The 70,797-nt window shown below is 50.3% G+C and overlaps 1 protein-coding gene across 4 annotated transcripts; it reads left to right on the forward strand.

The window, feature by feature from the left end:
• Window positions 1-34,094: 34,094 nt before the first annotated feature.
• On the forward strand, window positions 34,095-51,254 carry AMOTL2 (angiomotin like 2). Of its 4 annotated transcripts, none has more exons than XM_037061248.1 (10): window positions 34,095-34,163; window positions 37,401-38,189; window positions 40,903-41,206; window positions 42,217-42,361; window positions 42,895-42,987; window positions 45,672-45,967; window positions 46,625-46,941; window positions 47,698-47,915; window positions 48,472-48,651; window positions 49,435-51,254. In XM_037061248.1, exons 2-10 carry the CDS (start codon window positions 37,462-37,464, stop codon window positions 49,491-49,493), a joined length of 2,340 nt encoding a protein of 779 aa, XP_036917143.1. In that variant the 5' UTR covers window positions 34,095-34,163; window positions 37,401-37,461; the 3' UTR covers window positions 49,494-51,254. The 4 variants fall into 4 exon arrangements, with proteins under 4 accessions (XP_036917143.1, XP_036917141.1, XP_036917144.1 ...); XM_037061246.1 differs by lacking the exon at window positions 34,095-34,163 and adding an exon at window positions 34,438-34,748; XM_037061249.1 differs by lacking the exon at window positions 34,095-34,163 and adding an exon at window positions 34,438-34,748 and having other exon boundaries at window positions 48,475-48,651.
• Window positions 51,255-70,797: the final 19,543 nt, after the last annotated feature.

Raw genomic sequence — 70,797 nt, forward strand, 5'->3', positions numbered from 1 at the left:
AAAAAATGATATTCTTACATTTCTTTCCTTGTCTTTATTTATTTTTAAAAAATTTCTTTTTTTTCTTGTCTTCATTCTATATGTTCGAATTGCTTTTTATACTTTCATGGATAAGATTAATTAATGGTGCTAAGCTTCATTATTACAAATAAATTTAGGAGAGAAACTTGACCTTGATAATCAGTGTGGTATATTCAGAGAACATCTTCATTTCTAAATTAAAACTTCATCCACGAGCAGCTCTCCCTCCGAAGCACAAGGCCTCAGGGAAAGAGCAGATACCCAGGCACCAAGGAGAAGGCCTCATGGGTGTACCACGAGCGTCCGTTTCTGGACTTCCCTCTGCCGCCTACCAAACTTCTAACTGCCAAGGGCTCCATGCCTGGCCTGGGTCTGCAGCACATGGAATATGAGAGCAAACACAAGGTTTGGGGGCAGATGGCCAAAGGCAATGATGAGGATTCTCAAAGGGGGATGAGCCCTAATCCAGTATGACTGGTGTCCTTACAAAATGAGGAGACCAGGACACAGACACATACAGAGTGAAGACCAGGTGCCGACCCAAGGAGGAGACAGCCATCTATATGCAAAGGAGAGAGGCCTCAGAAGAAACAACCTGCCGACACCTTGATCTTAGAATTCCAGCATCCAGAGCCGTGAGAAGATAAATCTCTGTAATATACTTCTTACGCCACCCCATCTGTGGAGGTGTCACAATAGCCCTGGCACACCAACCCAGCGGGTTTGCTAGCAGCCCCCTTTTACAACTGAGGACTTCCTGAGCCCAACCTCCTCAGCTGTGATGCAGACCCACTGTGTATGTAGCAGACCCACTGTGTGTTTAGCATACATGTAGCCCCACCTCTGCATGCCCCCCTGGGGAGCAGGGGAAACCAGTGTGAACGTGAAGCTCACAATGCCTGCTGTGCAGTAACAATAAACTGTCTAAATCCATTTGGGCTCATTATTGTCTTACCAGGTGAATCTACAGATGTGCAGCAAGCCAGCCTCGCTGCTGCCAGCGGGCTCCTGCTTAGGAACCACTTGTCCCCTCGCCATTACCTCTAAATGACCCCAGGTTCGGTTTTTCTTTTGTCAGCCCTCCAGCAGGTGGATTAGCATTTCTGTGTGTGAATTCCCCTCGGTTGGGCGAAACACCCATTGTGGTTTCCCTTTTCCCAAATGAACGCTGACTGGCAGCCCAGGTCTGAGCTCTACACTGGCACACAAGGCTCGGGTTGCGCGCCTGCCCCAAGAAGTCGACAGAGTGCCAGCCACACACGCAGGTGGGGGAGCTGGTGAGGACAGGAAGCCAGTGCAGGCCCAGCCTCAGAAGCATATGGCACTATTCCTTTTGATGTGCCTTCAGGAAGGTGGGTAAGCGGTGAACGGTACCGCACTGGGCTGGGGCCCTGATGACCGCTGTCAGGAACGAGCTGGCGGCCATTGAGATTGTTTTCACATTATGGGCCATCATCCACTGGGTGTCCATCATATCAACCACATGCAGAATGCACAAGCACTTGCAAATGAAATGGAAGAGAAGAAAATGGCATGGAACAGAAAATAACAAAATGCATTGCACATAGTAAATATAAGTTTTATTTCGATAAACTTTTGTACCAGTTGTGTGTGTGTGTATGATTATACTACTTGGATTGCAATATAAAATGCCTTTTAAAAAATTATAGGTGTGGCCAAAGAGTTTGAAGAAACCACTGGTCTAAAGATCAATAGAATAAGGATTTTTATTCTATTGGGCCTGTAGTTAGGCGTGGGGGCGGCTGCTCCGCTGAGATTCAGAAGGGGCGCCTGGTCCCGAGGAGTTTCCACAGAGGGGCTGGGGCGAGAACCAACAGAGGAGCACGGTGGGAAAGGTGGGGTGCCCTGCAGGAGGGAAAGAGCGATGCTGGATAAGAAGCTGTATGTTTTGAGGTGACCACTCTGATGCTGCCCTTGTGACACTTGGACAGCTTATGTCAAAGTGTAAAACACTTTCTTAAAGTCATCCATCAAGATGCACAACGCGGACTCTTACAACCCTTGCTCTGCTCCTGACTCTCACTCCAGCCCAGGCGGTGAGGCTCAGGCACGGCACAGGGATGTCTGTGCATTTGGCTTTTTTTTTCTTTTCTTTTTTTCCCCTTAAGCCTAAAGTGTAATGGTTGGGTTTGGGGCTGAGTCAAAATGTTCCTTCATCAAAACAACTGTGTGCGAAACAGCTGCCACAGTTGCAATGAAAATGGCTGCAGGAAAATTCCATGGACCTCCCCTGCGGGAGCCCCTCACACAAACTCTCATTTCTCCACTCTGCCAATTTGAGGTCAGCATGGCTTTAAAAGGGTGGCATTTGTGTCAGCCGGGCCTGGCCTCCCAGGCGAGAGCTAAGTAAACAGGAGTCCTGGGGAAGACCGTTTCTTCGTGAGGGCCCCGTGGTGGATTTTTCCAAGGGAATGAAAGGTTGTCTTTGTACGGGGAAGAAGGGAAAGAAAATCTGCTATTTCACAGCTGCCCGTTCTCCATGACCTCATCAATGTTGACTTTCTCCCCATTCCGTCTCTCTGAGAGCTAGAGAGAAGGCAGGGAGGAGATAAGTGCACGGTGCCTCCTGCACTATACAGAGTGGTCAGGGGAGGCCAGCAAGTCACTGAGTCACTGGCCATCGCCCCTCATGCCAGGTGACAAGGGGCTAGAGAAAGGGAGGAGGGCAGTCGGTGAGATCCGGAAACAAAGCCGCCCTGCCTTGGGCGAGGCATGCCCTGTGTCGAAGGCCTGCCAGCCAGGCTTCCACTGTTCGGGCCTGTATTATTTTTCTCAGGAGGAAGCAACATGGAAATGACACTTGCCCTGTAATTTAGTCACTTCCTGGAAAACCATAATTACCCATCCCATTATAATTACCCGCCACCACTCTCTTCCACTTGTTGCCCTGTTTCTGTGAGTTCTATTCTTAAATTCCTTCCCCGCCCTGAGAAACGAGACAAAGCACTTGAAATGTTTTCTCCATGAATGTTTTTCTCTTCCGAGGACCTTTATATATTGCATACTTCCCCTTGAACACCTATTTTAACTTTCATATAAATGAGATGATGTCTCAAAGTGACCAGAAGGAAAGGACAAAGAATTTAGTTTTCATGCCCAACAAGAATAGAACTGGCCGCCATCTCTGGATGTTGTTTCTTTTTAAAAACGACTAGAGGGAATTCTGCTTCTTCGGGAAGAGCCAGCCTGGCAAGGCAGAAAGGACATGCTACCCTCCAGGTGTCTGACTGGGCGCAGGGCACCATCTGTCCTGGGGGCTGGTTTTCTGTGATGAATCAGCCTTTGCCCAATATGACATCGGGGACCTGGGGTGGCACAAGAGAAGAGCATCAAATGACACGGATGTTAATCGGTGTCACCCTGGTAAATTTAATAAAATTTTAAAAAATGACATGGAAGCAGGCCCTGAAAGAATGCTTTCCTTGTCTTTTCGTTCTGTAGGCGAGAACGTCTCAGCCTGGAGCTCGGGGGCCTTTAACATCTCTAATGACTTAAGTCCTCCTTTCACACACATGGAGCTGCCCCCAGGTCCAAACCATCTGCTGGAATTTAATAACGTCATTTTGGTTTTATTATTTTTATTTTTCCCGATCCCTTCCATTTATTTTAACTACATCTAATTTTCTATTTATGTCAAAATGTAGCTTCTTTTTTTAATGTGTAGGTTTTCATTAAAAAGGACTTCTCATTTTAACATTGGGGATGGGGTGGGGAGTACGGGTTGGGTGAATGAGTGTGCCTTAAACAAACCTGTCTGGATTAATCCTTCCAGATGTTAGAAAAGACCAAGGAAATCGAAGGCACTGGAAAACTGAATTGAAGGTGATCCATTCGAGTGTGCACCTCGCAAGTGGACTCTTACACTGCTGTGTTACCTCTCCAGGTCCTCAGCAGTTATAAATTAAGTGCAGATAAACAACTCTGACTGCGACCAGAGAATCAGAGGGTTTTGTTTTGTTTTTACACTTGTTTATTTGAAAAATGATGATAGTTTATTTCTTTTATTAAAAAATCCATGCATATAAGGACTTGGCACTATTTGCTCAAAAAAAGGGGGTGAATTATAGTGTATGCACTGTTCTGCATTTTGTTTTATTTATTCAAAAATAGCTTTAGGAAATGCTTCAAAGTCTACTGCCATAGCATTTATTCATTTTTCTAGAAGCTATAAATATCATGTGTGTACCGTGGTGTGGGTGTGTCACAATTCTTTCAACCATTCCTCTACTGATGCACATTCACCCGATGCTGAGTCGTGCCCCTTATAAACACTGCTACCATAAATATGCTCACATGTGTGTCTTTATGCGCTCAAGGTTTAGTATCTAAGGGATGGACCCCGAGGAGTGAAATAGCTACTCAAAGAGGAGCCATATTTTTATTTTAACAGATGTTCATAGAATATATTCCCCAAAACACACACGTCCACCAAGCCCATATGATAGCGCCTCTTTCCTGAATTTCCTTCACCAATCAATACTGTACCTTTTTAATTTTCGTTGTCAACTGAACAAAAATTTCAGTTTCCTTTCTAGTTTAATTTCCTTGATGACTGGTATTTATAGCATCTTTGCTTTTGTTTCTTGGCCATTCTAAACTTCCCTTTTCATGCCTTCTGCTCGTTTTTTAAACTGAGTCATCTTTTATTTATCCATTGGTAGGAGCTTTATCACATTTTAGATATTAACACTTTGGTCAATCCTCAGGCATTATATTATTCTTTACAATCATTATAATAATTGTATACAATTCAAAACAATCCTGTAGAAATTTAAAGCTTGAAATTTATCTATCAATTTTGCAGCTTTTGATAGCTGGTAATAGCATTGCCTTCTCAAATAAGAATATGTATTTCAATAAGATTTCAGAATTTTGAGCAAATAAACCTTGTGTTGTTCTTGCTAAATTTATTCTACGGCACCAGAAGTCATTTCCGTCCCACACTGAAAATTTCCTTACTTCTGTGTCTAGGTGTTTATTATTTCCTAAAATAAGGAAAAGCTATTTTGGCCTGTGTCATCTATCAGGATGCCTTCCAAAACACCCTACTATTTCCAGCAGGTTCTTTTTCCTAAAGTCTTTTGGACTTTCTGAGAGAACTGTAACATGACCAAAGGGGGGGAAATGATAGTTTTATTTTCCCCTTTCCAGTGGCCATGGTAATTATTTAATATTTGTTCATTACATCATCTGTTAGCACCTCCGAAGCACTGCTGAGCAGCCACGGTGAAAGCAGCAGCCTGTCGGCTTCCTAATTTTAATTAAACGATTCCAGTGTTGCACTATTTAGAACAACACTTCTTTTTTATATATATATTTTATTTATTTATTTTCAGAGAGAGGGGAAGGGAAGGAGAGAGGGAGAGAAATATCAATGTGTGGTTGCCTCTCATGTGTCCCCCACTGGGAACTGGCCTGCAACCCAGGCATGTGCCCTGACTGGGAATCGAACCGCGATCCTTTGCTTCATAGAACAACACTTCTTATTAGATTTTGGCAAATGGTTTGTTTAAATGTTTAAGCGATTTATTTCTATTTCAAGATTACTATGAAAAAAATTTTAGGAATAGCTGTTAAATTTTACCAAGTCTTTGCAGTATGTATTAATATGATCCCATGATTTTTCTCTTTTACATATTAATGTAATAAATGGATGGAATTCCTGCTACTTATTCCTGGGAAAAATTCTACTTGGTCAAAATATATTATTCTTCTGACATTTTGCTGGGATCTATTTGCTACTTTCTTCCTTTGTTTGTTAATAATAAAATATTTATAGATAGCCTTCTATGTTATAGGCATTGTTTAGATCCACAGCAACGAACAAAACACAAAATCCCTGATCCTATGATGCTTACTTTTTAGCAAACTGTTTAAAAATTCAGTGACCTTCCATAACAAGCTATTTATTTCTTACTGACAGGTCTGTGGGCTGTCTGGACTTGTATTTAATTTTCTAGTGCACATTTAAACTTGTTATTTATTTTCAACTAGCTCAGAGTCAGCCTTCTCCTGGGGTGCACAGATCTCTGGGGTCCAAACTCTGCCCAGGCTCCACCTTTCCTGAAACCGTGTCCCAGGGACCCGCAGCAGTTTCTGAACTGATGGGGCAAAACCACTCTCCCTCTTCCTTTCCACTGGACCTCCTGCAGGGCGAGGAGCACCACATTTGGTTTCAGGTTACCATGTTTCCAGAATCACCTCCAAAATACCCTTTTAAAGTTTAAGAAAGCAAGAGGACTTACACAAACAAATTAAGTAATATTTCAGGTGGTGCTTAACAAGACAAATCACTGAGGTGGCGCGTGAATGACAAAGCCTGAGGAATACTGACTCAGAAAAAATTCGGTTTCCCCTCTAAGCCTGGTGTATTATTACTCTGCTTAGCAGAATGACTGGAATGTTCTTCTAACAGGCTGTTATGTGTTGTTTTAAATAAAAGAGAGAAAGAGATCACAATCAAGATTAAACTAGTAAAATGACTTCTCCATGGTCAGACAAGTCGCATGTATCCCAGGTATGTGTGATACATAGATATATGTTGGGCCTGCACACAGACCTCAAAATGGAGGCAGAGAATTAAAGAAAGCAAGGAGGCAGGAATTGTAATGTGTTAGGTACAATTCAGCTAAGTGATGGCAGCAAGGGCACAGAGCCCTGGGCTTACTAGGGAAGGGCTGGACAGGGCCCTGACCATTATAAGGGACTCCCTTTCCCAGGGCACCCCGTGCACAAAGGGCCTTAGTGAGGATGCCAGAGCCGGATCAGCAGTCAGCCTTCACCGGAGAGGAAACTTTTCTACAGTTAGACCCGCACCTGTTTCTTTTGTTGTGTAGCATTTACTGTCCCTGCTCACACGGGTGTGAGGGAGTGGGGGAGGGAAAGTCACTCCCAGAGGCCTGAGGGTGCACACACCCTTCTCAAAGTTACAAATAGCCCTTTAAATTTCGCAGCTCCGAGAGGTCGCCTGGCTGCCTCGACCTCTTCAACAGCAAAGGGGCGGGGCATCCTACCTCCATTTGCAACGGACTGGCCCAGTTGTCAGAGTCTGCAGTGGATTAAGGCGACTGCCCTAAGGCCTTGAACACTTGTACCTCCCACACATGTGCCTCCCTGGTCTCAGGAAAGCTTCAGGCCTGAGGGGGCGGACAGAAAGGGGGTCTGTGGGTCACCTGTCTTGCTGGGCTCAGATTTACTTTGTTTAAGGAGCGTCGGTGGAAGTGAGCACGCAAAAAGTTTCTCAGCCCACTCCCTGAGTCCCACCCAGCGGCGGGCCACCGCGTGGCTGCAGCCCCCCAACTAGGATTCGGGGCTCTCTGTGGCGCCCCGCCTGACCTCCCAGCCCCGAGGTTTGAGCTGGATATCGAGAACATTACTCAAATTCAAGTGCCACTTCTTTCTGAAGTCTACTATTGTGCTAGTGCAGAAAGCCACGTGTTCTCCGCATTGGGCACTCTACACAGGTGACCTTTTCAAGGGCTCACCTGCCCCACCAGATCTCTGCATGAGTGTGTGTGTGTGTGTGTGTGTGTGCGCGCGCGCTCATGAGCTCACACAGAGCTCTGACCCGGCACACATGAAAGACCCCGTCCGGGGAGCTCCCGGGGCTCTGGTGCAAGAGGATGTCCGAGCCGGGCCTGCGCTGCACAATGGACCGCTCGCCCGGCTGGCGCGTGGCCGAGCCCTGGGGGTTTCGGAGAATCCTGTCATTGTTCGTGGGGCTGGGCGGCCGCCTCCTGCAGCCGGCGGGCTGCAATCCATTCTCAGGGCCGTCGGCTGCCCGCGCACCTGCCGAGCCCCTCCCCTCCTCGCCCGCCATCTGTCGTCTGAGCGCCATTGTAAGCAGAGGCGCCTGGCGTCCTGGACGACACCCAAGGGGACCCGGGGCTTAGGACGGGCGAGAGGCAAACAAGGAGGGTTTATTTCCAATCCCATTTGGAGGTGACCTTGAACAAAATAGCCAAGCCCGGGGCATCCGCCCGCTCCCCTACCCTCCAAGCTTTGGCGCAGGATTTCTTTGGGGGCCCCTCCTGGATCAGGAAATCGGGGTCCGCAATCTGAGCCCAGACTCCTGCTTGGACTTTCTGACTGTTATCTGAGCTGGAGGGACCCGTCAGCGGCAGATCCCTCCGCAAGCCTCGCAGAAGAATTCCCAGGAGCCCGTTTCAAATGCAGATGGCGGTTTTGTCTGCACGCTGATCCTCCGAGGTCGCCCCAATTGTCCGGGCCTCTTGGGACGCTGGATTCAAAGAAGTCTCTTTGCTGCAACTGCCAATGCAGGCCTTTCACGTCCCACCAGCCAGCCTGCTGCCTGGGCAGTCTTTCCTTCATCCACAATTGTTTAATATCTCACATCTTCCTTTAATGTTACTGGAAGTTTTAAATGTTTTGCTATACCCCAACCAAAAAGAAAACAAACATACCAAAACAAAACAAAGCTGTGGTCATCGTGGTCATGACATCCTTTTTAAATTACCACCCCTCTCCCCCACATACCACCTCGGTACCACAAAGATTCTAACCCACCCTCCCTCCTCCCCAGTCCCCAACTGGGAGAGCTGACCCTCCCCCCACCTCACTTCACCCCACTGTCTTCCACACACAAGCACATCACCTCTTTTCATAGATGGGAAACTGAACAAAAGGAGCTGTGGACAGAGGTGGCTTTATCTCTACAAATTTAAAACAAAAAACACCTGCCCTCAACTTGGGCTGCTATTACTAGCAGGCAGATCTCCATGCAGACAGCAGTGGGGGTCCCAAGGAGGCTGGAGGCTGCCTTCTTAGGCTGGGCCTCTCAAGCCTGTGGCTGTCTCTGGACCCGGCTGTCAGGAAAGGGGAGTGCTGGCACCCTGGAGATTCCAGACCTCAGGAAGCACACTCACACAGGCAAGGCAGAGTCCCATGCAGAGTGGGGCTCTTCTCTAGAAATTTTTAGTGTTTGTAGCTCATAATTCTCCATCCAAAGGAAGGCCTGGTGGGGTGAAATCAGACCAGGGAGTGGAGAAGCCTTGATGAGATGCTGCTCTCCAGGTCCCCTCTACTGGACAGAACTAGATACAGAAAAGAAAGAACACGCTTCTCTGAATGCCCCTTCCCATCCCCTTCAACTCGCAGATGGTGTTAGTGTTACTAATTGTTCCTGGACTGTGTGTTTATACATGTGTGTATGCGTGTGGGTAATACGCATGATTCATGATACATATTTCAAAAGAAACAAGTGGCTGTTCGCTGAAAAACAAGCCGCCCTTCCATTCCGTTTCCAGAATGCCAGTGCTTGGTTTTCTGTTCCTGCTTGACCGGAAGAAGGCCTGAGCTTCCACCTCAGTCACTGGGCTTCTGTCTTGCCTCCAGCTGTGGGACCCGGCGCAAGATCCTCCTCCTCACTGAACCTTGGCTGTCTGCTCAGTAAGACAACCGACTACATGAGGTTGTTGGGACCAAATGAGACCCTATGAAGTGTCCCAGGCCCCCTGAAAGACTAGGTGCTCAAAGTTGAAGTTATCACTTTAGGAACAAAGAACCATTCTCCTTCCCCTCCCCTTGTCTAGCAAGGTTTGCGGGCACGGGTATTGAAGAGTTCGGATGAGGAAAGGAAAGATTCGACAACTGGGAGATTATAGGCTCTTACAATGTGGAGGAGAGCTGGAGTTAAGAAAACGTGGGCCCAGGAAGCTACGGGGTTGTGTGTCAGTTAGGTTATGCTGCACAACAACTAACCATAAAACACATATGACAAGAAGCGGCTGGGAAACTGCAGACCAGTAGCTGCTCTGCATGAGGCTGTGGATTTGTGGCGGGGCTGGGCAGTTCTGTTCCGTGCGTCTTATTCTGGGGCTGCTGAGGGGCCAGCTCCCTAGGCTACAGTGTTCTGTCAATGACAGAAGTAGGAGGTGCCGAGCCAAACTCCACAAGCGTGATAGCTGCTAACATCTTATTTGCCCAAAATAAGCCACCCAGCCCAATGCAAAGTCAAGGGCAGCAGGTGGAGGGAATGTTAGGTCTACGACTGTGAAATAGTGGTAAGGTCATGTATTACTGTAGAGCAAAGAATTGGGGGTATTATTCTGATCACTTTGCTCTACATTCCCTTCCTAGACAGCACCCGTCCCCACAGCCTTAAATACCATGCATCTGCTGAGGATTCTTCTCTAACTTAATTCCAGGCCACAGCTGTCCCCTAAGTTCCAAACACCTCTGAGTTCCCACAACCCTCTCTCTCCCTCATATCTGCACTTGCATATCTTACACACACACTTCTCCAAGTAATTCTTGGTTCCCTGTCCCTACCCTGAACCTGACTTCAGCGGAGGTCTCTCCTTCTACCCTCTTGCTCAGACAAGTGGCAGGGGGTCACTTTGCACCCATTTTCTTCTCTATCCACTTTCCCAATACATTCAAGTCATTAACACGATGCTGCCTCAAAACATGCTTTTCCCTGGTCCACACCCTCAGTATCTCTTACCTGGACGACCAGCACAGCTTCATTGCTGCTCTCCTCATGCTGCCATTGCCCCCTTCAGTCTTTCTTCAACAGAGTGACATGCATACGCTGTTGATCAGGTCATGTCTGGCCTCTGCTCCAAACCTCCAATGGCTCCCATCTCAGAGAAAAGCCTTTATAATGTTCTACAAAGTCCTACATAACCTGCCCTCACTCCTCCACCTTGGCAGCCTCACTGCCTGATACCTGGCCCTCACATATTCTGTTCCAGTCACGCTACCTACCTACTGCTCTGCAAACACCATCAGGCACACACTGGCCTCGGGGCCTTTGCATTTGCTGTTCACTCTGCCTGGAAAGCTCTTTCCCAGAACTTCTACACTGCTAGTGCTCATGCTTCACCTTCCCGGGAAAACTACCCCTCGCCTCCATACCCAGAACATCACCCCTTACCCAAGCTTTCAGATCCCTGTCTTTGTCAGTATGAAACCAATGGCACAATTTTACTTATTTGTTTTGTTAATTTTTTTATATCTAGTCAGGGTAATGTATGTTCTGTGTATGGTGGCCATCTCAGTTTGCCCAGGACTGGCCCTATGTCAGCACTAAAATTACCACTTCCCAGGAAGTCCCTGGGAAACTGGGATGTAGGTCACCCACAGGGCAGGGATTTCTCTCTCTCTCTCTCTCTCTCTCTCTTTACTACTCTATTTGTACTCTTAGGGCTTAGCACATTTCCTGGCACTCAATCAACAGTGTCTGAATGAATGAATGAACAGCCAGAGTGATCCTCTGAAAACTTAAATCAGATCACATCTCTCCCATGCTACAAGCCTTTCAATGGCTTCACACTGCACTCAAAGCAAAACCTAAACTCTTCCCCACACCTATGGAGCTTGTCTCTGCTGGCCCTTGCCTGTAGCCTCTCAGACCTTCCCTTTCTCCACCAATCTTGAGGTCTGGAAAGTCTGACCCCCTTCCAGCTTCCTCAAGTATGCCGTCCTTCTTCTTACCTCCAGGCCTTTGCAGTTGCTGTTTTCTTAGCCTGAAATACACTTTCCTTGGAGGCTCCTGCTCATCCTTCCAGGCTCAGTTCAAGTACCGTGTCCTCAGAGAGGCCTTTCCAAGCTGCCTGAGGCACACTTCCCCTGATTTATCTCCTGCACGCTATTCATGGCTGACTGTGATCACTCCTGTAGGTTTATATGTTTATTTGTTTATGACTTATTTACATAACACCACCATCTAGAATACACTGAGTGCTTTCAGGTATCTGCTGCCGTGCACTTTGTGGTCAGGCAAGGAGAGGGGAGAGTTGAGAAGTTTTCATGCCCAGAGTGAGGAGCTAATTTAACTAGGGACCAAACGGGCTGTTTGAGCAATGAGGGAGTTCTTTGGATCTTGTCAAAGAAGATACTAATGGTAATAAAAATAATATATGCCATTTACCCAGTACTGAACATGGGCCAAGCATAGTGCTAAGCACTTTTTATATATCACCTTGTTTAGTCCCACAGCAGCCTCTTTATTATCTGTATTTTCAGGTCAAAGAATTAAGTGCGAAAGGCACTGTCTGTTGCCTACCTAATGTCCACTCTCCACATCCTGTTTGCTAATAGTGCCTATGTTCTGTGGAGGGTGGAAATGGGTCCATCCCTCCGTGATGGACAGCTGAGTCAAACACACCCCTATCTGTGGAAGCTGCCATTAGCTAAATTCATGGTTGCTAGCAACGGAACCACATTCCTAAAGAATAGACTGGGGCTCAGGTGACTGGAGAGAGTCAAGCCTAGAGAGGAAGGATCTAGTCAGGAAGTTGTGGCTGTGAAGGACCCACAGGGTAGGAACCAGAAGTGAAGCCCAGTTGTCATGGTGACTAAAACTAAAAAGATCCTGAAGACATTGCTTCTGAGACAACTTAAAAGAGAGAAGGCAAACAACAACAACAACAAAAGTCGCACTCACTTTTGACCAGAATGTGACTGTGGAATTCCTAATAGCAACAGAGGGGACTCTACAGGAAAGACCAGGGGTAAACGATGCAAGGTTTTGACCTATGACAAGATATAAAGGAACTAACATTTTTTAGTCTCCGCTAGGCTTCAGGCACTGTGTTGGGAGTTTTACATTACCAGCAGCCCATGGGGACTTGGCAACTACCTTGCAAGGCAGAAATGATCATCTCCCCATTACAGAGGAGGAAACTGAAGCTCATAGAGGAAGTAAAGAAAAGGATGTGAGAGCTATAAATTTGAAGCAAACCCAATCAAAAGCTCAGCAGGCATTTTTTTAAATAAATTGACAGCTGATTCTAAATATGAACAACCTAGAATACCCAAACAACCTTGAAAAAAGGTAGAAAATGAATGCCTGATTTCATACATAATTATAAAGCCTCAGTAATAAAGACAGCATAATATTGATGCAAAGATGAACAAATGAATCAGTGGAACAGAACAGAAAACCCAGAAATAAACCAATGCATATATGAACAACTGATTTTTTCACATAGGCACAAAAGTACTGCAGTGGGGTCAGGGCAGTCTCTTCAGTAAATGGTGCTGAAACGACTGGAGATGTGCATCACAATGAAGACTGTCCAGGAGGAGGCAGAAGGGGGGGGAGGAAGAAGAGGAGGAAGAGTAGGCAAGATCGTGTAGGCAAGATCGTGGAGTGATCGTGGAAGAGTAGGCAAGTCACTCCTTGCTCCATTAAACAAAGTTAACTCAAAATAGATCATAGATCTTAGTGTAAGAGCTGAAATTCTACAACTCTGAGAAGAAAACACAGGAGTAAGTCTTCATAACCTTGTGTCAGTCATTGGTTTCTTGGATATGACATCAAAAGTACCATCGATAAAAGATTAAGTGAATAAATTGGGCAACATCAAAAAGGACTTTTGCTCTCAAAAGACACTGCTAAGAGCAGAAAAATAATATGCGAAGAAACCCAAAACACTAACTCAGAAGAATATATACACCTCTATGTTCACTGCAGCATTATTTATAATATTGTACATTTATAATAGCCAGGATTTGGAAACACCCCAAGTGTCCACCAGTAGATGAGTGGATTAAAAAAAGCTGTGGTACATTTATACAACAGAATACTATTCAGCCATAAAAAAGAAGGAAATCCTACCCTTTTCAACATCGTGGACGGAACTGGAGAACATTATGCTATATGAAATAAGCCAGTGAGAGAAAGGCAAATACCACGTGATATCACTCATATCTAAAATCTGATGAACAAAATAAACTAACAAACAACATAGAAACAGACTTAGAGATCGAGAACAGACTGACAGCTGTCAGAGGGGAGGGGTATTCTGGGGCTGAGTGAAAAAGGTGAAAGGATTAAGAAACAAATACTCATAGACAACAGTATGGTGATTCCCAGCGGGGAAGGAGAATGGGGCAGGTAGGAGAGAGGAAAGCAAGATAAACGGTGACAGAAGGAGACTTGACTTTGGTGGTGAACACACAGTGCAAACTACAGATGATGTGTTGTAGAATTTGCACCTGAAACCTATATAATTTTATTAACTAATGTCATCCTAATAAATTCAATTTTTTAAAAAAGAGCGGGAAAAGAAGTCACAGATTAGAAGAAAACATTGGTAACTCATGTCTTATATGGGACTTGTATCCAGAATATATAAAGAATTCTCAAACTCAACAATAAGAAAACAAAGAACCCAATTTAAAAAGAGCGCAAAATATTTGAACATGCTTCACAAAAAGATAAACAATTAGCAAATAAGCAAATGAAAAGACGCTGGACAATAACAGTCACATGGGAAGTTCAAATTAAAATCAGAATGGGACACCACTGCGTGTCTATTAGAATGGCTAAAATTAAAGACTGGCCATACCACTGTTGGTGGGTATGGGAGGGAAGTTATACTCTCAAACACTGTGTGTGAAAATACTAAATAGTAAACCATTTAGAAAACAGTTTGGCAGTATTCTTAAAAGTTAGGTATATAGGACTTCCGCCAAGATGGAGGCATAGTTGGAAACACTGTGCCTTCTCCCACAACCAAGTTTGAATACAACAACGGTTTGGAGACCAAAGACACAGCCAAAAACAGAAAACTGAGTTATACGGAAGTCCGACAACCACTAACCGTTTCACGGGGACGGTAAGAGGGGCGGAGCCAGCAGCAAGCAGGGTCCGGCAGGAAAGATCCCCCGACCTAGGCGCGCAGGCAGCCTGGAACCAGTTGGGGTGCGGGACAGACTGACCACGGTTGCACATTCGTGCACAGTGAGACGGACCACGCAGGCCCCAGCGGACGAGGGCTGACAGCGGTGGCACACTCTCGTGCAGAGGGACAAAATGCTGGGGCCTGGTAACAGTGGCAGCTGTAGCACCTGTGGGGGCCGCGGCAGGAGGCGGCAGACAGGATGGCATAGTTCCTCGTTGACCCCGCCCCCACATACGTCACAACCCAGCGACTTAGTTGCCCTGCTCTGGTGAAAACCTTAGGGCTCCGATCCTGCTCCGGAACAGGCAGGAACAGCCTGAAAGATGGCGCAAGAAGAACTCGAAGTCCCAGAGCCAATAACTCTCAGCGACTGAGAAATTGCCAGCCTCTCAGAAGCACAATTCAAAACACTGTTTATTAGGATGCTCACAGAATTGGTAGAGTACAGTCACAAATTGGAGGAACATATGAAGGCTAAACTAATCGAAATGAAGGGAGATGCACAGAAAACCAATAGCGATGGAAAGGAAACTGGGACTCAAATCAAGGGAGTGGACCAGAAGGAAGAACGAAACATCCAACCAGAAAGGAATGAAGAAATGAGAATTCAAAAAAATGAGGAGAGGCTTAGGAACCTCCAGGACATCTTTAAAAGTTCCAACATCCAGATTATAGGGGTACCAGAAGGGGGAAAGAAACAGCCACAAATGGAAAACTTATTTGAACAAATAATAAAGGAGAACTTCCCCAGTTTGGCAAAGGACATAGACTTCCAGGAAATCCAGGATGCTCAGAGAGTCCCAAAGAAGTTGGACCCAAGAAGGAACACACCAAGGCACATCATAATTACATTAGCCAAGACTAAAATGAAGGAGAGAATCCTAGAAGCAGCAAGAGATAAGGGGACAGTCCCCTATAAAGGAGTACCCATCAGACTGTCAGCGGATTTCTCAAAAGAGACCTTACAGGCAAGAAGGGGCTGGAAAGAAGTATTCCAAGTCATGAAATCCAAAGACCTACAGCCAAGATTGCTTTATCCAGCAAAACTTTCATTTAGGATGGAAGGACAGATAAAGTGCTTCTCAGACAAGGTCAAGTTCAAGGAGTTCATCATCACCAAGCCCTTATTATATGAAATGCTAAAGGGACTTATCTAAGAAAAAGAAGATGAAAAATGTTAACAGTGAAAGGACAGCAAACTCACAGTTATTAACAACCACACCTAAAACAAAAGCAAACCAAGAGGACAGCTAGATCAGGAGTGGAACCATAGAAATGAAGAACACATGGAAGGTTAGAAACAGGGGGGTAGGAGGAGGAGAAGGGGGGGAGAAGGCACAGAAAATAGCATAGATGGTAGGTAGAAAATAGGGGGGAGGGCGAGAATAGTGGGGGAAATATAGAATCTAAAGAACTTGAGACACGTGGTTATAAACTAACGGGGGGAGAATGGTGGGGGAGGGAGTGTGCAGGTGGAGGGGAATGAAGGGGGGGAATAGAACAACTATAATGGTATAATCAATAAAATATATTTTTTAAAAAAGTTAGGTATATACCTACCAGATTAACCAGACATCCTCTCCTCTCCAAGAGAAAAGGAAATACACGTTCATACAAACACTTGTACCCTAATGTTCACAGTGGCTTTATTCGTAATAGTGAAAAGCTGGAAAAACCCAAATGTCCATCAAAAGACGAGTAGATACACAAATCACAGTGCATGCATACAATGCAATACATGCTAGCAATAAAAGGAAATGAGTTATTGAGCCACACAACAGCATGGGTGCTTAGCAAAAGAAGCCAGACAGAAAAGAGTGCATCCTGGATGATTCCACGTATACAAACGTTTTTAAAACACAAGCTAATCCATAGGAATAGAAAGCAGATCAGTGGTTGCCTGGGTAGGAGAGGGCATTGAAGAGAGGGGTTGGTTAAGGGACATGAGGAAGTTTGGAGATGGTGGAATGTTCACTGTCTTCACTGTGGTGACCATTTTACGGGTTCATATGTTAAGTCACAACTTAACACGTTCAGGGTAGTTTATTATATGCTGGGGTTTTTTTATTAAAATGCCCAGTGCCATGCAGAAGGTCAGCCAAGAAGCCCATGCGGAGCTCGTCCCATCGGCACAGGCTGCACTCAGATGGCCATCATCTGTTGGCAGGAGTTATGTGTGTGAAAACTCCAGCTGGAATAGCTGGAATTCTTCATCTAAATTCCAGGAAATCCAAGGACTTCTGGGCACCATATGAAAACATACGAGAAAAAAAATGGTTTGTTTTCTGAGAAAAATGAAGCATATTTTATGGGGTCATGGAGCCTCTGAAACACCACCAGCAGCCCTTTTCCTGGGTCCCTGTTGGGGCTGGGGGTGGGGAAGAGGGAGCCCCAGTCTGCCTGCCTTTCTCAGGCAGACAGTCCTTATACTCACTGAGGCTGGCGGGGTGGGAATCAGGGAGATGAAATTCCTACAGGCTTCCCAGGATAGGGTGGGGGTGGGCAGCAGGCTGATACAGAGCTCCAGGCTGGCAGAGGTTGCAAATTCAGAAACGTGGGAAATTAGTCTGTGTGACCCTAAGGGAGACTGTCACCTGCAGCTATCCCTGGTGTCCAGACTGAGGTGGGACCTGATCCCAAGGGCAAGCTCTTCTCTGTAGATAAAGACACACACACACACGTGATGTGGGTGCCCTGGATGGGTGCCAGACAGCAAATCAATCACCTTGGTCCTCCTAACCAGATCAAACTCTTCATCTGTAGAGCTTGTCACTTTGTACCCAGGCCTAAATTGTGTTATTCACTCCTTCGATTCAATAGATAGTAAGTATTTACTACGTGCCCAGCACTCTTGTAGTCTCTGGGAATCTCCTGCCCTTGTCCTGTGCAGCTTAACCTTCCAGTGGATAAAACAGACAATATGCAAGACAAAAAATAAGCATGCAAGGTGTCACACGGCCATAAGTGTAGTGGAGAAAAATAGAACAAGAGAAAGGATGGACGGAACTGGGAGAGGAAGGGTGAGGCTTCACACAGTTCTAGTCTGACCCCGCCCTCTTCTTGCCTATGATGTTTTTTTCCCCTAATCTTAGAACAAACCACAAAGAATCAGGGTGGACTTTGTTGGTCCCCTGGCAGCTGTAGCCAAGACCCAGTCATCTTCTCAGCAGCTTCTCCTAGACAGAAGGAAGGCACCTTGGCAGTCACCCCACCACTGCCCCATCAGAGGCTGCTGCTGGGGGCTGCTCATCCTTGGGCCCGATGATGAGTTAACTACCCCAAGAACTGAGAGTTTTCTGCTTCTTCTTTCCAAGAACTAGTCCTGCTTAGGAATTCAGTCCTTCCTAAACTTACAAAGGCCCTGCCCCTCAGCCTCCCATTCTTTGCTGAGCCATTACTGCATACCTTCCATTTATTTATCCAGGCCTATTTCTCTGCCTGTAATTGTCCCACCCAAGTTCCCACTTCTGTGCTTTTTCTCCTGTGCAACTCCTCACCGAGAATGTCCTCCTTTTAGTCAAACCCATTTCATGCTCAAAGTGGAGCTCTAGCCCACCTACCTCCAGACAGGTGGCCCTCCCTGCCCCTGTCAGCCCCGTGAGTCCCCCTCTCTCGATCCCCAACATCACACCACACCTGAGCCTCACAGTCCAGGCAGTGCTGTCTCTGTTTCGCTGCTACCTCCCTGTGGTCTGGTCCCTCCAGATGTCTTGGGTGTTCCTCCCATGTCTTTAATTTCTTCTGCATCCTGAGATGCAAGCTCGTGCTCAGCATACACAAGGTACCTCATATACAGAGCCCATGTCTTCCTTAAAAATAAGCCTTTGTCCGAATTTCCTTCTCTCTCTCTGAGAAATGGAAGTGGTTTGGAAAATTCCAGTTTGGGAGTGTTCAGCCTCATTTAAGTTGTGCAAGTGCAGAAAAAAAAATACGCCTTTCCCACAATTAACAGATTTCCCAGCCTTTTCTCTGAAAGAAACTCACCAACTGCTGAGCCCCGAATGTAAGCTCACCAGTGTCTCCATTTCTCCAAAGAATGAGTTGTCTTCCCCTGTACATGTCACATGTACACATATATTTCGGGGTGACTGAGGACAGAATCAGAGTGGGAATTAACCAGTCTTGAAAAGAAGCACGTGACAAGTGGAAAGTGGCAAACTCTTTGATGCCCAAGTCCCCTGGCTGTCCAGTGCATGAAGAAAACCGTGTCTCAACAGCATGTGTCCCTGCTTGTGTCTATGCTCCCTCGGCATTTACCCAAGTGCAGCCACTCATCCACTCCACAAATACTAATGGGAAGTCCGATGTGGTCGGCAGTTTCTTAAGTGCCGCCCAAAGGCCCCTTTCCTGGGACTTGCAGCTACTTGCGCAGCCCCATCCCCTCGAGTGTGCACTGGGCCTGCTACCCTGCTTCTAATGAAGAGAATACAGTAAGAGCGGTGAACATTACATCCAGCATTTGTTTCCAAAAAGGGTAATGTTCGTCTTGTTCAAACTCTCTCTGTGCTTCTTGTTGACTCACTCTGATGAGGTCAGCGGCCAAGTAGTAAGATGCCCTGTGGAGAAGCCCATGTGATAAGAAATAAAGGACAGATTCTGGCCAGCAGCCAGTGAGGAACTGAGGCCCTCAGTCCGATAGTCTGTGAGGCGCTGAATCCTGCCAACAGCTGCCTGAGCCTGAAACAGCTCCTCCCCATTTGAGTATTCAGATGAGGCTGCAGCGGCAGGCAACACATTGAAACATGCTGAACTTGAGGACCCAGGCAGGCTGCATCCAGATATCTGACCCACAGCAACTACAAGGTATTAAATGTGTTTTTTTTAAAGATTGTATTTAGTTTATTTTTAGCAGGAGGGGAAGGAAGGGAGAAAGAGAGGAACAGAAACATCAATGTGTGGTTGCCTCTCACGTGCTCTGCTTTGAGGGCCGGGCCTGCAACCGAAGCATGTGCCCTGATTGGGAATTGAACAAGCAACCCTTTGAGTCACAGGCCGGCATTCAGTCCACTGAGCCACACTAGCCAGGGCTAAATGTTGTTTTAAGACATTATATTTTAGGTGCAGTTTGTTCTGAAGCCATAAATAACTCATACACCAACCATGTGCCAAGCACGGTTCTCAGCCCTGGGACACAGCAAATGGTAAAACACACATACATCATGCCCTCATGTAGCTGACAGTCCAGTGAAGGGAGAGGGGTGATAAACAAAGCATGGTGACAGAGAAAAATAAAGCAGTCAAGGGAACAGGGAATTACTAGGGTTTGAGGTGGATGGTGAGGTGGGGGTGACAGTGATTGTGACTCAGTGATTGTGATTGTGGGGTGGTTAGAAAGGCCCCTGAGAAGGTGGCGTGTGAGCAGAGACCTGCAAGGGAGAGCATGACCCATGGGCTATCTAGGGGAAGGAAACGGTCCAGAATGAGTTTTTGTTTTGCTCGGCAAAATAAAATTTAGAGAAGGAAAGGCTTCCAGCTTTTCTCTTTAGCCTGTAGAAAAATCACTAAACCCAGAGGCAGCCCACCAGATATGCATTCCAACCTTCCTCCTGCTCCCGGAGAGAACTCCAAGTCCAGACAGAGGTAAGCTTTGTTTCCGTTGTGTTTGTTTCCTGTGCCCTCGATGTAGACCGTTACTCAGCTCGACAGGTGGGGCTTCTGTGACTTTGCGGGGAGGGAGGGAGCTGCCTGATGTTTCTTCATCTTGCCCTCCGCCCTGAGGTGGCTTCCCTGCTTGGTGCAGAGTATAGGGTGTAGGGGATGGCAGGGGGGGCCCAGGCCAGAGGGTACACCGTCTGCAGAAGACTTGAACTACCCAGCTCACTCTAGGATCCTCAAGGCCACCAATTCACATTGGGCCAGACTCTCTGGGGGTCAAAAGAACTTCTGCCAGAGGACTCTGACTGCCGAGAATCGGTTGGACGCAGGGGCGCTGACGACCACTCACTTCCCGTCTTTACAGGCTGTAAGCTTAACTGAGGAATTCAAGGGGAAAGCAGTTTACAAACTGTTGTTTGAATTGCCCCGTGAAGAAAGGATAAAGTTATCCTACTGTGCGCAGAACTGAGGATTTGGGGAGACTCAGAGATTCTCCTTCCCCACGCACCCTGCCCAGAGTGAGGCCGGACACGAAGGCCCGGGCACCATAGCTGCCCAGTGAAGAATAAAGGTTGAGAGAGGATGCGCCAACAGCAGCTTTCCTTTCGAAATCTGACCAGAGCCAGATCTGATCTTTTGGCCCAAGTCGGAATTGAGTAAGTGCCTCTGACTCCAAACACTGGCATTACTGATGCCGCTCATGCCCAGGAAAGAGGGTGTGAACTTTGCATCTAGCTGGTGGGGTCCAGGACAGCCCCACTCAGTACGGGCCTGACCTTGGCAGCCAAGAGTGCTCTGCCTCTCCACACACAGGAAGGAAGGACAAAATAAAGACATTTTACAATCAATAAAAATGGGGAGCGATTGTCATCTGCAAACCCACATTAAGGTGGAAAAGAAAAACAATCCCAAGTGGAAGCATGGAGATAAAGGAAGGAAGGAATAAAGAACAATGAAAGACTAATATATGAGTAGATCTAAATGAATATTTATAATGTATAAGAAAATAATAATGTCTTGTGAGGTTTAAAATACATATGGAATTAAAATACATGATAGGAACACAAAAGATGGAAGGGAATTAAATGGAGTTCAAGTATTCTAAAATATTTACATTGTTCTGGAAGGGATAAAAGTATAAATTTACATTAAACTTTATTGTCAAGGATACATATTATAAACTCCAAGGAGACCACTAAAAATAATAAAATAATATATAATTAATAAGCCAAATGGGATGGAATAATAAAAAAATACTGAAAAAGCAAGGAAAGAGGAGAAAAGGAACATAAAACAAGTGAAACAATAGACAAATAATGAGATTTAGGTGGATTTAAACCCAAAGGTGCTAGTGACTTCATTAAATATAAATGGGCTAACTGTTCCAATTAAAGTCCAAGGCCATCAGACTGGACATTTTTAAAGGTGTGCTGACTGAGGGGGTATGCATCCTTCCTCCCGGCTCCCCTGGGGTTTAACCTCTCATGACGTGGAAGGCTCGCTGGAGGCTGGAGCTGCAGTAGTCACCTTACAGCCACGAGGCCGGGTCCATTGGCCGGGCCAATGGATGGGAGAGCAGAAGGATGAAAGGAGCTCGTGCACTGAAGATTCTTTGGAGCTACCATACCAGCCCCAATGACTTGCCTCCAGACTTCATGCACTGGGGCAAAAAATCAATCCCTAACTTTTCTAAGTGGAAGCCACGGTTTGGGTGGTGTCCAGTACTTAGGGCTAAACAGTCCTTGATACACAGGTTTAGACATTACCTCTGCCAAAGCCAGGGAGTGTCAGATACTAACCTTGAACCAATGAAAACTGCTGGGTTGTATACCATTAAAACCTCTAATGACAACAGTGTCACCTCCCTGCAAGAGCAGAGGTCACTTGGAACAATCAGACCACAGGGGAGTTTAACGGATTGGAACCAGTCCTGGGCATACCTCATCTCTCACACCAGAGGGACATAGATAAGGTACTTTATACACAACTTAAATGCGTTGGGGAAAAAGTGATTTCTTGTTGGTGGCCATCAATCATGAAATAATAGAGATCATCCCATGGCAAAAAATGAATGTCCATGACTTCATTTCAACAAATATTTATACAGCATCTACTATACATTGTTCTAGCCCTCAGGGGCACAACATTGAACAAAACCCTCCAAAATTCTCTGGTCTAGAATGTAGTGCAGCTTACATTCTAGTAGCAAATGCATAAGTGAGATCAATTGCGTGTAGAATGGTGGAGGGAGCAAAAGGAGGAAAGAGAACAGGAAATGGGGTAGGTGGAAATTATAATGATTATTCGGTATGAGTAGGGAAGGTCCTACTGAAAGGTGATGTTTGATAAAGGACCCGAAGGGGGTGAACAGGAGACAAAGGACTTGGGCTAAAACTCTCAGTCAGCTCCTGCCAAAGCAGAGGAAAGAGTCTGGAAGCTACAACTTGTCCTCATGAATGGCCTTGGGCGAGGATGCCGCTTGCTTGAGAACTGCTATTGAGTCTTAGCAAGGGGGAAGGGGGCACACAGGAGGTCCCACTGCAATGTGGTGGGAGATGAGAATTTACCGAACTGCTCAGTGGAGAAGGTAATTATTGCGCCCATTCTGTCAGGATGCCATTGCTTAGATTGTTCCACTTCATGCTCACGATTACCCTATGTATGAGGTGGGTTTTATTATGGTGCTTGTTTTATTTTTATTATTTTTATTTTTAAATATATTTCATTGATTATGCTGCTACAGTCGACCCATTTCCCCCCTTGATTTCCCTCCATCCTGTGCACCCCCTCCCACCCGCATTCTCCCACTTTAGTTCATGTCCATGGGTCATATATATAAGTCCTTTGGCTTCTTTATTTCCTATACTATTCTTAACCTCTTCCTATCTATCTTCTACCTACAATTTATGCTACTTATTCCCTGTTCCTTCCCCCCTCTCCTCCAACTCACTCGCCTGACGATAACCCTCCATGTGATCTCCATTTCTGTGATTCTTTTCCTGTTCTATTGTTTGCTTAGTTTGTTTTTGTTTTTGTTTTAGATTTGGTTGTTAAAAGCTGTCAGTTTGTTGTCATTTTACTGTTCATATTTTTATCTTCTTTTTTTAGGTAAGTCCCTTTAACATTTCATATAATAAGAGCTTGGTGGTGATGAACTCTTTTAACTTGACCTTATCTGAGGAGCACTTTATCTGCCCTTCCATTCTGAGTGATAGCTTTGCTGGATAGAGCAATCTTGGATGTATCCTTGCCTTTCATGACTTGGAATACTTCTTTCCAGCCTCCTCTTGCCTGCAAGGTCTCTTTTGAGAAAGCAAGTGATAGTCTTATGGGCACTCCTTTGTAGGTAACTGTCTCCTTTTCTCTCGCTGTTTTTAAGCTTCTCTCCTTATCTTTAAACTTGGCTAATGTAATTATGATGTGCCTTGGTGTGTTCCTCCTTGGTTGGTCCAACTTATTTGGGACTCTCTGAGCTTCCTGGACTTCCTGGAAGTCTATTTCCTTTGCCAGATTGGGGAAATTCTCCTTTATTATTTGTTCAAATAAGTTTTCCACTTGTTGGCTTCCTCTTCCCCTTCTGGTACCCCTATAATTCAGATGTTGGAACGTTTAAAGATGTCCTGGAGGTTCCTAAGCTTCTCCTCATTTTTTTGAATTCTTGTTTCTTCATTCTGTTCTGATTGAATGGTTTTTCCTTCACCCCACACCACTGATTTGAATCCCAGTTTCCTTCCCATCACTTTTGGTTCCCTGTACATTTTCCTTTATTTCACTTTGCATAGCCTTTACTTCTGCCTCTATTTTATGACCATACTCAACCACTTCTGTGAACATCCTGATTACCAGTGTTTTGAACTGTGCATCTGATAGGTTGGCTATCCCTTTGTCACTCAGTTGTATATGTGCTGGAGCTTTGGTCTGTTCTTTCATTTGGGCCTCTTTTTTTTTTTTTTTTTTTTTGTCTCAGCATGCCTATTACGTAGTGAGGGGTGGAACCTTAGGTGTTCATGAGGGTGGGGCAGCCCAACCTCGATGTATTGTAATGCTGTTTGTGAGGGAGGGGTTCAAGAGGGAACGATGCTGCTTGCTCCGCTGTCTGCAGGTTTTCAGTCACTTCCTCTGCTACCCATAATCAAACTGGGCCCTTCTGGTACTGATTTCTGGTGGGTGGGGCTGTGTACATTCTAGGACCCTGTGGGTTTCTCCAATGAACCCTCCTGTGAGGCTGGGAGTTTCTCCCACTGCCGCCTCAACGCCCACAGGTGTTTTCAGTCAAAGGTTTGAGGGTTTATTTCCTTGCACTGGAACCCCGGTTTGCATGGTCTCTCTCACTCCCTAGTTGTTCCTCTCAGTTTATCTGCACGTGAATGTGGGACTGCCTGGTCTGCAATCTGCTGCCTTGCCAGGTCTGCCAGCCACTGCCTTGCCCTGAGTCCTCTCCACCTGGCTTCCCATCTCTGCCTCTCCTACCAGTCTGTATGAATGTTTTTTCTTTAACTCCTTGGTTGCCAGACTTCCATAGAGTTTGATTTTCTGTCAGTTCTGGTTGTTTTTTGTTTTCAAATTTGTTGTTGTTCTTCTTTTGGTTGTGCAAGGATGCACAGGATGTATGCCTATGCCTCCATCTTGGCCGGAAGTCCTGGTGCTTGTTTTAAACAAGATGAGAAGAAGGCTCAGCTTTTCACCCAAAGTGGCAAAGCCAGTAAATAGGGAAAGAGGCACCTCACAACCCACCCCTCCATCTCCAGGGACGTCCCATCTGGCCAACATGCAGGGGAGAGCAGGGGTGAGAGAGAGCACAGAGGAGGAAGTAAGGAGAAGGGAGTCGTAGGAAACTTGGCCCCTCTCAGCAGCTCTGGGCTGAGTGTTTCCTCCTGATGCAGCATTGAGAGGAGGCTTGTGGGTCCAGGAGGCAGGAGCCAATGGGCCCGGTGTCCAGCATGAAGCAATTCACAGCTGCAGAGACCAAGGGCTTTGTCCTCCCTCCACCTCATCCCACCCCCTCGCCCCCCCCATGCTATCCCTGGCCCATACTCCCTTAGCCACTGTTCCTCATGGAAGTGAGGCAGCTGGGCAGAGGCTTTATTGGCAATGCCTTTGTAGGCTCCTGACCCGAGGGGAAGGATCTGGAATGTGTGGCCAACATTAGCTTCTCCAGTCTGCTTGTTGGAAGCAAGACATCTGAGCCACTGGGACAGGAACATGTGCTGGGATCCAACTTATGCCAGGATGTGAAGGTTGGTTGGTGAGAGGCCCCTCGGGGCTTCCCCTGAATGGAAAGGAGGAGGGGAGAACAATAAAGTTGCTGAGTCAGTGCCCAGGAGAGGAGACCCGCGGTTCTCTCTCCTTTTCTCTCGGTCCCGTTTATTAGGTGTCAGGCACTGTGATTGCGCTTTACATACGTCATCTCATTTGGTCCTCAGCACAGCCCTGTGAGGAAACCCCATTTCATAAAGGAGGGAACTGAGGCAGACGTGAGGTGCCAAGGTCACACTGATACACAAACCCTGGCTCTGAACCACCGTGATATAGTCCTTTTCTGTCCCCTCCCTCCTTGTTCCCCTTTCTGAGCCCCTAGTCCCCCTTTGTCTTCTTCCTTTCTGCATTTCTTCTTTCTCTTTCTTGTTTCTATCCTTTGGTCCAATAAGTACTTATAAATCAACTATTATGTTCTGGGCACTGCGCTTGGCACCGAGAATAAAGCAGTGCAGAAAGACATAGCCAAGTTTACATTCAGTTAGGGGTAGACTGACCAAAGGAAATAACCAAACACACAAATAAATTAAAAATTAAGGAGAGATGAAATAGCTTGTTGTTACGAAGAGAGATGGGCCAGAGAGTGCCTGCAGGTCAGGTGTTCTAAATCGGATGGTCGGGGAAGGCCTCTCTGAGGCAACGTTTGAGATTAGAAGGAAAGAAAAGGAAGGAACCAGCCATGTGCAGGCATGAGGCCACAGTGGGCCAAGAGGACTCGGGCTCAGGGAAGGAAATGCCTGCAAAGGGGAGCAACTTTCCAGAGAGATGAAAATGATCTAAATCTTTATTGTGGCTCTGGTGATACAACTGTATATGACTACCAAAATTCGTCAAACTGTGCACCAAAGTGGTTACATTTTGTTAGATATTATACGTATTATTTTACACCTTACTAAAAAATGCAGGCGTGACTTCGTCCCAAAGTAATAATAACGGATCAGCCTGCCTCCATGGTTTCTGCCCTCTCCTCCTCAGAGGACACACTGTCCCTGTGCCTCTCCCTCCAGAGTCACTCTTCGTCACTTTGGGTTTGGACTTGGCTTGGGAAGGATCTGCTAAAAAGGGCCTGAAAAGGAAGGCAGGGCAATCAAGATCCTCCAGACATCCAGCAGAGTTTAGAGGAGGCCTGGAGCGCATGTGGGCTGCACCCTCACTGTCTCCGCCTCTGAGCCACCTTATTTCACCGGGATGCCGGTCTCTCCCTGCAGTTAGTCCACTGCCTGGTACTTTTGAAGGTCAATCTAACTTCTTTCCTTTCTTCACTTATGTGGGTGCACCTGAAACAAAATAGATGGTTTCCTTCCTGCTAGAATTTTCAGATTCTTCACACAGGTTGATGCCATTGTGAATCTCTAAGGTAGGAATCCTGTTTAAAGAGTCTCCCTGGCGCATTGGAACACGGGTTTTGTGGAGCCTGCCACACAGCACACCCTGAGCCTTTGCACAAGACAAGCCGATGTTATCATGTCTCCTAAGTGACTGTGCACCCCCTGTCCAGTCAAACAACAGAACCTTTCCAAATGGGGCTGAAAGGTCAGATGCCCTCAAGAGGTGGCAAAAGATGGGCATGGGAGGGACCGTGTTCTGCCCTCCACTCTCCCATGAATGCACCAAGAGAAAAGAAACAAGACTGGAACTAAAGGCCAGCCTTTCCCTGTATACCCAGTTTTCATGGTGGTGTCTGAAAGTGTCTTGCCTCTCCTAGAACTATGGGCTCAGCCCCTGGGCCTCTAAAACCTCAAGCTTCAAGTCCCCTTTTCCAAGGTCTTTACTGCAGCCCTGGAGTCTTGGAGTAACAGAGGACCGCAGCACTACCATCACAGAGGCACCTCACCAGCCTTAACCTTGGCGGATGTGTGGGAACCCCACCCAAGGCAGGGAAAGCAAGCCCTGAAGTTGTAGAACCAGCTAAACAACCCTGAGCTTGCCAGCTTCCTGCCCCAAGTGCCCACACCAGTCCTGACAAGGTCTGGAAGGAGCCACCCCAATGAGAAACACCAAGAGGAGGTTGAGTCTGGCCCAACGGGGAGGAGGGAAGAGCGCCTTCACCCTGGCTCCACCCTAAACCTGCTTACTGGAGAGAGATAAAAGGAAAAAGCCTGACTCTCCAGTGGAAGAAGGCAGGAGAGGAGAGAGCAGGAGAATGACGTCGACAAAATTCTGGAAAATGGAGAGCAGACAGGTGAGGTTGCAGCCTCCTCCCAGCGCCGAGTGTCTGAGAAAGAGAAGAAACAAACTTGGCAGAGCCTCAGACTCTTAGCAAGTGGAGGCCCTGGGCAACTCCAAGATGGGGGAGAAGGCGAGTTGGTTGTAAACCTTCTGAAGAGGAGTGTGCTCTGAGACAGCCCCCTTCACCTCTGCCTTACTCCTTACCACTCCTCTGTCCCACCCCCACGGCCAAGCTGGAGAGTTGCCATTTGGAAAGACGGAATTTGAGGATGGCAGTGGTGGGGCCTGGCAGAGTCCAATGCCCTTCCGTTTCCCTTCCTTGTTCTCCTCTGGGCACAGGGGCAGCCAGGCTTCCAGACTCCAGGCGGGAGGTTCAGAGGACCCTTCACTGGGAAACTGACTTGCCCGAGGGAAATGACCTATATGTTCTGCTATTGTGGGGGTCCCCAACATCAAAGCCAGAACTCTACCTCTTTTTCTGTGAGACCCACCGAGAAATAAACTCTGCACCCACACAGGGCTTCCATCAGCTGTGAAATGCCTCCTTCTTAAACAGGACTAGACAGCTAAGTCATTTGAGAGAAGCCTTAACTATGAAAAACAGCAAAACAAACAAACAGCAAAAAAGGAACTCCAAGGAAACCCAGATAATGTGAAGATTGGAACAACAACACCATTTTCATTATAATTACTACTCCCAGAGGGATAAGAGAAGATGATTAATTTATGAAACAAGAAGATGGTGTTAGGAAAGAAAACATTGGATTAAAAAAGAACAGCTCTTGAAAGTTAAAAATGAAAACAGCAATATAAAAGGGTTAAAATATTAAGGGGTGAAAATTTCTCCCCAAAATGAAGATAACAAGAAAAAATTACTTAAAATCAGAGAATTGTTTTGGGAGTTCTAACATTCAACATAATTGGAGCCCCCAAAAGGGAACAGTTCAACTGGAGAAAAGTAACCACCAAATCACATGAGAAACTTTTCCAGCACTCAGGGACATGAGGTGCTGGATGGAAGAGCCCACCAAGGGCCCATAACAAAGGACAAAAACACATCAAGGCATATCACTCAGAAATGTCAGAGTGTCAGACATGCAGAGAAAATCCTAAAAGCTTCCAGAGAGAGAGAGAACAACTGATATCCGGGATCAACAGTGAGAACCACACTGTTTTTCTCCATGGCAACACTGAAAGCAAGAAGATAATGAAGCAACTCTTTCGAAATACAGAGACAATATTATTTCTAATCTAGACTTTTATACCCAACCATCCATAAATAGTGCAGGACAGTAGAATTAAGAGATTTTAAGATGCAAAACATTTTTTTTTAATTTGCCTCCTACAGATCCATTTTTTGGAAGCTACCGGAAGGCAAAGACAAGAAACCTGGAGACAGGAAAACAAGTGGAAGAGAAGTGGGGGGAGGGCCCTTCCTGGAGGTGAAGGGAGATCTCAGAATGAAAGCTGTTTGGTGGGAGCAGAGGGTGACCTGTCCCAACTCCCCAGGTGGGGCGCCATCAAGACTAACATCGCCCTGCTAAACTACTAATGGGTCTATATTCATGGGGTTGAACTTTGGGGTTCTACCTGTGTACTTGCGCACAAGTTAATGCTAAATATATACCACACCTGGGAAACAAAAAAATGAGGCAGATATTTAACTCCAACAAAAATAAAAGTTGTGTAAGAAAGGAAGTGTAATCATGGCACAGTATGTGATTCAGCTATTAACAATATTTATCTAGTCACAATCATATAAACATTGAATAGTAATTTATGCAAAAAATGACATGTAGCCACTATCAAGGGGCGGGAAGGAGGCAAGTGTGCGTGCGTGTAAGTCACTGTACGTGTCAGCTGTGTAAGAGAGCTCTGTCCTCATTTTTCATAGTAGGAGGAAGTTGATAACACCTAAAGCAGAAACACCATGAAATAGAAGACTTTAGAAATTTAGGTGTCAATAGCAGAACATACAAGACTTGAAAGCGATTGTCTCTTGGGCACGGAACTTGGGGAGAAGAGCAGAACAAGGCACTACTTTTTACACTGTGTTACTGTCTGACTGCTTCCATCTTTTTATTAGAATATAATTGACTTATTAAAACACGTACACTTGTTTAAAGTACACAAGGTAATGCTTTAGCCTATGTACACCACAAAGTGTCCCTTTGCAATCTCTCCCTCCTACGGTTACTCCTGGAGGTCAGTAGCCACCCATGAACGGCTCAGCACTTCCTGCTTCTGTTCTGGCGAACCAGGATGTCTGTGCTTTCCAGGCAGGTTCTCCAGATGCCAGCCTCAGAAGACACCCCACAGTCCATCTTGGCCTTAGCACTCAGCTTGAGAAGCACCACCTCCAGGAAGCCTGCCATCACTCCCTCGCTATGCCCATACCCTCCTTCTCCAAGGCGGGGAGCTCTGTGCTCTATAGTAAGTATACTAGCCTCTTTCTCCCCTGAACCCAGTGATTTTTGAACTCTGCAAAGATGGAAGGAAACTCCTTGGACTCATAGGGTCTGGCTCAGAGTGCATGCTCAGGAAATATTTTTTTAAATGAATACCGAAAATACATGAAGAACTGCGTGGAAGTGTGAATAGGTAGGTGAACACAAGATGTTTTCCCAGTGTCAGTGATTTAGGGTTGTATTAAAGATCGTATGTATCTCTTTAAGGCCACGTGAAAGTTCAGGAAAGACCGAAATGGGAGGAAAGTCAGGAACACAACTGGAGCCCTTAGTCCATTCTATGAGACTGGGAGACACCTGTCCCCTGGACAAAACCTTACCACAAACACACCTCCACCACGCCTCTCTGGGACAGAAAATCCACCCACCTTGGGAGCCCTGGGAGCTGACCTGGCAGTGGGGATGAAGCTCACTAGGGGGCAGTCTTTTATAACACTGGCCCTGCCCCAGCAGCCAAAAAAACTCGCCCTGGGTTCTTTTCTGCAGGGAACCTTGTAAATCCTGGGACTCTTCACATCCCCTGCAGCCTCTGGCCAAGAGCAGAGGGTCTTTCCCAGCAGCGGCACATCTACCAAATCAGTTCTCAGTACAAGGGAGCTGATCAGGAAATGCTGGTGTCTGGGGTCACATTGATGTTGCAAAATGGTCTTCCCTTCCTCACTGTCTCCAACGTGCCAATTCTTAGCTACCATCTCCAGCCTGATGGCTACCCAGACAAGAATAAACTCCTGTAGTTTATCAATTTATCCACCAATACCCATCAGACACTACTTCCTGGACACAGGCTGGACTGACTAGGGACCTTGCAGGTGTTGGGCCGTCATGGACCCTAGAGTGGGGGAGGGAATGAAGGCAGTGATCAGAGCTCCCTCCCCAAGGGCAGGAACCCTCCCACCCCTGGGCCTGTAGGAGCATCTGAGGCCAAGGGCACAGACGAAGGCCTTGGAGTCAGGGGGTATGAGCAGTTTGGAGGATCAGGACTTCCTGATATTTTAGAACAGCACTTTCTTACCTCAACCATTGTGGGGTCTGCTTTCAAAAATGCCCCAACTCGGGAGGAAATGATGCCCCAAAGACACAGACCCTGTGAGGCAACCAGTACTTGAAGGAGATTCTGAGCCTGATGCTTGGAGCGAAAGGGAAGATGGTGGTAGTGGAAGGAGAGGATTTGGAGGAAAACCTTGGGACGGAGTGAGCATAAAAGGGGGGTGAATAATGGATCCCAGGGGCTTGCAGAAGGAGAAAGAGAAGGCCCCCAGCTTGGCTCTTGAAACTGAAGCCCTGGAACTTCTATCCCAATGCCCAGGCTCTTGCTGCAAATTTGCTACCTGTTCCAGATTCTGATGGGTTTCCGGGTTCCCATAACCCATCAAAGGAAGTATCCAGGAGGGGTTGGAAGGGAGAATCTTCCTCTGATATTGCCATCTGGGCCCTGGAGCCCTTTCTCCACCAGTTAACCACTTGGGAAATAAGAGACCACTCCCTTCCTAGCTCCATGGGAGGGAGCTGATAGGGTCCAGCTTAGAACTCACCTTCATACTGCTGTTGCATCCAGAGGGACACAGCCCAGGCCCAGACTAAGGAGGGACGAGGGTGTGGGTGCCTGGATCCCTTGCTAAGCCCCACACACACCTATGATGCAGCCACACCCTGGGGAGCTGCCCTCTCCAGAGCAAAAGCATGAAGTCTAGCTTCCTCTGAGAACTGGGTCACTTCTGCACCTTTCCTGGGCAGGATTCCAGACCCAGCCAGCCACACTGTCATCCAGGAAGAGTGAGCGGGGAGGGGAGAAAGAGAGAAGGGGACAAGATGGGTGGAGAAGGACAAAGCCAGGAGGAAAAAAGTGCTGGCTCACTAGGCAAGCCTCTCTTCCCCTGCTGGAAGCGGACATGAGGTATGTGCTAGCTGACTGGCCGGCCCAGTGCCCACCGGTGCACACCTGCCCCTGGCACCTCTGAGCCATGCTGACCCCTCACCCAACCGCCCTGCAAAGCCAGGTGTGGCTCCCAGCTCAGGCAGCTCCAGCAGCTGCACCAAGGTCTCTGGCCCTGCCCTGCCTGGAAGGCCCGGCCCTCCATCTTCACAGAGAGAAGTGTATGTAAATTTCCCACTCAGGTTTTGGGGTCCCTCCTCCCCTTCCGTTGCTCTAGGGCATGGAGGTGAGTAGTCAGAGAGCGGATTTATGTCAGCTGCTTACTTTCCTGCTCCAAGATGTACTTCCTTGACTCTAGCTCCTTTCAGCCCACCCCATTCTGCAACCACCTCAAGAACGTTTGCCAAGCGTTTTGCAGGTGTCCCCCAAATGGCCCAAAGACAGAAACTGTGTCATGTGACCTTTCCCCTGATTCTGCAGCCCCAGAGTGCACATGCCGCCATCCACTCTCGCACCTTCACCAAGTATTACCAGGAAGAATGCTGTCCACAGGAAAGGCCACCTGGGGACCTCTTCTCTCTTCCTTCTCATCTCTCAAATTTCTACCTGGTGGATCTAGTTGAGATGGTGGCATATTGGCCATAGTTTCTCTCTGTGAGGTGGCCCTGGGATAGCCAAATACCCTTTAGTTGGGCACAAGTGCCTTATTTTTTCAATTGTCTCAGAGCTGATTGCTGTTTGCAAGTGATAAGCCAAATACAATATTTGGCTTCCAAGTAAATCACACACATGTACACAATTTTAGGGGGGAGGGCTTTATTAAAAATTAACAATGTCCCTGGATAGTAAACAGCTCTTTGAACTTAAACCATTTTCTTGTCCCTGGTCCCCCTCCAGCAGATGCAAACTTCACAGCGAGGCAGGGAGAACATGACCCAGGCAGACATGGAAATCAGTCCTGACTCTCCTGGACAGCAGCCTGACATGGCCCTCTGCCCCCTTCCCCAGTCCATCCTCTCCCCCAATACCGTCCCACTCCCCAGGATGTGTTGGGAGGTCCAGTGTGGCTGGGGCTCAGGAATGGCTGGCAGAGCTTGGGGGAAGGGAAAGGTGGGGGGAGGGTGCATCAGAGCAGGCTTTCTGAAAAAGCTGTTTGCATCAGCACAGGTGGACCAGTCTGGTGAGAAGGTAGGGAAGGAAGAAAGGGTCCTAAAGGCAGAGGAGATAATTCCATCCAGAGAAGAAACAGTAGGAGCAACAAAGGACAGGGTGCCGGGAGAAGACGGGCTGGCTGGCAGGGTTGTAGGGGGAAACGAAGAAGGGGCTGGCCCCGAGAGAGGGCAGATGGAGGGAGGTGGGCTCCTAGAGCCTGCCCTGTCCCTCTAGGGAGCCTGGATTCTGGTGGCCACGGAAGGGTTTCCAGAATGAGACACTGAGCAGCCCAGGGGTTACCTGGCTTCATTACTTACTCCCCGTGTGACCCCGAGCAAGCTAATCAACCTCTCTGAGGCTTGGTGTCCTCATTTATATCCCAGGCAGGATAACAGGACTCCCTGGAAGGATGCCTGGGAGGGCTGAATGAGATGACTAGGAGAAAAGCGAGTGCGCTCTGCGTGAAGGGCTGCCAATGACTACCTTCTTCGGTTAGAGTCTGACAGAGAACCTGGTGACAGGTGATTTAGTTGGTTAGGTGGATCAAATCAAATCCGATTCACACTTCCTGTGGAGACAGGTCCTAAAAGGGCTGGCGAAGGTGTTTGTAAACAATAAAAGTGCAATTCTAAGCTCGCCGCAGGCGGTGAAAACAGTGGGGGTTAGGAAGAGGCTCCGTGCTGGAAGCAGAGTCGTCTCTTCGCCGGAAGCACGCTCCGAATCAGACAGATATGGACAACTCTGCAGTCCTCCCTCCCCCTGTAAACACACACGCACGCCAAACACACCACCTTCCCCAGGACTTTCCCGCAGCGACACCCAGAATCCCTCAGGGACAGTCGAAGTACATTTCTCCGTGTCGTCCACCCTGGGGATGAAGGGGGGAGAGGAAGGCGGGGACGGGGTTGGGGACGGCAGTGGGCCGAGTTGGATTCGTCCCTAGCAGCTCCGAAGGTAAAGCGGAGCGGGGAGGGAGGGGGCAGGCGGGGAGCGGGAGGGAGAGGGGTGCAGCCGGTCCCGGAGGGCCCAGGACAGCCCCGGAACGGAGCTGGGGCCAGCCTGGTCCGCAGCGCCGCCTCCCCGGAGGCCGGCGGGGGCCGGGAGGAGGGAGCGGGAGGAGGCGGAGAGCGGAGGAGGGAGGCGCGCTGCGAGGTTATTTGTGGTTCGCTTTGATCCCGAGGGGGAACCTGAAACTCTCACATTCCTGGCATAGCAGCCGCCTCCGGCGCGGGCTGACCCTGGGGCTCCGCGCTGGAGCCGGAGCTGCCAGAGCGTCCGCGCCACCGCCCAGTGCACACCTCTGTCGCCGAGCTGAGCCGAGCAGAGCCCGGCTGGGGCGTCAGGTCTGGCCGCGACGAGCACCCGCGGGCCTCAGCTGTAAGGAGGGCTGATCGGCGCTTCAGGCAGCGCACCCGGCCAGCCGAGACCCGACCCAGCCGAATCCCGGGCTCCGGGACGGCCTGGCCTTTTCCGGGAGCAGGACCCCGGCGGACCCAGCGTCCTCAGGGCGCAGGGCGCCCTTTCCAGGCGGCGACAAAGGTGGGCAGGGACCACTCTGCCCCGTGGACCCCACGCCGTGCGCCCAGGATGAGGGAGTTCTCGAAGGCTCGAAGGTCTCTTAGGGCTGGGGAAAGGAGCAGCCTCTGGGAAGAGTGGGGTTCGTGTTTTGGTCCGGGTCAAGGAGAGGAGCGAGAAATAAGGCAGAAGGTGCTGTTTCCAGCTTGAGGCTCAGGGCCCTGGGGGCTGATCTGATAAAGCAGGGGTTACAGGTGCCTTTGCCCCCAACTAGCCCAAGAATTCCTCTTTGTCTTCCTTGAAAAATCTTTGGAGCCACGAATTGGCTCTCACTGAAAAGAATGCAGCTTGCCTTCCAGCCCGGTGACGTCAGCGCTGGAGCATTCGGAAAACAAAGAGGGCTGGCTAGGGAGCGAAGGAGGCGGACCCGCGACGCTTAAAAGACCTCTTGGGGCCACCGGCTACCTTCGCTCGCTCGCTCGCTCTCGGCGCACCGACAGCCTCCGAGTGTTTGTGTTCGGCCGAGAGTCGGTGCGGTTGGAGAGACCATCACTCCGGCTTTTTAGGTGTGCGTGAGCCCAGGCAAAGGCCGGAGATGACAGCTTGCTTAGGAGGAGGCAGCGGGTGGGCTCCGTAGAATCAATCAGGAGCGCTAGCGCAGCCGAGGTGCACCCCGGCAGGGAAGGGCGGCGGAGGTGGGGCGGCCGGGGGAGGTGGCGATTTTAGTAACGGCCCCCGCCGAGAAGACTTGCATCAGAAGGACTTGATGGGGACAAACTCCGGGGTGAGAGGCCCCGCAAGGGGTGTTCCCTGGCACTGTTGGAGGAAGGAGGTCTAGAATCTCCGGAAAGCTCTGTAGTCCCGGGCTTCCTTCTCGGAGTCAGGCGGACAGTGATGAATTCGGGAAATGCCTGGCAGGTAAAACTCGAGGGCAGCGATTTTCAACCTTTTTCATCTCGTGGCACACATAAACGAATGACTAAAATAATGCGACACTCAAAAGTATAGTTTTTGCTGATCTGACCCCCAAAAATCGCTATACTTTTGATTCGTTTACACAATCTAGGGGAAAACAGGTCAGTGCCCCTGACTAAATCAGTCAGGCACTGCATGTTTCAGAAATTCCTGCGGTGCACCATTATGCCTGCCCTGGCACACCGTTGCAAAATCGCTGCTCTGGGGCGAACTGATTCCTGTTTGAGTTGCTTCTGGTAGCTCCGGAGTCTTGCTTCTGCATTCCTCCTGTGTGTGGGGGGAGGAGGTGGCATGACTGGGTGCTAGGAGCGGTGGGCACAGAGATGCCCTCCAGACTTCTCTCCTGCTTCCCAGCTGTGGGAGTGGTGGAGAATGGCTGCTGTGTCAACCTTCCAGCCCGAACTGCGGCGGCAGCTCGGGTTCTAGTTTTATGGCAGGGGAGGGGCCGCATTCCTCTCATTCCCCTCCCCCCATACACACAGGAGGTGTGGAGGTGTGGGCTTTGTTTGGCTTTCCCAGAATCCCAGTTCGGAGGTGTGTGTTGGAGGAGGCTGTGGAAAGGCAGCCTTTCAGGCATGAGCCACTGGGAGCCCAAATTCAGAAGAGAACACCTTTTCCAGGAAATAATCTACTTGCACTCACAGCCCCCTGCCTCTGGCTCCAGGTCCCTCTGCAAGCAAGACCCTCCCTCTTGCTCCCTTATTCCTCCATGGGCTCAAGTGGGTGTTACTGAGGTCAGGATACTGAGCGCACATCTATTGTGTGGCCAGAGGACCGCACATCTATTGTGTGGCCAGAGGACCGTAGAGGGCTTTTCCAGGTGGGGGCAGGGGCACAACTGTAAACTCTAAGACATGTTCATCCTTTCTTTTTCCCAGAGCTCCCACGCAGACACTGTCAACACACAGGCTATGTGACCGACCCACAAACCTTGTTGGGTGGCACCTTTCTGCCTGGTCTCACAAACCACTGTCCTATTGTAACCTCTCCTTTCATCCCTTGTTCACCATTCCAGATGCATTTTCTCCTTCTTCCCATTTACCTTGCAGAATGGCTGCCAAGGTCACTCCATGACAAGGGAGGGTTCTGCAGGGTAAAGAGTGGTGAGTTAGCTGTGCCAAGGCTGAACCTCAGGCTTGCCTCATTCTAGAGAGTGCTGGAGGCTGTGTGCCTGGGGCTTCTACTGAACTAGTCTCTTTCTTTATCACCTCCCAATAAACTGGAGCCCTGTCCACCCCTGGTCTGGACAGCTCAGTGGCTGGATTTGAACTAGGCCCGTCTTGGAGTCTCTCATCAGATCTTTGATGGGTGGCTGACTGCAGGAGGCTGTGGTTCCTGGTTGGTTCCTTTCTCGGTACTGGTGTCTCTCTCTAAGGCATAGTAAGTCTCTGTGGATGTAATTACACTGGCAATACTTTTTGAAGGTGTATAGTGCACCAGGAGCTCAGCAGCCATTGTGTCCTTTAATTTTCAACCTCATGCAGCAAGCATTACTCTTTCCATTTTTCTGATGGAGAAGCTGAGGCTCAGAGGTCGGATAATTTGCCTTGATCAGTAGGGGCAGCACTGTCATTTTAACTCAGGCTTGTGTCACTCTGAGTCTTGCTCTTTACCATTATGCTTTGGACCTGACTCTAAAGGAAAGTCCCTCCCCCCCCCCCCATGTGCTCCTACTCATTGCTCTTCTTTCTTTCTTCCCAGGTACCCTGGGGCCACGTGTCTCTGGCTATTGTCCAGGCAGGTGTGAGCAAGCCAGAAAAGCATGAGGACTCTGGAAGACTCCTCAGGAACAGTCCTGCACCGCCTCATCCAAGAGCAGCTGCGCTATGGGAACCTGACTGAGACACGCACGCTGTTGGCCATCCAGCAGCAGGCCCTGCGGGGTGGGGCTGGAGCTGGGGGCACCGGCAGCCCCCAAGCCTCCCTGGAGATCTTGGCACCTGAGGACAGCCAGGTGCTACAGGCCACAAGGCAGGAACCCCAGGGCCAGGAGCACCAGGGCGGTGACACCCACCTGGCAGAGAACAACCTCTACCGGTTGTGCCCACAGCCCAGCAAGGGCGAGGAGCTGCCCACCTATGAGGAGGCAAAAGCCCACTTGCAGTACTATGCCCAGCAGGCAGGGCCCCGGGCGCTTGTTGGTGACCAGGATCCCCGAGGGGCCCCTGGAGGCCTTCGGAGGCAAGACGAGGCCCTTCGAGAGCTGAGGCACGGGCATGTGCGCTCCCTGAGTGAACGGCTCCTGCAGCTGTCCCTGGAGAGGAACGGTGCCCGGGCCCCCAGCCACATGAGCTCCTCCCACAGCTTCCCACAGCTGGCCCGAAACCAGCAGGGCCCCCTACCCAGGGGCCCCCCTGCCGAGGGCCCAGAGGCCCGAGGACCTCCACCTCAGTACCCACACGTTGTGCTAGCTCACGAGACCACCACTGCTGTCACCGACCCACGGTACCGTGCCCGCGGCAGCCCGCACCTCCAGCATGCTGAAGTCAGGTAACTGCCCACCTTGGTCTTGCAAGCTCTTGACTTCCTTTCCAGCGTAGTTCTCCCAGGGGGGACAGCTTCTAGGGGACCCCTCATAAGTTAGGGTTTGGCAAGCCCCAGAGGAAGGCCGGTGAAACCCCCTCCTTCCCAAGAGTGAGGGGCTCATGCCCAGAGGAGGGAGGGACTCAGCCAAGGTCACATAGGAACTTAGTGGACATCCCTTGTTTTTAATTCAGAAATGGACGCCGCTGACTAATTAGCTATCCCAGTCAAGTAATTAAAGTTCCCGAGGGCATGAATTGCAGCAGGGGGTTAAAGGTTAGGTTTCAGAAAGAACTTGCTAGAGACAGTTGGGAATCATTGCCAAACTGGAGATTTTTGACAAGAGGACAGTGCTCTTTCTGTGAGTCTTGGGAGGCACTCCTGACTGGAGGCAGGAAGGACCAGATGGTCTCCTTAAGGACCTCTTCCAACTCTGTACCCGGGTGGAAGCTGCCCTGCCTCTAGTGCTTATCCCCTTTCATGTTTATTCATGGGTTTCATGTGTCTGGAGCCTGTAGGGGGAAAGGGTTCTGGGTCCAGACAAGCCCCTTTCTGTGGAGGCTCGGCAGAGGCTAGTAGGGGGACTTGGAGTTTAAGTCTAAAGGGAGGGAAGGTTTTGCAGGATGTGATTTGCTTTACCTGTTTAAAAAGGCCCCTCTGGCTGCCTGCAGAGAATGGATTCTAAGGGGCTACAGTGAAGACAGGAAGCCCAGAGAGTGTGCAGAAATGTGAGAAATGGAGCTGACATACTCTTCATTTCACACACCTTGCATCATCCCCCAGGGAGGTCCAGGAAGTCCCTCGAGAGGGGCCTGAGGATTTGCAGGCTCCCTTCCTCTGGTGGCTCAAGGTCAAAGTCTGTTTCTCTTCATGCCTACTGAGTCTTCATTTAGTCACCCACTTTCCCACCATTTTGGCCTTTCCTTGCTCTCGAGAAATGAGTGACGCAAGGGTGTTGGTATCAAAGGGACCGGAGCCTTGGGGGTTCTCTACAACCCCCAGCTCCCAGGCCCCCTGCCTTATCTCCCTCCTCAGGGCTGGGTTGGGGAGCGTTTCGGAAGCTGAGTCGTGGTTTCTTCTTTGAGACCAGCCTTATTGAACCCTGTCAGGAAAAGATAATATCGTGGAAAGGAAGTAGACTGTTTGCAGGAGAACAAAAAGAGAGAGGGAGGGGGTGGGGGAGGGAGAGCAAGTGTGAAGGGAAAGGAGACTGTATTCTTTCTGGGAGCTAGGTCATCCCCAAAGAATGCCAGCTGTGTCTGCCAGGCCCAGTGCAGGGGGAGCAAGTGCGTGAAGCAACCCCGAGAAGGCCACAGTTAGCAGTGCGGGGAGAGCCTGGACATCCCAGTGGGGACACTACTCAGCTCTCTCAGGAAGCCCTACTTGAGGCAGGAAGAGAAATACATCTGCCCAGCCAGCCTCACCTTTGGGCTGCTCAGTTGAAGACTTTGTTGGGACCTGGGGGCAGGCTCTTTTCGCCAGGGGTCCTCAAAAGAACCGGGAGCAAGGCTGGAGAGGGGAGGGAAGGATGGAGGGCAGTGGGCATGAGTACTGCCGTGATGGACCCAGAGTGTAATTTCATTTTCATGGGGTTTCGGGAACTGGATGGTTTCTGGTAAAACTAAGATAGCCTGTTCTTTTGCATCGGGAGCCACAGACACCAGAAAGGGTCTGTGTCACCGCCACCCCTCTCCCCATGCCTCTTGCATTTTGCTCTCTACCTGGACACAGGACCCTGAGGTGTGTGTCATACCAGTGCTAGGGGCCAGTAGAACATTGTCCCTGTGCTCAGGCTATTTAAATAGGCTATTTAATAGGTAGTCCAGAGGCGGCCCCCATACCTAAGAAAATGTGGTGTTCTGGTCCCATTTACTCTATAAACAGAGTGTAAGCTGTGGTCACCCCTAGGAGAGGTGGAGGATGGCCATGATAGTGGCAGTGGCTGCCGCAGGCCCAGCACTCTGCAGGGCCGTGTGTGGCCCTGACGAACCTCCTTGAAGCTAGAGGTGCTTGCCCTTTCGACTTAGCAGAGCCATGCCGGCACCTTGGGGATTTAAATGTCTATTTTGTCAGGCTCTGAAGCTCAGGCTCTTATTCTGACACCTGTCTCACCACTCCAACCTTAGCCACAGTCTTTTAAAAATGTTCCTGCAAGGGACCTGAAATAGGAGGAGAGAGTGTGAGTGTGCCACACTGGCTGGTACTAAAGTAACCCCTGAGACTAGAGGCTCCTGACAGACACAGGTAGCCACTGGGCCTCAGCCGACACGTGGCCCCAGGGCCTTGCGAGGCTGTGTGCTCAATCACGATTGATGTGGCTTCCGGACCCAGAATGAATCTGCTTTTGATGAGAAGGATGGAGTGAGCATTTTTTAAGATGCCTTTAAGCGCTGGTTGTTTAGGAGGTCCAGGGCTGCTCAGGCGGATGCCCAAGGCCTTGGCCACAGTGGGGCTGGGTGTGAAACCAGCATTCTGATCTTGATTCTCTCTAGCTCTGCTATCCTGGCCCTTGAGGGTCTTAGGCACGTACCACGTGGAAAAGGCCTTTCCCACTGTAAGGAGGATGAGTTGACTTGTCTTTCTAGTATGCCCGGGAGGGCCAGGCCGACTCAGGTCGCTCTGGGGTGGGAGCCATAGGGCTCTCTGTACAGTCTCTGAGCGCTGTCTCTTCTGTCCTCAGGATCCTGCAGGCCCAGATGCCTCCTGTATTTCTCCAGCAGCAGCAGTACCAGTACCTGCAACAACCCCAGGAGCACCTTCCACCCTCACACCCAGCTGCTCTTGGCCATGGCCCACTAGGCTCCCTCAGTCCATCTGGGGTGGATGGGCCAGGAAGCACCCAGGCCACCTTGGCCACCTTGGGCAGTGCCCAGCTGGCCCAGATGGAGACTGTACTGAGGGAGAATGCCAGGCTACACAGGGACAATGAGAGGCTGCAGAGGGAGCTGGAGAGCTCAGCGGAGAAGGCTGGCCGAATAGAGAAGGTAGGCCCTGCCGGGACCTTAGAGGGGCACAGGAGGAAAGGACTTGAAGGCTGAGTGCGGAGAAGGGGAGGGGCAACAAAGTCTGAGAGCCTGTCTAGCTGGGCTTTTCACTGGTCCCTCTGCCTCCCAGCCCCTAATCCCTCACGCACCCTCCCTGGCTGACTCCAGACAGCTGGGGAGCAGCCGGGAGGCCACAGAGCAGGTCTGGAGCATGAGCAGTTGCTGGCCAGTGGTGATTAGAAAGAGCTCATTCACTAGCTCCCTCACACTCACACCCTTCCCCTCCTGTGGACACCTCCCACAGAGAGCCCTTTGTGTCCCCCATACAACAGCAAGCCTGTTCTGGGCCCAGCCTGGCCAAAGAGAAAGCCCCTCCTCTTGGAAAAAACCAGCGACTTATTGGAATCACAGGCCAGCTAGGAGCACGTGCGGAACCTGCCAGCAGCCAAGTGGGAGAGGCAGCTGGGCCAGGCTGGCTCTGCAGCGGATGGCGATGGCCAGAGGAGCAATACTCCAGGCAGAGGTGGCTCAGGCTGGGGTCCAGTGCCCCATTCTTTAGCAGGTGGCCTCAAGCCTCCCATGGCTGTCCTGTGGTGTCCAAAATAGGTCAAACCTCAGACCATAGATGCAATCTTTTTGTGGCCACTCCTGGCCCACCGGGCTCTGGTTTCTCAGCAGAAGCCAGACAAAAGTAAAATGCTTTCACCTCAGAGGCATCTGCTTCCGGAGTACCTAGCCCTGGCTTCACTAAGCATCTGGACCTTGGGACAGTTAACAGGACCCTGGCTTGCTGGTCCCAGCAGTCTGGTCCCCTGGACCTCCGCCCCATGCTGCAAGCTTCTGGTGCTCCCACCATCACCGCCTGGAGTGTTTTGCTCTCGTTTTTGCCTTCCCTTCTCTCACTTCTGAGGGATATCAGATCAGCATGGACCTGAGGAGGAGGGGTTTTGATGGAACACAGCCCCTGGAAACTGTCCCCTTCCTTCACCTCTGCCGTCTGCCTCTTGCAGCTGGAAAGCGAAATCCAGAGGCTCTCTGAGGCCCACGAGAGCCTGACAAGGGCCTCTTCCAAGCGGGAGGCCCTGGAGAAGACCATGAGGAACAAGATGGACAGCGAAATGAGGAGGCTGCAGGACTTCAACCGGGATCTTAGAGGTGAGGGCAGGCCCCCCAGGTGGAGGGGCAGGAAGTATCTGCAGAGGAGTTGATTCCTCCGTTCTAGGCGAAATTCAAAATCTCTGTCCTCTGACAGAAGGAGTGTGAATAGACTCAAAGCGGGCCATGTTGAGACCCCTTGGGGCCCACCCTGACAGGGTGATGCTCGTCTCCGACTTCTGGGCCTTGGAGACCCTCAGGGCACTCTCATCTCCCCCAGAGTAAAGGCATCCTTCTTCTGCCTGCCCAGGTCCCAAGCCTCCAGTCTTCTGTTCTAGAACCCATACTGGCCTGTATGACAGGTACTTAGCCACATGTGGCCCAAAGATTAACATTAATTAAAACTAAATAAAATGAAAATTTTAGTTTCGTCCCTAGGTGCTCCCTCCTCTTTAGGCCCTGAGCTAATCCAGGGGCTCCCCTGTGAGCCCATCCCTAGCTTGGAGGATGCAGCCCCGTAGATAGGACCCCAGGGGACACCTGGGCAGGCAGCTTCAATTGACACTCAAATATCTGTCCTTTATTTCAAACAGAGAGATTGGAATCTGCAAACCGCCGCCTGGCAAGCAAGACGCAGGAGGCCCAGGCCAGCAGTCAGGACATGGTGGCCAAGCTGCTTGCTCAGAGTGAGTAGGGGTCCCATCCAGAAGCCTGGCCAGGTGTACGTATGCAGGGAACACGGCAGCACCTTTGGACAGGGAGCGTTGGGTCTTTCCCCTGTCAAACCAGTGCTTAGAGCACAGGTTTACTGCGTACCTACTGAGCACCCAGCACTGGACTGGACTTGGGGAGAGGGGCGGCTTCCGAAGAAGAATAAAACCTGGCTCTCTATCTATCCGGGACATCAGAGGATATGAGAGGGGCAGCTGGGGAGCGGCGATTTGCTGAGCTGCAGTGCAGACTGTCAGGGCAGCGTCCTTAGGCAGCAGGCATTAGGGGGCAGTGGAGGAGGCGGGATTGCCCTGGACACGGTGAGATGGGAGAGAGGAAGAGTCTGAGTTTCCCAGGGAGTTTCAGGCAACAGAAAGTGTAGGAGTTCCGGATAAGCAGGCAGGTGAGAAGCTGGGGGGCGCGGAGGCACCTGAAGATGGCAAAAATGGGTCCTGGAGCTGAACCAACAGGTGTAGCCTAAAAAGAGGGTTGGGGGGGGCGCTTATTTAAAGGGGCCAGTGAAGTCTCCTTGAAGACTGGATGAGTTTGTTGTTGGCTATTCCATTCCATCACTCATTTGTCCATCAGAAGTTGAGCAGAGAGAAAACAGGCCTAGGAAGGTACTGGGGCAGGGAGGTGAAGAGAGAGGGGCTGAACTTGAGGAAGGAACAGAATCAAGGGAAACACAGGTTCAAGGGTACAGGTGCCCTGGCCCTGGGGACAAGTGACTAAGGGGCCCCCAGTGTCCAGAGAGAGCAGCTCTGAGGGAGTGGCAGGGGTGGAGAGGAGGCCACAGGTTAAGAAACAGCTGGAAGGTGCAGGGAGAGGAGCATGGGGCACTGGGCAGGGACAGAGGAAGCACTGAGCTCCTACTCTGAGCTATAATGATGGCTGGGGGGGGTGTGCGGAGAAGAGGAATGGGGGTGGAGGGTGACTGGGTGAGGGTGGCCTTGAGAAAGGAATCAAGGAACCCATCAGGAGTCCTACTGTGGGTGGCATAGCTGGTAGGGGTTGACCAGAAATGGTGGGGCAACCCCGAGGAGTGAACTCTGGCTGGCAGCACCTCCTTCCTCAAAGGGGTGTGGGGGCAGAGCAGGAGGTACGCTAGGCAGTACGGGCTGGGTGGGGTGAGGTGGCAAAGACCATGACTCTGGGAGGGAGGTGATGGTGGTGGTGGTGAGGGAGAGAGGGGAGGGGGCAGGCCTTGGGTGTCTGCAGAGGGCTGGTTGCTGGGAGGAGGCAGAATGGGGGTGTCCTGTAGGAAAGGGCCTACTTCTGGGCCCTGGATCTGCCAAACAAAGGAAGTCACAGGCGAGTTTCTGGGAGCCGCAGAGGAGGGGCGTGGGGGAGCCGGCCTGGAGGCGTTTCCGCTCCCCAGGGAGCAAGCGACAGGCTGTTCTTGGCTCCTGGCTGGAGCCAGTAATCTCGCAGCCGCGGGTGACCTGGATGCCTGGCATTCCAGAGCCTCTGGGCTGTTCCGCTCCCGGCAGTCCCCCCACCGCTCCCTTGCTGCTCGGCCCTCCTGCCTGCTGCTTTGGGAGAGGGTGAACACAAAGGGAGACTGGAGCGTGCAGGTGGGGGCCTCAATTTCTCTAAGCCAAAGGTCCCTGCTGCCCCTACAGCTCAAGCGGCTTGCCCCCTGCCCCCTGGCTCCTCCCTCTTCCCCTCCCCTAATGAGCAAGGAAAAGCCAAGCAGCTCTTCCTTGCTCATTAACAGCGAAGGAGAAAACACAGGATTCTCAGGGAAAATGTCTCTGGTTGACCCCAATTCCCTGCCCCGTCCACTAGTAGGGAAGTGCGGTCCTTATCACCAATGCCATCTGCTTGTCCTGCTAGGCAGGTCACACAGACCCCCAGCTCTAGCTGCTCTGATCACACCCTGCCCTCCCTGGGGATCTGGCCGAGGGTGAGGAGGTTTGGTTCTTGTCCATCTGTCCCCCTTGGCAGTTTCGTCACCGGGAACACTAAGACAGGAGGGTTATGATGAGACTAGGTTGGGATACAGGCCTCCTATGAGCTCTGTAAGCTGAGAGTGAACCCACACAGGGGAGGGGTCACGGCCTCTAGGTCCAAACTTTCAATCTGCTGCTCTCATCTGCCCCTCCACCCCACTCACTGGACACGAAGCCAGCCCAGTATAAACGGCTCAATTTTCAACAGTATTGATCTTTCCCATTTTTTCCCTCTACATCAATGAATGAGGCCAGCTTTGGTTCCAGCCTTCAAAAGTCCAGACTGAGCCTGAGCTGACCTGGGTCCCCGGGGTCCTCCCTGTCCTCCCCCAGAGTAAAGGCATCCTTCTTCTGCCTGCCCAGGTCCCAAGCCTCCAGTCTTCTGTTCTAGAACCCATACTGGCCTATATGACAGGTCCTTAGCCACATGTGGCCCAAAGATTAACATTAATTAAAATTAAATAAAATGAAAATTTTAGTTTCGTCCTCAAACTAGCTACATTTCAAGTGCTCAAGGGGCCGATGCAGTGATGGACACGGTTTAGAACAGTTCCGTTACAGAAGAACATTCCACTGTGCTGTGATGGTTCTTCTCTAGAGACAGTGCCTCTGAGTGCACCAAGCAGGCCCCAGAGCCCGTCCCTCCTCCTGCCCTGCAGCGGACCCGCACACTGGACACACTGACCGGGCCCCTCCTTTCCCTGCAGGCTATGAGCAGCAGCAGGAGCAGGAGAAGCTGGAACGGGAGATAGCACTGCTGCGTGGCGCCATCGAGGACCAGCGGCGGCGGGCTGAGCTGCTGGAGCAGGCTCTGAGCAATGCCCAGGGCCGGGCCGCGCGAGCTGAGGAGGAGCTGCGCAAGAAGCAGGCCTACGTGGAGAAGGTGGAGCGGCTGCAGCAGGCACTCGGGCAGCTGCAGGCTGCATGTGAGAAGCGGGAGCAGCTGGAGCTACGTCTGCGCACTCGCCTGGAGCAGGAACTCAAAGCCCTGCGTGCACAGCAGGTGAGCTGGGAGCCCTGTGGAGGTGGCAGAGCTGGGACAGCCCCTGAGGAGGCCTGTTCCAAAGTTCCTTTGACCTGGGAGCCCCTGCACAGACCAGGCATAGGTCCACCTTGGAAAGCAAGGGTGATCTGTTCCCCATCCTCCCTACAAGGCTCCTCCCAACCACCAGAAGACTAGCCAACACTCATGTGTCTTCCCAAGATAAGAGAGATGGTCACCCACATCCTGAATCTCTATCTTCTCTTTGGGTTGTGTGAATGACTCTGCTGTTTACAAACCAGATAGAGCTCTGTCTCCACTCCCGGCCTTCCCCTTACCCACAAGAGGCAGGCTGACCAAACCTCCTGGTATGCCCAGTTCTGCCCTGGTTTACACCTGTTATCCAGTGTCATTATTAAGAGCACCTCTTCCCCATTTGGGAGGATAACATGTGGTCACCTGTGCAGAGGCAGCCCTGATCTTTCCTGTACTTTGGCCACAGGATTCAGGGATCCTATGCCACCTCCTTTGTCTTTGGGTGGAAGTCGGGCGGGAGGAGAATGTGCTGTGAGTGGCTGGGTAAGCACAGGCGTAACTGAGAGCCCTCCTGTGGGGTGAGCGCCAGTGGCCAGCACATCCCAACCTCTGTCCTTGACCACGGTGCTCCTTGCTTTGCAGAGACAGGCCAGCACCCCCAGTGGCAGTGGCAGTGGCAGTGGCAGTGGCGGGTCCCCAGAGCTCAGTGCCCTGCGGCTGTCAGAGCAACTGCGGGAGAAGGAAGAGCAGATCCTGGCGCTGGAAGCCGACATGACCAAGTGGGAGCAGAAGTATTTGGAGGAACGTGCCATGAGGCAGTTTGCCATGGATGCCGCTGCCACAGCTGCCGCCCAGCGTGACACCACTCTCATCCGACACTCCCCGCAGCCCTCACCCAGCAGCAGCTTCAACGAGGGCCTGCTTGCCGGCAGCCACAGGCATCAGGAGATGGAAAGCAGGTTCGGCATCGCAGGCCGGGACACCAGAGATGGGGGTGGGAGACAGCAATGTCCAGCCTCTGCCATGTCCTTGATCTCTGGTAAACAGGCTCCTCTCCTCACTTGGCTCAGCTGTCCCTCCTATTCTGAGCTGACCCTGTGTATCTGGCACACCAGGCATTGTCGGCATATTCTCAGAGATAGCAGCTGAGTCCTTGGTCTGCGCCAGAGACCCTGGCTGTGCAGGTGCTGGATGCCGCCCAAGGCTCAGGGCCTCTACCCGCTCCCCTTACACTGTGTAAATCAGAAACTGAGACTTTCCAACTGAGTCCACACCATGCACCACCCAGGAGGAATGAGGACTGGGTCTCTGGCTTGGAGGTAGCTAGCATTTTTTTCTCTCCGAAAACCATTTCAGAGGCCCCTCAAGATTTCATTTGACCTGTATCTGACTCAAAAGTGCAAGCACGTCAACTGAGCTCGTCTGTGGTCAGTTTCCCTGGGGTGTTGCACCCCAGGACAAGGGTTGCCATTGCTATCACCAAACTAGTCCAGAACCTACCCCTTGACCTGCTGGTATGAGAAGGGATGGTTTTCAGAGCATCAAAATCCAAAGCTATGATGACATTTATAAAGGCCCTTCCTGGCCCTGTTACAAAGGCAGTTGGGACCACCCTGGCTGTAGGCAGGGCTTTCCCTCCAGTCGGTACCTGGTGGGAAGGGTAGAGGCTGCTGGGTCTGTACGTCTAACGGTGTGGGCCTGACCCCACCCCTCAGGTTAAAAGTGCTCCATGCCCAGATCCTGGAGAAGGACGCAGTGATCAAGGTCCTTCAGCAGCGCTCCAGGAAAGACCCCAGCAAGGCCACCCAGGGCTCCCTGCGGCCCGCCAAGTCCGTGCCATCTATCTTCTCAGCTGCAGCAGCAGGGACCCAGGGCTGGCAGGGACTCTCCTCTAGTGAGCGGCAAGTGGATGTCCCCGCCTGGTTGGCTGCAGGTGAGCAGGGGCTTGTGGGAGGCATAGTAGAAGGGTAGGTTGCTCTCAGGCCCTTCCTCCCAGGACTGAGGCTCTGAGGAGCCAGGGCTTCCTGACCCCTTCCCTGGGGAGCCAGCTGATATTGATTCCAGGGATCCTATAGCCCATTGGGAAAAGGGGTGCTATAGCCCCTGCTCTCCATAAATTGCATCCCCCTCGGTGCCAGCTCTTTACCATCTAAGTAAAAAAGCTTCCTGTGCAAATGCACCTTCAGAGCAAGCCCCTTTCCACACCTCCACCTAAGCAGATGCCATAGACATTCTAGAATCCCTGCTGACTTTAAGATTTAACCTACAAAGAAAGAAGGGCTCTACCACTCTAAACCTGTGGAAACCAATGGAACCTGATGATTATTCCCATTTGGAAACAGGAGCATTTAGTCTTAACAGGAGCATTTTGCTCATCCAGAGCGACCCTCACTACCTTGTGTCCCCCGGAGGTGCAGTAAACTCAGGGTATTCTTCTTGGGAGCCGCACCTCATGAATGGGCAATAACTTTCACCCCCTGCCTTTCCAGCAGACAGGGCCCCTGCGGAGGAGCCAGTGGCTTCAGCTCCCCTTCCTGCCCATGCCAAACACGGGAGCAGGGATGGGAGCACCCAGACTGACGGCCTCCCGGACGGTACCACTGCCTGCCTGGGGCTGGAGCCCGACAGCCTTCTGGGGTGCAGCAGTGGCCAGAGGACAACCTCACTGGGTAGGTCCCCACTTCCCCAGCTGTTATGTCTAGTGTATCTAGCAAGGCTGAGGGCACACTGGGTGTGAAGGGCTGTACCAGACCCCTTCCCAGGGCCCTTCTGTTCACCACCCCCACTCCATTCACCCCGAGGTGACCCACCACCCCGCGGCTCACCTTGGCGTGAACGTGAGGGCAGGTTGGATACATGAACAGGGGTGGAAGAGCCTGATCACAGACAGATCCAGAATTCAGAAAGAAAGCAACCCCGTGGGACACACTTCATCTCCTCTTCCCTACTCTTCCTTACATAATTAATTGACAATCTCAATATCTAAGATAATGCTTGGCAAGTTATCCTCATGGCACTCGAGTTAGAAGGCTTCGTTTAAAAAGAGTCCAGGAAGGAGAAAGTTGAGAAGATGCCATTTAAATTTTTTGCTCCCTTTCACATTAGCCCTTGCATATTTGCTTGTGCCTCACATCTCAGAAAACCACAGGCATGAAAAGAATGCTGCAGCCTGCCTCCCTCAGGGCTCTCCACCCTCCCTCCAAGCCCTCCAAGAAGTTCAAAGTTATAAACAAATGTGTCTTGCAAGCTGGAGGTTGGTAGTCTGGGGTGGAGAGCCGAGAGGGAGCAGAGCTTTGTGCTTAGCTGGCCAGGTTATGGGAAGTGGGTGCCTGGGCAGTGAAGGTGGGAAAGGTTGGTGAAGAAAAAGCCTACCACCTTCAGAATGTGCCAGGGTTTAAAAAAGTGCTCTGGAAGCACTCGCTGACCTGTGTGCCTGTGCTCTGTCTCTGCAGACTCTGTCGCTGCATCGCGAGTCCAGGACTTGTCAGACATGGTGGAGATACTGATCTGAAGGAGCTGATGCCAGGGGCACTTGGAACTGTCCCCTGCTGTCCTCTGCCACTCGGCCATTCCAGCAGCCCGTCCAACTGCTGCTCCTCTGCTTCCCTCAACTGGGCACTCGTTCCCATCGACCGTCTGGTCCCAGGTGCTTAGGAAGGATGCTACAGGGAAGGGGGATGCTGTGAGAGTGCCTGCACCCCAGAAGACCCTGCTTGTGCCCCACGTACCTCCTGAGCCCATGCAGAATGAGGATTCAGCCTTTCCCTTCTGCCAAGCCTTGCTGCTGGGCAAGCCACTGAAGACCTAGGAGAGAGCTGACCCCTACCTGCTTTGCACCCCCTACAGTCGGAGGGAGTGGGCATGTCCATTTAAGGGGCTGATTGCCAAGGATGGCTAGTTCCATAATCAAGTTGGCCACAGTGTTCCTCGCTGGCTAAGTGTGGTCCCAGCCAGCCTCGTCTGCTCCTCAGCTACTCACTGCCTCCTTGGGATCACTAAGACTTGCTTCTTTGGGGGACCGTTGAAAGTGTTAGTCCTGCAGAAGCCACAGTGCTGCCCCCTCACTTGGAGTGGGTAAGGGCTCTTTAAGTGGACTGGGATCTGCTGGGCAGTTTGTATATAATTCGCTTTCTTGTGGAACAGAAGATTGAAGCATGTGGCTTTGGACTTGGCCCCTCATTCTGTACACTCACCCTGCTGCCATGGTTCCTGTGACTTGTGACCGGCTTCCCAGTTACCTCCTGCTCTCGGGTTCTTGGCCCATGAATTTTGATACTGGTTGATCCACGAGATACTGGCTATCTTTTCCTCCCATTTTGAGCCCTGGTTTAAAGGCCCGTGAGACCCCCTCACCCCGCCCCCAATCACCAGCTTCTTGACATGGCTCCGCAGTCCCTGTCCCTGGGATATCCTGTGGGTTTGGGTATGAGCCCTGAGCCCCGTGCAGTGAGCCACCATCCAAACATCTGCCACGGGGGCTTCCCTGCGCCGGTTCTCTCGAAGGAAACTGGAGAAGTTGCTGTGCTGTCATCAGGGTCTGTTCTCCCCCTGGAGGAACTGAGCGAGGGAGCAGAGCTAGTGAAAACTTGTCAATGGACTGCAAGATGCGACTCAGATAGTCCTTTGAAGGGAGCCGCCATCACAAAATGGCCCCCGTGAGGCTGGCTTCTCGAGCCACCCCAGCGCCCTGCAGCAGGGCCAGTGCCTAGAATCAGAGGGGAGCACCCACGAAGCAGCCCGCCAGCAGGGCTGACTTTGACTCCTGGTCTTAAAGAGCCCCCCAACTCAGCCCGGGAGCGTTGGGTGGGTGTTAGCCGTTTGGATTGTTTTTAGTTCTTGAATCTTTGTTTTTTCCTTTCCTGTTTTTAAGTTCTGTATGTGTTATTTTATCCCCATGGTTCCTTTTTAAACATTTGCATTTGCTGGACAATTGCATTTTTTTTAAATCCCCTTATCCCTCTTAAAGCTAAAAAAACACATTGGGTTCATGTGCATTGTTTACAAAGCAAAAAGAGAAAGAAGAAAAAAAGGTAAAAAAGTATTGTGAAAAGAAAAAAAACAACTTAATATATTTTGGATTAATATTTGGTATTTCTTTTAAAGTATTTTTTTTGTGCTGTGAACATTTTCTGCCAAAGACCATGATGTGTGTCTAAGTTATCATAAATATTTAAGATGTAAACACGGCCGTTTTGTTATGCCACCCTGTACCAGGATTGCTGCTGCATTCCGCTGGGTGTGACAGTATTTTAATAAAAAATTATAATTGAAAGTGGTGTCTTTACAGGGGAGACTGCCGTGAGAAAGACGGGAAGACAGGTGAGGAGTGGGGATTTGGTGGGGGGCCACCCATGTCACACGTCTGATCACTCTCAGCTCTGAGCTGTGCCCCCAACACCCTGGCCCTATGCCCCTGTGTGCCTTGCTCCTTAGATGCTGGCCAGAGCACACCCAGAAACGGCCAGCTCAGGGTCACTGCCCTTCCTCGTACTGAGGAGTGATGGGTGCTGGTTTCCATTTTATGACTGGGATACCAGTGGGCAAGGTAGCAGATCATCCTTATTTGCAAGATTAGGATGGTACACAGTATAATCTCTTCCAGAACCCACCAGTGCTGGGAGGTTAGTCAGGCTGCATTGAAGAGAATGAGGATGTTGGCTTTCCACCTGCACAGAGGACACTTCAGCCTAGGAGGGTCTGACAGGTGGGCGGCCTCCCCGAGTAGCTTTGTCCTAACTGGCTCCGTGTGGCCACACACTGGTTACTCCACAGGGGCAGTGAGTGTCCAGAGGCGGCCTTATCCTTCCCGCTCCTCCTGTCTTCTCTCCACCCCACCCAGCACAGAAAGTTGTCTGGCACCCTCCGAGACTGGGTGCCGTGCTGGCCCTCTGCTGGGATGCGGGCAGAGGGTGTTCTTGGGTACTGCCTCTCCCTCATTGTGGCATCACCACGTTCTTGCCTCAGGGGCAGGACAACATACCCTCCCATCCGTAAAAGACAAACACTCAATCTCGGGTGTTCTCACGTCAGCAACAGTACCTGTCTCTGTGGGCCAGCCGTCACACCAAGGTCCCAGTCAGGATGTGGGCTGGCAGTCAATCTGACCGCAAAGCAGCAGGCGGCCACACAGGCTGTGGGCACCTGATGGAGCAGTCACCCCCTGCAGCTATGCGTGAAGCATTTCCAGGGCAGGTGTGGGGACTCAGCAGCCATGTTGATGAGTAAGTAGGATCCTGGAGAACATGTCTTCTTGAGCCAGCCTATCTTCCCACAAGAAAGGAGTGAAACAAACACAGAACATCCAAGTACTTTTTTTTAAGCAACCTTGCAAATGGCAATGGGCCCCATCGGGTGGAAAGCTCTCCGCGCAGGGTTCCCCACACAGGACAACGCAGAGGCCACAGACACCACCCCTTGGCCACCCCAGCCCTCTTCAGCCTGTGTCCACCACCTGGCGGCATCCATGCCCACCTTACTGCTACCAGGCCTGGACTGGGGTTTGCCGTGTGCACAGGTTGCCCCTCTTAGGAGGCCCTGGGCAGCCCGAATAGCAGAGCTCTGCTCCTACTGCTCTGCCTTCAGCCATACCAGCCCGCAGCTGTTGGCAATGACGTGGTATCCAAACAAAATGGCCGGGTATTTAAAAACAGCTTAGCAAAGAGGTGTGTGTTCACCTCCCCCCACTCCCCAAAAGAGCCCTGGGAGGGCTGTCAGGCCCAGGGGCTGTAAGCTCTGACAAGAGCACCACCCCGTCTTCTGCACCTTTTGCCCAGGGACTTGCAAATCATCGGTACCTTTTGCAGGAGCTAGTCTGTCAAAAGGCACTTGAATAATTTCTTCAGCATAGACTGGGGGATGAAGAAACCAACCCAGCCTGCCCAGCACATGTACATGTGTGTGTGTATACGTGCCCGTGCATGTCTGTGCCTGAGCATGTGTCACAGAAAAAGATGTGAGGGGTGCTCATATCTTCTGGCTGGTGCCCATGCAGGGTACGGGGCTCTCCAGCCATATAGTCACCAATGGGTCTGAGGACCCATTTCTTAGTGTGCTTTGTGTCCCAACCCAGCAAAGCCCCAGAACCCATGGAGAAACTGGGGGAGCGGCAGGCCAGGGTGGAGTTGAGTGGGCTCTGGAGAGGACAGTGTTTGCCCCTGTGCCTGGGCACCCATGGCGACAGGGGCTGGGCAATGAGAGGGCCAGTCCCTGGGTCTCACAGGTGTCTCCTGGGCCCTTTGGAGGCCAAGCTTCTTTGCCGGGGACAGCCCTGCTCTGTCTGCTCTGCCTCCACCCAGTGCTGCTGGTGGGGGCTCCAGAGGGCTGAAAGGCTACCTGTGAGGGTGTCCTAGCCCTCTCTCCTCTCTCCTCTCTCCTCTCTCTCTCTCTCTCCCTCTCTTCCTGGTTAATCATTAACTCCTCCCCTGGCTCAACCATATGTTAGCTCAGAGGGCTTGGAGGAAAGTGTCAAGATAGGGGCTGCAAACTGGAGCCTCGTCTTCCAGATATGGCTCAGGCCTCCCACTGCCTCCAGAGACCCCAGCTGGACAGGAAGCTCACCCGAGGTGCTGCCATCCTGTCTCCTAGCTCTGCAAGGACCCGGCCAGGATACAGCGGCCCCTGAACAGCCCTGGCTGAGTGTGACTGATGCTCAGAAACTCCAGCATCCACCAGTGCCACCTGCCACATCTGGATCACACTCAGATGCAAGCAAAGCACCACGGCAACCAGTCTTTCAGCATCCTTTTAACAAAGCTGAGATACAATTCTCATCCCATTAAGTCTGCGCTTTTAAAGTGTACAGTTTAGTGGTAATTTATGTCACAACATCCCTTTTAAGCCAGCGGCCAACCATTCTCGATCACCAGGTGCCCCTCTGGTGAGCCATTCGGAGTTGAAAGTAGTATTCACAGGTGTATTCTGGCTCATTCACACTGTCAGCCCTTATCTCTCAAAGGTGATTTCTGACCTGTTATTGCTCACAGTCTCCTCCCAGCTGGCCCAACCCACCAGCTCAGCAATACCTCCTCTGGGCCCCAGACAAGACACTCTCTACTCCGGGCTGGAGCCCTCCACCACCTACCCCCAAGCTGCGGGATGGATGGATGTCCTGGCCAGAGGTACCCTCCAGGCACCCTCTATCTGCTCAAGGTTTTCCAGTCACGAAGCATTGGCGGGGGTGTGTTCAGTTTTGTGTGGCCTGAAGCTTATGCAACTGGGGGGACTCTCTTTAAGAAAACAATTGCAAAATGGAAAACACAAAATCAGATCTTGGACAGGGCTGGCTGGTCAGGCCCCTGGAGGCACAGGCTTCACTCGCTTGACCCTTGACAGTGCACCTGCCTCTGCACGTGGGGTTTTGTCTCCCCAAACAAGTGACACTCTGAGAGGTTCCCGTGCCTTGGGCCCGTCCGTGTCTCTCCCAGGTGAGGCCTGGAGCTGGAGATCAAGGAAGCTGCAGTTTTCCTCGGACTAGGGCAGACAGAACCACGGCTCTGGGTCCCCACCATAACCCACTCCCCTGAGGCAGAAGTACCCACAACAAGGGGTCCCGGAATCCAGCAGGGAGATAACACCACAGAGCCTGGACAGTAGGGCTGACCAGCTTGCCAAGGACCAGACCTGTGGCCAGGCCCTGTCTGCACCCTGCTCTCACCCGCCACGCAAATCTCCTGCCCCAGGCTGAGTTCGGGGGCTGGGGGGTGGGAGGAGGGGCATCTCGCAGTCCACTCTCTGGGTGCCCCAGAGAGCCACGCCACTCAGCTGTGGCAGGGACACATTCCCTTCTCCTCTGAGGGCCTGTCTGTCAGCTTTCGATTCTGAGTGGGCCAAACGTAGTGAACTGTCCTCCGATAAAGGCCTCATGTGAGTCCAAAGGCTCCTGCCCGGGGCACATTCCAGGTGTGGTTGGGCAACAATGCGGGCACTTCCCAGCACAGGTTTGCCTCTCCTTGCATCAGTTTGGCCTTCTTTTTACTCGCTCTGGGAGGCCCTGCCCAGCCTCTCCTCTGCAGCCTTTGCTTGCTCAATGCAACGCACTGTGGAAATCCTTCCAGCATATTGCATCAGCAGCAAAAATACCAAAATCTCAACCATAGGGTGACTAACTGCAGAAGCCACAGCTACGGTTTGCCCTGAAAATTATAGTAACTTCCTTCCATTTAAAATACAGTAAAACAGTCCCCCTTCCCAAAGGCTTTTCTCTAAGGTTTGAGTTTTCTGCTTCAGCAAGACTGACTTTTCTGTAGGGGTCTTCTCATCTATTCGTTATTCATTCATTCATTCCCTCATTCACTCATTCCCTCACTCACTCATTCGTTCATCTGTGTTACATATGTTTATTGAGTTCCTACCATGTTCCCAGCACTGCGGTGGGCAACAAAGGTACAACAATGAATAAGGCAAATGACGTGTTCAGACACCTTTATGTTCCTATCATCTCTTTTACCTTTATACTCCACATTGAACCAAGCACAGGGCATCTCATATGTGTTGGCTAAATGAGTATGCTTGGTAAGAACTGGCGCCCTTGTCTACTTTTCCGGCTCTGGTTCCATCACCTTCCCATGCACACCCAGCCATACACACAGCAACTGGGTGCTTCTGAGTGCCCCATGGGCCCTCTTCCCTCCTGGCCTTTGCACGTGCCATCCCTTTTCTCTGGAATGCCTTTCTCATCTCTTTTTTCCTTTCTTGGGCGTTTCTCCTCCCTTTTGGGTTTTAACTCAAAACCCATCCATCCAAATTCAACTTGAACATCACTTCCTCCTGGCAGCCTCTCCCACCTCCCAGCTTCCTTTGTGCTCCCCGAGACTGTGAGAGGGAGGAGAGGGGAGACTTGCAAAGGAAGGAACCCCTGTTGGCAGAAAGTAGTCTGTGGCTCCGCTTGATTGAGAGAGAGCAGGTAAAAAGGTATAACTGACCTTTGTCATTACACATAGGTTACACCTGGTCCCTGTGCTGGTGTCACACGTGGCCTTGAACCCTGCCAGAGTAGTGAACCCTTAGGATGATCTGGCCAGCAGGCCCATGCCCTTTCTCCTCAGCCCGGCCCCCACGGTTCACTGGCCGTAAAGGAGAACAAAAGAGATTCTGTGTGTATAGTCTTGAGGTCAGAAAAGGAGAAGCTGGGCCTGAGGGCTTGGGTCAAGGCAGAGAGGAGTGGCTGAGCATGCAGCCACAGACATGGCTGTGGGTGTGTGAGCCCAGAACCAGCCCTGCTGGATGGCTGGCCCATGAAACAGGCCCCGGCGCTGCAGGCCACGTGGGCCCCGGCCAGCCCCAACCGTGGGAATAGCTGGTGGAGCCAAACTCCCTCCACCCTCAAGAGAGCTGTTCCTGTGTGGCCCTGCCAGCCCTGGGCTCCCTCTGGGCACAGACTGGGGGCAAGAGCAGGGGGGAACAATTTCCAACAGGGCCGCAGTCCCCAGCTGTGTCCTATGGTGCTTGAGACCCAGGCAAAACTCAGAGGGATTCAGAGCACAAGCACTGTGCTCACAGCGGGACGGGGAGTGTTTGCCGCTCTTCCATCCTTTGTCTAGCTGGTGGTGCTTGGCCCTCTCAAACCCCTTCCTCCCCGTGCACTCATTCAACAATTAGCCATCATGTAACCTCTGAGTGCCAGACACTATTGTGGGTGCTGGGGAGATCATGGAGGGACCGAGCAGACAAAAAAATCCTGCCCTGTGGAGCTTGCCTTCAGGTAGCAGAAGGGTGGGGGAAAGACAAACAGAAAAACAAACATTTTATCGAGTGTGTTAGAACAATGATTCTTGAAGCCCCTGTGGCGAAAAGCTAGTTCATCTTTTTTTCTGGTCTTCATCTGGGTTTCTTGACAATGTCAAATTGCATAGATTCTGGAGTATCTAGAGCTTTTTAATGCATCCTCTCACCTCCTGCACGCACATCATCTCCTGGTGGTGGGCACACTGGGTCCACACTGGGTAGGAAGGTGGTGAGAGCTTTGAGGGGGAACAAAGAAGGGCAAGAGAGGTGAGAAGCTGCAGCAAGGGGGTAAGCTGGGGAAAGACTTGCCATTTTTAAAGGGGGGTGACTGAGGGGGTAGTTGGGGAAAGATTAGAAGGAGGTGAATGAGTGAGCCACTGGTCTATCTGAGGAAGGTATGTTCCAAAAAGGAGAGCTTTGCAAAGTTGGACTTTGGCTGGTTGAAGCCTTTTTGAGGGTTGAACGGCAGGAGGCAGGGAGAGGGAGTTTTGTAAGGGGGATGAAGTGGGGGTCCCGTACAGGGGAGGCCCAAGGGTGACCCCCTGAATCCTGTACAGCCTGCAGCTCCCTGGGGTGGCTCCTGCACTGTGGGTGGGCCTGGGGTGATCTATAGCCCCTCAGAGCTCCCTGCAGCATCTTAAGCCTGGGCAAGGTCTCCCTGGGACCACTGGGAGCCTAAACAGGAGCGCGGCTTCCCTGTACCTGGTCTCCTCCCTCCTCTCAGAACTGTCATCCTTCACGAGCCAGCTCCCTACACCTGACACCAGGATCACACAGAACATCAAACAGAGGTCATCCTCTTGTAGAAAGACTTTGCCTGCCAGGCTCAATATGTCATCTGCCTGCAGATGCAGCCAGAAGAGGTGCTCCCAGCTCAGGAGGCCTGAGCCCTGCTCCTGTGTCCGCCTGGGTGCAGAGCCACCACGGTGAGGAAGGCTCCATCCACCAGACTGGTTTCTGCTTTGAGCTCAGGCTACGTGGCACAGTGGACATGTGGAGATGCCTTTCTCTTACGGAGCACACTTTCCCACATGCAAACGCACCCCTTCACATACACGCGCCGCCACATCAAACACACCCAGACTCTAAATACTCCCGTGGACAGGCTGGTGTGCACACCTGACTGCAAACATCCGTCATAAACCTTCAGGTACACTGGAACTGGCCTGCATACTTTTACATGCACGCACACACACATACAAATTTTTGTGGGTCCTCACCCACACCAAACACATACCCCCAGAAACATATCCATGTTTACCATACGTAGACTCATTGTCCCTCCAAGAGAGTTTCAAGTAGGAGTACACCCCCAGCATCTGCAGTGAGTGGCAGACAGAGAGATGGGACAAAGTCCACTCACGCATCCACATGGCCCTCTCTAATGCAGCCCCAAAGGAGCAACCAGCAGGCTGCTCCCCTCACCACCAAGCCTTCATGAGGACAAGACTGGGCTGGGGTCAGGCTTGGGCCAGAGGATGTCAGAGTTCCTGGGGGCTGACTCAAGGCCAGGAACAGGCAGTCTGAGCATTCCTGACAAGTAGGTCATCATGACAAGATGTGCTGACCCACATGCCTGGACCTAAGGTCGACTGGAAAATGCTGCCAGAAAGCCAAGGGGTCATGGGGCAGCAAGTATTAAAATAGGCGTTGTCTTTTCTTCAGGCCCTTTGATTAGGGCCGTGCAGCATGAGGGCGCATGTATCAGGGGCAAGTGTTCCTAACAGATGCAGTACATATTAAGAGAGGAGGAGTGGGCAAGGGCTAAGGATGGGCTCGGCGTGGGGAGACAAGTGGACACATCACTAATACTGAGTGCAGCTGTGTGCTGGAGCTCCACTGGGTGTTTCCTGTCTGTTGTCTTGCAGGGGACAGCTTTGCTGGTTACAGAGGGTTGCCTCTGTTTCACAGGTGAGGAAACTAATGCTCAGACAGTTTAAATAAATTACTCTACCAGCCCTGGCTGATGTGGCTCAGTGGATTGAGCCCTGGCCTGCAAACCAGAGGTTTGCTGGTTCAATTTCCAGTCAGGGGACATGCCTGCATTGCGGGCCAGGTCCCCAGTGGGGGATCGCAGCCACACATTGATGTTTCTCCACCTCTCTTTCGCCCTCTTTTTTCTGCAAAACTAAATAAATAAAATTTTAATAAGTAAGTTACCAGCCAAATGGGAGAAGATAGTTGCAAATAATACCTCCAATAAGGGGTTAATATCAAAAATATATAAAGCAGTCATATAATTCAACAACAAAACAAACAATCTAATTTAAAAGTAGACAGAGGACTTGAATAGGCACTTCTCCCAAGAAGACATATAAATGGCCAACAGATATATAAAAAGATGCTTAATTTCACTAGCTTTTAGGGAAATGCAAATCAAAACCACAAAGAGATACCATCTCACACCTGCTAGAATGACTATAATCAATAAGACAAGAAACAACAAGGGTGGGAGAGGTTGTGGAGAAAAAGGAACTCTCATTCACTGCTGCTGGGAATGTACATTGGTGCAGCCACTAGGGAAAACAGCATGGAGCTTTCTCAGGAGACTAAGAATAGAGCTACCATTTGACCCAACAATTTGAAAATATTTATTTTCAAATAAATATTTGAAAAAATTTTTGAAAATATTTTTTCATAAAATATATGTGCCCCCACATTCATTGCAGTGTTATTCATGTGACCAAGGCATGGAAACAACAGAAGTGTCCTCAGTAGAGGACTGGTTACAGAAGATGTGCTGTGTATATACAATGGAATACTATTCGGCCATGAAAAAGATAAACACTGCCATTTGTGACAACATGGATGGATCTTGAGAGTATCGTGTTAAGCAAAATAAGTGAGATGGGAAAAGTCAAAAGCCATATGATTTTGCTCAAGTGTGGGAAATGCTAAAACAGAAAGCAGCAAGCAAACAAATGAGATGAACGAGAGCTCATAGACACAGCAGCGTGGTGGTCATCAGAGAGAAAGGGACTGGGGAGGAGGTAGGAGGGGGTAAAGGGGGTCAGATATACAGTGACAGAGGAGACTTGACTTTGAATGGTGAACACACAATGCAACATACAGAGGATGCATTATAGACTTGTACACTTGAAACCTATATAATCTTGTTAACCAATGTCACCCCAGTAAATGTAATACAATTAAAATCTATAAATCACTCTAGGGCCCTAGGCAGTAAGGGCAGAACTAAGATCTGTGTCATGGTCTGTCTGACTCCAGAGCTCAGACACTTTCTACACCCCCATGTTGAAGCTGAAACTCCCATTTTTAAACTGTCACAAGCAAGAGGAGCCTAAGGAGACAAGACGACGACGTGTGTGACAGCATCCTAGATGGGATCCTGACACAGAAAAGGGACGTTAGGGGAACACTGAGGCCACCCGAATGAAGTGTGAAGTATGATCACGGATCAATATTGGCTCCTTAATTGTGGCAAATGTACCTTGCTGATTAGGATGGTGATAATGGGGGAAACCAGGTGCAAGGTACATCGGAACCCTTCGTATTCTCTTCACAATGACTCTGCAAATCTAAACGTGTCCTAAAATAAAAGGTTGATTTTTTAAAAGCTGTGCTTTTGCAGAAGCAGGAGGCAGCCAGTAACTTCCGTTCCAATGTGCAGCCAGGGCCCACGGCCTAGAGAGCAGGGCCTCAGGGGGGCCTCTACCTTTTCTCGAAATGAGAGGCCGTTTTAGACTCTCTGCCACTGAGCTCCCATCACCTGCACAGTGTGAAATACAGACATGACTGCAGAGCTGTTATGGCCAAGGCCACCAGAATCCCCTTCCTAAACGGGGCGAAGGACCCAGGAGGCAGGCAGAGCCAGGCAGAAGGTCATGGAACGCTTGGCTAAGCTGGTGTCCCTCCATCTTTTCAACTGTTCCCACCAGAATGCAGCTTTCCGTTGCACTTATTTCCTTAAATTTACTCCTACACATTTTATTTTAGTTTTTGACACTATTATAAATATCATTGTTTTCTTGGTTTCATTTTGGGACTGTTCATGGCTAGTGTAGAAAAATAAAGTCGATTTTTATATTTTGATTTGGTGTCTTGCCACCTCTGATGAACTTGAAAAAAATTAATCCTAATATATTTTTAGTGGACTCCTTGGGCTTTCATATATACAACATTATGTCATCTACAAATAAAGATAGTTTAACTCCTTCCTTGCTGATCTGGAAGGTAAGTAGGTGTGTTGTAGCAGCGGGGGCTTGTCTGCTATAGTCCAAGTGCAAGTTTCTGGATGCTGTGGCAGCCGGGCCTGTCCCTACTGACAGACCCAAGGTTCAGATCAATAACCCTGGTTTCAGGATAGACTTAAAAACCTGCTCAGCAGTTGCGTTAAGGCCAGGCCTGGAGTGAGGGTTAAGTGAGATAATGCATGAAGAGTCCATAGCATGGTGCTTGGCATACAGTAAGTATTCAGTAAATGGGGACATTATTGTCTTTATGGTAATTTTATTATTTTATAAATTATTCTAGAAGGAAGTCCATTGACAGCAGATACTCTTATAGCTTCATTTTATTCGTAACTTTAAAAATCCCTCAGTAGATGGCACTTGGACTAATCCAAGACCCAGAGAGCATCAGGCACCCTGCCACCCCTGTCAGAAGCAGGCATCAGGACCCTCCCTCACCTTCTACCTGGGCACAGATGAAGGCTTCTTTAGGACCAAGAGGAAAGAAAATTTCCCTTTTCTCCCTGAGTGGAAACGTTAGGAGCAGGGAAAGCTGCCCTCCCCTCGGCTCCCTCCATCCCCCTATGAAAACACACCGCCTATGAAAACAGTCCAGTCACAAAGGCAGTGGAACAAGGGGGCACCACTAGCAGCAAGCTGGGCTTGGCCAGAGTACTGGTGCGATGCCAACCCCAGGAGTGGATCCCAGGTCCTTCCCTCCGCATGCGGTGGGAAGTCCTCCTTGGATTCTGGCCTCAGGCCTGAGCTCCTTATCTCCTCCATACCAGTCATATCAGAGCAATTCTGTGAATCCACCAGGAATGCATTTGTTGCCCTCTGAGCAACCAGAGGGCTTGCAGAGCTGGCCTTGGGCCCATGCCTTCCAGGAAGCAGATCAACAGAGCTAGTTGATCAGGCCAGGGCTCTGACCTGAAATGCCCCCAAGACCAGGACCAGCTGTGCCCCTCAACCCAGGTGAAAGCTGAGCACCTTCTGTGGGACCACATCCCAGATCCCCTCACAGATTCTACTGACAGTATGGATTCCAGTGGGTCTCAGCCAACTCTTGCTGACACCTTGAAGTAAATTGGAAAAGAACAGTAGAAAAAGTGGAGTCGGAACTGAGGCTTCAGGAGAATGTCGGGGTGGAGAGGTGAAGGAGGGTGGGGTCCGGAAAAGCCACAGGGTCTGGTGATGAAAAGGCCACAGTTCAAAGCAAACTCTCATACCTAAAGAAAATCTCAAGCTTGTCTGTACAAGGATGTTCACCGCAGCATTATTTATACAGTGAACAATTGAAAGTGAGTTCAGGGTCCAGTCACAGGAGACTGATAACAAATTATGATTCAGTCATGCACAAGCAATAAACTGACAACTGGGGGTGAGAAGGAAGAGGTGAATAGGCAGAGTACAGAGGTTTTAGGGCAATGAAACTGATCTGTATATGATAATAGTGAATACAAGTCATCACTATACACTGCTCAAAACCCACGGAGTGTGCAACACCAAGGTGAACCCTAACGGAAACTGTGGCCTCAAGGTGGTTGTGATGCGTTAATCTAGGCTCATTGGGTGTAACAAATGTACCCCCCTCGCGGGGGGGTGTTGGTCACGGGGGAGGCTGTGCGTGGCTGGCAGCAGGCAGGCATGGGACATTTCTGTACCTTCCTGTCAGTCTTTCTGTGACCCTGAAACTGCTCTAAAATAATGAAGCCTAAAAAAACAAATACCCTCCCCCCTCACACAGCTCACAGGTTCTGTTTGGCTTTTAAGAAGAATGGGATTATTTGTCATCATGAAAAAGATTGAGAAGTTTTATGGAAAATAAAAACCAGATGTCCAGCTTCTCTTAAACACCAGAAACTTTGGCAATTCTAGGCCATCATTTCCACTTGGCAAGACGTTGTATGAAGAAGCAGCATCTGCTCCTTTCAAATGAGGAAACCCCTCCAGGTGGCCAAGGTTTCCACCAGGCCGAGCTCGGTCACGCCGTTTCGTATCATCTCCATCGGCTTTGGGTGTGGATCTCCTGTTCAGACTCTTCCTCGTGTCTGGAACATTCCTTCTTCACCCTCAACCTTTTCCCCTATTCATTCCTTGTAGTCCTGCAGGAATTACCTTAAATGTCACCTCCTCAGGGGAGACTTCCCTGACTACCGCAGACTGAGTCGGGTCACTCTTTTTATGTTCTCATGACAAGCTTGCCAAACTCTTCATTATTGTCACAGAAGAGGCATTTGTGACAACTCTCCCTTACAGAAGAATTCCACTTACCTAATACAGAAGGAATGAGGAAATATAAAATCACCATTAGAACACCAGATCTTTGCAGGCAGGATCCACCCATGGGTATTAAACTTAGTGCGTTAAATGCGGAAATGTTGACTGAGGTATTTGTATAGTCTCGAAATACTCCTCCCAAGACAAATCATTATGAATGGCAAAGGGGAATATGGACACGTTAGAATGGAGAAACCCAGCCGATTTCACCTTGCCCCGGAGACCAGGGTTAACATCTCAGACAACAAGACATGTAGACACCACGTGCCGCCTGATATCATGCACTGAGGAGGGCATGTCGCCTCTGTGGTGACCTTTCTGTCAGCACATGACCTCAGTCTAATTGTGAGAAAGCATCAGACAAACCCAAATGAAGGGGCCTCTACAAGGTGACTGACTGACCAGTACTCTTAAAAAGTCTCAAGGTAACAAAAGACTGAAGAACTGTCCCAGATGGGAGGGAATTGAGAAAACATGACAAGTGACTGTAACACGAGACCCTGGGTTAGAGCCTGGAACAGGAAATCTGTGTATCATGTAAGTGGAAGAGACAGTCTGCCCCGCGTAAGTGTTGTGCCAGGGCTGATGCGTTGGTCTTCGGGATGGTGATACAGCTGTGGGGAAACAGGGCGGAGGGTCCGGAGAACTCTGAACCGTCTTTGCAACGCTTCTGTAACTCTAAACTGGCCTGAAAGCAGAGAAGTCAAAAAAGCATTATTGTCATTGTTTGCTTGACTCCTGTGTCCGCTGACAGGCTACACACGTCCCGAGGACAGGGGCTGTCTCTTTATCACTGCATCCCGGAGCCCTGCGAAATGTCTGACCCAGAGCTGGGGCTCAGTACATATGCCCCGAGTGAATAGACTAGCAGTCACTGACACAGAAAAAGTTCGTGGCGCGTTATTTTGTGAAAAGCATGGCACATGTAGCATGTCCACGTCTGTGTGGATAAAGAGGCGAAGGATCTCCCTGGCTGCGTAGTTCGGTGGGTGGGCATCGGTTGGATATGCCAAGGTTGCGGTTCAATCCACCATCAGAAACAATCAATGAACGTGTGGATGGGTGGAACGACGAATCTCTCTCCCCCCTTCCTCTCTCTAAAGACAATATTTTTTTTAAAAAAAGACTAAGGATTTATAAACCAATGTTGACTGGCTGTTTCTGGAAGATAAATATAGAGTAATGGGTAATTTTTCTTGGCTTCTTTCTACTTTCTAATATTTGCTAAGCATATTTAATGGTTTACATGCTACTGTTATGCGCAAACCATGGGGATACACACACACATATACACCACAGCTTCCTTTGAAAGAAAGCCATGAGCGTCAAACCCTGCAGACTTGGAGCCAGACCTTGGGGGCCGGGCAGGAGATGCGTGGGTCTGAGCCCTGCACAATGGTGCCCCAGCGGCACAGTGCGTGAAAGGAGAGTGCTGAAAGGTGGGCTAATGTCCCTCAGCTTCTGCTCTCAGCCAGTCGGCACTCTCTGAGCAAAACTTTCGAACCAGTGTGTTCATTTCCTGGGGCTCAAATAACAAATTACTACACACTGATCGACTTGAACCAACAGAAATTTATTCTCTCACCATTCTGCAGACCAGCAGTCTGAAATCAAGGGGTCAACAGGGCCACGTTCCCTCCAAAAACACTGAGAGGGAATCCTTCTTGCCTCTTCCTGGCTTCTGGTGTCTTCTGGCAATCTCACATCCCCTGGTGTGCAACAGCATTGCCCACCCCCGACCTCTGGCACTGCAGTAACATGGCCTTCTTCCTTGTGTCCCCTCTGTGTCTCTGTACCCAACTATCCCTCTTTCTCATATAAAGACATCAGCCACTGGATTTAGGGCCCATTCTAATTCAATGTGACCTCATCTTAACATGATTACATCAGCAAAGACTTTATTTCCAAATAAGGCCACATTGACAAGTACTGGGCCGTAGAACTTGAATACATCTTTTAGGGACACACAGCCCACTGCAACTAGCAAATGCCCTGTGCCATTATCTATTACTGTGGAACACATCATTTCAAAACTTAGCTGCTTAAGACAACAATAATTTTATTTGCTCACAGTTCTTTGAGTTAACAGTCTGGGCTGTGCTCAGCTGAGAGATTCTTCTGCTGGTCTCACCTGGGTCATTAGTGTGGCTACAGTCTTCTAGTGGCTCTTGCAGGACTGGCAGGCCCAAGGTGGCCTTCTTCAGGTGTCTGACTCTCAGTGCTGGTGGTAGTCAGTCAGATGAGCCTCAGTCGCAATGGCACTTGTCTACTCCATGTGATCTTACATGCTTCAGCAGCTCGCCCAAGCACGTTCACGGGTAGCTTGGCAGATTCTAAGAAGATGAAAACAAAAGATGCAGCACTTCTTGAGGACTAGACTGCTGCATTCCAGTGGTCAAAGCAAGTCACAGTCAAGCCCCCATTCTAGGGGTAGGGAAATAGACTCCACCATGGAAGAAGCAGCAGAGTCACACTGCAAAGGGGCATACGCACAGGGATAGGAGCAGTTATTGAAGTCATCTGTGCAAACAATTTATCATAAGCTTCAAGTTCTGGGAAAACACAGTGAGCAGACACAAGCCTTGCCCTCAAAAAGCAAGTGTAGCAGCTGACCACAATGAATGGAAGAAAGCGCTATGTGAGAGTAAAGACACAGAAGAAAGCAGGGCATGTCCTGTTGTGTGGGTGTGTGGGTGTTGGGGGGCAGCCCATTTGCCCTCTCAATCCTAGGTCAAGGGCTGCCTTGTCTTTGTCTGGTTCCGCGGCCTTATACCTCCAGTCACAAGCTCAGATAATCATTGCTGTGAATCATAGTCTAAACCTAAAGCAAGGATGGCATGATCTCAGATCCCCAAAGGAGCAGCTGTGTCCTCCTGTGCAATGCTGACTGAGACAAGAAAAGATCTGCAAGCAAGAGAGTTGGTGCAGAAACGGTCTCGGAGTTAACCATGGGCTGAGTACCTCTTCCCTCCCTCAGAGGAAAACACTTGCCCTTTTCTCCAGTGACTGCCCAGAAGAGGTCTCGCTCGCTGCCCACATTTATGTGGGAGGAAAGCTTCCCAGGGCACAGGTCTCACATGCCATACGGAGGTGGAATTCTGGCTGCATTCATCCACTGTGTGTATGATTTCAAGCCTGTTTCCTCATCTGAAAATGTGGGCTCATAAAACTTTTGTCAGAGCTTATGAGAATGATTTGCAAACACTGCAGAAGCTGTACCATCATCTGAAGGATATGTGTCGTTCTCGGCTCATTCGTTTATCCATTTATTCACTCATGCAATGCTTAACTCTCTTTTGTCTGCCAGACAAGTGCCCACCTCTTAGGATCTGCTCTTCACCCCCTCCAACCACATGCTTTGAACGGGAACTGCCGTTTTCTTTTATCTGCTCTTTGTAGTGGTTGGTCCAAGGAGGGGCAACTGGCTTAAGTTGAGCCAATGAGCATTCTCTACTGGAATTTTGAAATGTGAGAATATAAAGAGGTGGCCAGAAAGCTCTGGAGCAGTGCGCACCTTGTCATCAGACGAGTAAGCTCACTGTAGGACTCTGTAGGCTGAGGAGGGAATCCTGGGGAGAGGCTATATGTGGTATCCTGAGGGACTTAGTCAAGAGTGCGACATTTGGACCTACTCGGCAGTGCACTGAGCTGGCAGTGGGAGGCAGGAGCCTTGGGGCTGTGGGGAGGAGCCAGGTGGGGATCAGAACCACTCCTCACATGCAGTGGCAAGTGCAGGATGAGCAGGACTTGGAGGGGTGTGGGGGTGGCCTTTGAGTCCCGGGTACTCAAGGCAGAGGGACATGGAGTGGTTCACCAGATGGAAAAGAGTAAGAGGTGAGGCTGCAGAGGGGACAGACCACATCATGAAGGCCTCATAGGCCTAGGCTGGGGTTGAATGCCATCCTGGTTGCCTAGAGGGCACAGGGCAGAATTGGAGGCTGGGAGTGGCAAGGTCAGTTTTGCATATGAGGAGGAGATGGAGACTCACCCTGCTGGCCTGCCAACCCACTCTAGGGCCCACAGTGCTATGCACCTTGGTATTTGGCAGCTCTGGCCGCAAGCTCTCAACAGCCACCTACAGGGGCCTGAGTTCACAAGTTGCCTATGGGTAGGGTAGCTCCATGCCAGGGGCATCCACTCCAGCAGATTCCTGCTGGGCTCATACTCAGGCTTTTCCAGACCCAGACTACTTGGGCATGCCAGGAATCATGACCATCAGGCCTTGGGACTCACCCAGAATGAAGTTCCCTTCAGCAGCCCATTGGCTTCTTGAAGTACTGGGCCTGGTCCCCAAGCCTTCCCCATCTTGCCTGGCCATCTCAGCTCTGGCTTCCCATTGGGCTAGTCTGGTAGTGCAAGAAGGCCCCAGGGCCTATCAGGCCCTACCCTCACTTGTACTTGCATCAGTACTGCTGTCCTCCCTCCCCATCACCTGTCAGGCAGTCTGGGTTGTGCTGTGCTGCTGAGCACTGTCTTCCCATCCCTGCCACTGTGTTGCTCAGCAATTGCCAAGGATGCGCAGGTCCCCAGGACCCACCTCAGCTGAGCACCACACCACCACCCCAGTGCACAGCCCCAGGTGGCAGAAACCAAGAAGATGCACAGGGCAGGGGGTATAATCCCCAGCACCTCCCACCTTGCATAGGCCCCCACCCCCTCTCACTTGCTCCTTATGACAAGGCTGAGCCATAGTCTGTGGCACTTCCTTCGCGCTCCTGGGAGGGAGATTTTCACCACGTGGGGCTGACGTGGGGACAGGTGAGTCATCACTTTCAGCAGCAGAAGGATGATGCAGTCTACAACTCCCCAAAGGAGAAGGAAGGGCATGCCAGGAATGGGCCCAGAGCGGGCAAGGGGGAACAGAGAACCATTTTTGGCACCTCTTCTAACATTGTGCTAGGCACCGGTGGTGCGGCAGCCCTGCCACAGAAAAGCTCAAGCCGGCTGGAAGCAGAGGATTAAAGACTCACTGTGTGTGGAGCAGGTATTTCTGAAGCAGGAAGCAGAGGCTCTCTATAGCAGCACAGAGCAGAGACCTGTGATCTGGGAAAGTCAGGAAACTTCATGAGGGAAGAGCATCCAAGCTGAGGCCTGCAGGCTGAAACGGCCAGTTAAAGCAGGGCAGTGAGAATGCAAGATGGTTGGCTGGGTGAGGGAGAGCAAGGCACAAAGGAAGAACAGATAGACATTGTATATGACAGGAATGTGGAGGGCCTAGGGGTATAAGGTGGGTCTGGAGGGTGGGTGACCAGGATAGCATGGATCCTAGACAATGCCAGCTGCCGGGAAGGGGGTGCTTTGTTCAGATGGCTACTCAGTGGGTGTGGGGGGCATGGATCCTGCTGAGGTTCCTGGGTGTGTTCCCCAGGATCTTGCCCTCTGGAATGCTCACTCCTGTTGTGTTGCATGAGCCATAGACCATATCTATGAGGCCAGAACCACAGGAGCGTCCTACCTTGTGTCCTTCCGGGACTCCCAGCCAAGCCGGCCTTCTCTTTTATTGGCTACACTAAGAACTTATTTTGTGCCCTGGCTGGTATGGCTCAGTGAATTGGGCCAGCCTGTGAATCAGAAGGTTGCTGGATTGATTCTTGGTCCGGGCACATGCCTGGGTTGCAGGCCAGGTCCCCAGGTTGGGCGATTCGAGAGGCAACTGATCAATGTATCTCTCGCACATTGATGTTTCTCTCTCTCCCCTCCCCTCTCTCTAAATATAAATAAAAATAAAATCTTTTAAAAAGAATAACTTATTTTGCAAATAGACATGTGAGGTTCCAAGTGGCCAAGGAACTTTCCCAAAGTCACCTGTCCCGCCAAGCACATAGGAGGCTTGGCTCCTGCTGAGGCTCCTGGGTGTGCTCAGAGCTCTGGACAGTGCTGACAGGGGTCACACTCACGTCACACACACACACACAGCAGATTCCCTGGCCATGGGAGCTTGGGAAGCACCAAGTAAAATAGTCTCAAACAAGCACTTTCCTGCAGGACTTGCCAGAGCCTGTAATGTGCTAATGGGTGGTAGAGAGATTTTCAAAGCATTGGCCACAGAATTCTTTCATCCCAGGGGCCCATGCTGGGGCCTGCTGGTCTGGACAGTAGAGTCAGAGCCCGGGCTGTGGAAGCCCCCCCACCCCACCCTTATACTTTGTGCACGCTCACTTTGGCGCTGGCCCTGCATTTGGTAGAGTTGGCTCATTGCGGATTTTACTCGAGCCTGGCTAGAGGAGATTATGAAAGTGGGCTGCCTGGACCCCGGCCTTCGCACTCCGTGCACATGGCCTGCAGCCTTGGATCACCTGTGCAGATGTGTTTGTTGTTCACCAAGGGACTCTCCCAGACAAAAGAATCATTCCAGGTCACCCAGGGCTCCAGCGTGTTTAGGGAAGGCTTCCAGGAAGAGACAGCATTTTATCAAGAGGAATGAGTGGGAGAAGAGCAAAGGCACAAAGGAAGAAGCTGCCCGAGCGGGAATTACCGCAGCTGGGAGAAGCTGGGAAAGGGAGCTGGTGCCAGTGGTGGAAGCTTTGAAGCCTATCCATGGGCCTGGGACTTGGATCTGGGTCATCAGAACACGAAATGTGCTTGAGACAGAGGCGATTTAATCAGCCCACAAGCAATTCCAGCCTGGAGTCGCCTGGATTCCTTCCCAGCAGAAGAGATTCCAGCCTTCCTTCCTCCTCGTAAGCTCCCCAGACCTGACCCCCACCCACCCCACCATGAGACCTCAGTCACTGCCTAGGATCCTGGGGGTGGGAGTCACTGGCTCAGCTCCTTTTATACAAACACATTCATTTGTGTGCACATGCGCACACACACGCACAAAATACCTGACACTCTGGAGCACCCTTTCCTTGGAATTCTCTTTCCCTGAGTTTCCAAGGAGGGTCAGAAGTCTTAGAACTTCCCGAATCTGCTGGTTGATTTCCTGCTGTCATGTTAAGGTGTTTTTTTAAAGATTTATTTATTTATTTATTTATTTATTTATTTATTTATAGAGAGAGGGGAAGGGAGGGAGAAAGAGAGGGGGAGAACAACATCAATGTGCGGCTGCCTCTCACATGCCCCCCTCCAGTAACCTGGCTTACAACTCAGGCATGTGCCTTGACTGGGAATTGAACCAGTGACCCTTTGGTTGGCAAGCAAGCACTCAATCCACTGAGCCACACCAGTCAGGATATGTTAAATATTTCTACAATTGTTCTAAAATCCCATTACCTTAGCCTTCTGACCAGGCTCAGTGACTCATGCAGGCTGAATTGGTGCCTGGACACCAAGAGGTCACCTGCTGCCCTTGCTCCTATGGATGTGACAGAGAGCCCTGGGGCAGAGAGCGGCTGGGCCTTCAACATACTTTCCCTTCCTGAGGCTGGGGCCACAGGAAAGCACAATGATAAACAAAAACAGAAAGGAAAGATCTTGACCACATGGGATGACTGTAAACACTAAAAGATGTTTCGAAGAAAAACAAAAGTAAAATTACAGCGTTGGGAGGAGCTCAGGGACAAATTTCCCATTCTCTTCTAGCCAGCATGTCCCACATTAGTAATTTCACACTTATCTGTGTTACTATTTACTAATCACTCAACATAACATCTGTTGAGCATGCACTATATGCCAGGCCCT

The sequence above is a fragment of the Sturnira hondurensis genome, unplaced genomic scaffold (assembly GCF_014824575.4).
Source record: "Sturnira hondurensis isolate 20B ecotype Veracruz unplaced genomic scaffold, ASM1482457v3 Scaffold0013299, whole genome shotgun sequence".
NCBI classification, from domain to species: domain Eukaryota; kingdom Metazoa; phylum Chordata; class Mammalia; order Chiroptera; family Phyllostomidae; genus Sturnira; species Sturnira hondurensis.

Bases quoted from the DNA above. Each gene is read 5' to 3' on its own strand.
- AMOTL2 (XM_037061248.1), top strand. From the start codon at position 37,462: ATGAGGACTCTGGAAGACTCCTCAGGAACAGTCCTGCACCGCCTCATC. The intron at 41,207-42,216 runs GTAGGCCCTGCC...TGCCTCTTGCAG, and splicing joins AGGCTGGCCGAATAGAGAAG to CTGGAAAGCGAAATCCAGAG. The intron at 42,362-42,894 runs GTGAGGGCAGGC...TATTTCAAACAG, and splicing joins CTTCAACCGGGATCTTAGAG to AGAGATTGGAATCTGCAAAC.